This window comes from Perognathus longimembris, chromosome 2 (genome assembly GCF_023159225.1).
Source record: "Perognathus longimembris pacificus isolate PPM17 chromosome 2, ASM2315922v1, whole genome shotgun sequence".
NCBI lineage: Eukaryota > Metazoa > Chordata > Mammalia > Rodentia > Heteromyidae > Perognathus > Perognathus longimembris.
In genome coordinates this window covers 131,686,984-131,759,072 of record NC_063162.1, presented here as the reverse complement: position 1 = coordinate 131,759,072, position 72,089 = coordinate 131,686,984, and the positions used below count along the sequence as shown (strand labels likewise).

Genomic DNA, 72,089 nt, shown 5'->3' with positions numbered 1-72,089 from the left:
GCCACTAGGCTATATCCCCAGCCCGCTTAACTGGTATTATTGAGAGAGGCTAAAACTCAACGTATCAGGGAGATCTAAGGACCAAAGCCAGGATAAATATCTCAATATGCTTCTGAAAATGAAGTGTCCAGTTTTGTGGGTGAGTTAGGTGTTGGCTGACCACCACTACTGACTGGAATACGCTGTGCCACCACATTCTTGAGTTCTATCTCTTTTTTGTTGCTGTTTTCTTCTTGACCCTGGTTATCTAGCTGTGTTATTGTTCCACTATTTTCTACTGAGAGCAAGGGAATTGGACCATGTGATTTCATACAGAAACATGCTAGGATAAGGGGGTACAACTCTGATACTTGAGAATGGATTGTAACAGCTCCCTATTAATATTCAAAATAAGAAATAACAAAAAAAAATACAACATAGTTAGAGGCAGAACTGAATCAGGTTTCAAGATCACTTATTGATTCCTTTATTTAACAACAATTACAAAACACCTACCATGTGCACGGGTTGTGGCTTGTGCGCTAGTGGTGAATGAAATAAAGTATTCCTCTGCCTAGTTTTCATTCTAGTGAGAGAAAACAGAAAATAGATACAGAGATAATAGAGATGGACTGTAGTATATACAACAGATATATATCATGTTAGATGGTGAGAAATGCAAACATCAGAAGTCCATGGTAAAGGGAAATATACCTGTCCCCGGTGAGCTCTTTGCTCATTCTTGAGTATACCAGACCCATTACCAATAATGTTCAATGAATTGATTAATGAGCTAATTGCTTGGTGAAGAAGGAATAAATTAGGGGAGTGAGCTGTAAATTCTTTGCTGAGGTAATTAAAGAATAAAAGCTAGACATTGTTAGTTGATTATATTTTATTAAGATTATAACACTTCTATGAAAGATGTTGAGAAGGAACAGATAGGCCATGGGATGAGAGAAAATATGTGTAAAGCACATATCCAGTGAAAAATAAAAAAACCATTAGGATGGCTAAAATCATTAAATCTGGCACCAATTGTTAGCAGGAATTTGGAGCAGTAGCAACTCTCAATCATTAGTGAGAATTTTTTTAAAAATCACAGTCTCTTTAGAAGGCAAAGCTGAATATATTCTCACTCTAGGATCATGCAGTCACAATTCTGGTTGTTGTTGTTTTTTGTTCCCAATTAATTAGGAAGTCTACTTTCACCCAAATCCTGTACACATATGTTTCAGTCAGTTCTACCCACAATTACTCCAAAATAGAAGCAAACAAGATGCTTGTCAATGCATGAAAATGGCAACACACTGAATGTTTGATTTTTAAAGCTCAAAGTTTAGTTTAAAAATGTTAGCAGTTCAGATTATATGCTTTTATGTAGTTTTAAAACAATTTTTAAACAACATGTATGAGGTACATAAAATAAAAGCCAAAACATTTATACCATCATTAACAGAAAAACTGAGGTACAAAACTATGCATACATTGAGTAAAACACTATTTTAAGAAGTCTTTAAAAATAAATGGCAAAAAGGAAAAACACACCAAAACTAACCAGTGCCTGTCATGCTGATTTTGGTTGGCCTATCGTGCTGATTTGGGTTGATTTCCTTTTATTTATTTTACAAAAGATCTACAAATAATTACACCATCGTTGGCATGAAATTTAATTTTTAAAAATTAATATTTGTCAAGTTTGTAAGCATTTACACACAGTAAGACTAAAGGAGGATACTCAGGGAGGAATCCTGAAGGCATAACACCTCTCAACACTTAAAATTTTATTTATTGCAACAAATTCCAAGTAATGGAAACATGGGGTTTTTGTTGTTGGTAGTGGTGGTAGAAGTGTTTGTTTCTGCTTGGGTTTTTTTTTGTCTTTTTAGGCGACGAGGGGGGGGGGCGCAGAAAGGGAAGGAGGGTGGATGAACAAATACAGCCATGATATTATTCAATATACACTATGTGGAAAATTAACTGCAACTTGAAGGCGGGGATGGGAAAGGGAAACTGGAGAAAAGAGAAGGGGTGACATTGTCTAAAAAAGAGGTGTACTCTTTACATGACTTATAAAATGGTAAACCCTCTGTTCAATACCTTAATAACAACAGTAAAACTATATTAAAAATTAATTTTTGTACTAATACCTTCTATTCACTCTATTAGGAGCGTTTTTTTCCTGTTTTGCTTTGTTTATATTCGATGTTGAGGCATTGTAACTTAAAAAATCTCAGTAGCCTGTGACCAGCAGGGACTCAGAGCTGATAAGAGCACACATGGGTTAAAACGTTTCCAGGAAAAGATAAAAGAGATGGATAAAGAGACTGAATCAGATAAGGAGACTGAATCATTCTCTATTCACCAGTATCAAAACTTTATTCAGTTTTTCTCTCAAACAGATCACTTCATGGAAAGAAAACTCTATCCATTGAATGTGTCTCCCAAGAGCACAAAACACTGATTCAAAATAGACCCTGGCATTGAAAAAAGGACAATGCCCAAGATTGTTTTATCATCAACTATCCATTGCTTTGGTGATTGAGATTGCTGAGGCTTATCCAGTGTATATTAAAAGCTCAGGTATGCAAAGGATACATTATGCTGTTTATTCCTCAGAACAACTTCCTGTGGTAGGAATTGTATTACAAGTTTCAGATGAAAAAATGGAGAATACAAAAAATCAAATAGATTTACCATAAAGCATCTAACTGTAGCCTTAAATATCACCTATTCTGGGCTCCACTTTTTTTTTTGGTTTTTTTTTTTTTGCCAGTCCTGGGGCTTGAACTCAAGGCCCGGACACTGCCCTCTGAGCTTTTGTGCTCTTAAGGCTAGCACTCTACTATTTTGAGCCACAGCTTCATTCCCGATTTTTTAGTAATTAAGTGGAGGTAAGAATTTCATAGACTTTCTTGCCTTAGCTGGCTTTCTATCACAATCCCCAGATCTCAGCCTCCTGAGTAGCTAGGATTATAAGCACGAGGCAGCAACACTCACTTTGGGCTCCACATTTTTATTTATTTATTTTTTATTTTATTTTTAATTTTTTTGCCTGTCCTGGGCCTTGGACTCAGGGCCCGAGCACTGTTCTTGGCTTCTTTTTGCTCAAGGCTAGCACTCTGCCACTTGAGCCACAGCACCACTTCTGGCCATTTTCCATATATGTGGTGCTGGGGAATTGAACCCAGGGCTTCATGTATACAAGGCAAGCACTTTTGCCACTAGGCCATATTCCCAGCCCTCCACATTTTTATATACAGACCAAATACAAAAAATTTTTCAAACGCTCATGGAGTGATTAATCTATGGTATATGTGTGTGTATGTGTGTATGTGTTCCTTATTATGTCTCTAAACTAAACAACTTGTAGAAGTTTGAGCCCTACTTCTCACCAAGATACATGTGAAGAAGTCTCTACATGGGAAAGGATCATTATTTCACATTCCTGTCAAAGGTCACACGTGTATGGCAGGCTTTAATACCTATGTATGTGACATAGAACAGATGCATTTTTGCTTTAATTGCATAGAAAAATGAAGAGGTTTTATTTCAGGAAATCCTTTGATGAGCTCATTCAAGAAGGATGACTTTGTAGATGTTGTAAACATGATCAGAAAGGAACTTGACCGTACAGTGGCTCTCCTAACTGTCTTTTGCCATTGAAGCTGCTTTTATTACAGCTCACCTGGATTGTGTATCTTCTCCTCAGCATTCCTTGCCATTCACCCACAGTGTCTTCTTATCTCCTCATTGGGTCCCCAGAAGAAATTTCTCTAATAACCTAGCACATACTAGCTCATGCATACCACTTCCTGGTGAAGCTTTCCTCATGAGTCACTTGAGGGATGGAATCGAAATGACAAAAATAAAAATCAGGAATTTAGTTTCTCAATGACTGTGATTTCATCATAGTTAGACATAGTCATAAAATAATTACCATTTTATTTTTACTTGATAACAGTGGAGTTTGAACTCAGAACATGACAGTTATGAGGCTATTTCTCCAACATTTGACCTATACCCTTTGTCCTGACTTTTGCAGTTTATTTGTAAGAACAACTTTAAGGAACTTTTCTGCCCTATCCAGCCACAAACTGCTCTTTCACCCCAGTGAAGGAAAGATTACAGGCCTGGTACCTTTCATTTCTTTGTAAAGCATTGTGTCAGACTATGTCTCCATGGCATATGTAGAATGGGAAGGTTTCCAGGTGAAATGAACTATTAATGCATCTATGTTTTCCCTCCAGGCTACAACTGAAGCCTGAAATTCTTCAATGTGGTTGCACTCAAAGCTCTCATATTGGGGCTGGGGATATGGCCCAGTGGCAAGAGAGCTTGCCTCCTCTACATGAGGCCCTGGGTTTGATTCCCCAGCACCACATATACAGAAAACAGCCAGAAGTGGCGCTGTGGCTCAAGTGGCAGAGTGCTAGCCTTGAGCAAAAAGGAAGCCAGGGACAGTGCTCAAGCCCTGAGTCCAAGGCCCAGGACTGGCCAAAAAAAAAAAAAAGCTCTCATATTGTTAACAAGTGATCGTCATGTCACAGAAACCTTTAGGGTTTCAATTTTTCATACACTTTTTCTCATTTGATTTTCTTTTCTTTTAGCGTTTGTAAGGCTTTCTCATTTGGTTTTCGTGCTTCTTCTAGGCCAACTAAAGTGGGGATACTGTTTGATTTTTCATGTGAAGACATTGGTGTAAGAGGAGAGAGCATCAGCCTGTTTCTGCAAACCAATGGGAGAGACAAGGTTTAAGAAAGGAATCCCAGTTTGTGTGAGGATATCAGGCAAAATACAAGCAGAGAGACACTAATTTAAATGAAAATACTTGAATCTTAATAATCTAAAAGTGGAAATGATAAATAAATAAAAACCTTACCCAAAGGGAGCCCAGAGTGTAGAGAAGTACCTTTTGTAGCAGTAGCTACAATAGTGACAAAATGGAAATCCTGGATCCTTCATGAGTTTTTCCCTTATCTTTCTTTCTTTTTCTTTTCTCTTTCTTTTCTTCTTCTGTCATAACCCATGCACTTTACATACTTGCAGAATAATTCAACTCTAGAGAAAATGAGGACTGTCTTAGGAAAATGCAGCACAGACCTGCAGCCATGTCCTCTGCCCTGGAGTGATATGGCATGTGGCAAGTGTCCCACTAGTCCAACATTCAAGGAGGAGTAGTGATGCCATTACACAAATGATAAGTCTCCATCATCAAAATGCATAAGAATTACTACATGCTAGATTATGAGAGCAATTTCTTCTGGGGACCCAATGAGGAGATAAGAAGACACTGTGGGTGAATGGCAAGGAATGCTGAGGAGAAGATACACAATCCAGGTGAGCTGTAAAAAAAGCAGCTTCAATGGCAAAAGGCAGTTAGGAGAGCCACTGTACGGTCAAGTTCCTTTCTGATCATGTTTACAACATCTACAAAGTCATCCTTCTTGAATGAGCTCATCAAAGGATTTCCTGAAATAAAACCTCTTCATTTTTCTAAGCAATTAAAGCAAAAATGCATCTGTTCTATGTCACATACATAGGTATTAAAGCCTGCCATACACGTGTGTCCTTTGACAAGGAATGTGAAATAATGATCCTTTCCCATGTAGAGACTTCTTCACATGTATCTTGGTGAGAAGTAGGGCTCAAACTTCCACAAATACTGAAGAAGCTAAATATCTAATTGTTTTTCAAGCTACAGTGCTGCTGGGTGCTGGTCTAGACCTTGACCAGACCTGAATCATATTCCAGACACTCAACTTTGATCTTGGAATTTGAAGAGGCCAAAGGTGGTGTTGCTGGCAGTGGACTTGAATTCGTGTCCATGCATGGCTACCTAGGGTGAACCTGGTAGCTCACCATGTTTCCACTGGTCGGTAGCAAAATTTTTGTCATGTCACGGTGCTTTTGTGCTCGTATAAACTAGGTTTTGTTTGTTTTTATACTAGGTTCCCATTCTAAATACTCAGAATTGAAAGTGATTTTTTAAAAAAGACAAAAAACTCTTGTGCTTCACAGAGCATACATACACAACTAGTAATAGTAAAAAAAACCAAAATCTTGCTTTGATAGGATCACAGGCTACCCTAGAGAACTACATTGCCATATTACCATGCTTTTTCCTGTCCAATCGCTGGGGATATTTTGTGATTCTAATCTCAACTAATCTATTGCAGCTAATGCTAGCTCCCTGAATGCCAAAGATAGAGTGAGAAAGACATGTGAACTGACAGAACTCTCTTTTCCACACAGTCACTTCAGGAACTCAGGCCAATGGAGCTGCTCTAGTAGCGCTGCCGGCAACCACACGTCCACTGACTCAGCGTCCTGTCACGGAGAGAAAACACTCGAGGAATTTGCATGTGCTTCTCATGAGCTCACCCTGGAACGGCCGCATCCCCTAGCATTTTGTCTAGCAGAATGGGTCCTGCAGGCCCAGGCAATTGCAAGGGGGAACACAAAGGTGGGAGAGAAGAATAGAATGGTGAATCCGTCATAGCCCTAAGAAAATAATTCTCACAACCCACCACCTGCATCCTCTTAATCTCAGTTCAAGGGTTACTTGTAAGTTTGGTGTAAATACCACTGTCCTTTTGTAGAAATTACTTTATTTCTTTGTAGCTGCATAGGAATATTGCAAGATATCTACTAACATTTATGTAAGAAAAAATTGTGGGCATAAAATCATTGTCAGGTGTTTTTTTTTTTTTTTTTTTTTTTAATGAAGCAACATTTGTAGAATGAGGAAACGTACCTACCATTGCTTATTCCTACTAGAAATAAGGTATCAAGCCAGTAGAAGGATGGGGGCGCTGGTGACTGCAGTTTCTAGACTCAATTTACCTATTATAGTCACCTTTAAATTCCCATTGGCTTGAAAGTGAAATTTTGAGGGTTTAGCAACCTGCTCACCTTCAGTAGATGGACTTCCATGAGAAACATTTATATTGCAACGCAGAAATTTGACTAGCAGAAACTTAGAACTTTGTATATCAACACAAAACTTAACTGTGAACAGCCCTTTCCCTGTCTATAGGAGATGCAGGGCTGTAGCGCCACCTCGTGGTAGGAGTGAGGCTTAGGGGAAATCACCAGTAATTTTAGGCGTTTTGTGCGTATTATTATCATCCCTATTTATTTTATCATACATAAAAGCTTTGGAGCTGGCAATCGAAAGACTAAGTCCTAATTTCTGGATAAAATGATAGGAGGCATATGACTTTTCAAGGTATTATTTGCAATTGATACTCAGATGAACCCAGCTAACTTAAAGCAGGCTCTGCTAATGAACTGATAGCTACTTATGTGTTGTTTTTTTTCCTACATGCTACTTAAGTGCCTTGGTTACTTTTGGAAATGTCTACCACCATTCACCCAGTACTTATTCATAAATGATCAGTAGAGGCCCATACACACCTACTTGTGAGACCACACATATGGGCCCTATATTCCATTTAGGTGACTTCTCTCAAAGAGAAAACTGGAAAGAAGAAATTTAGAAATTTGCCTAGAAATTTTGGAAAGCAAAACTTAAAAACAGAAATATAATTGATATGTTCTCCAAGTGATATGTTCTCACATTTCTGTGTGTGTGTGTGTGTGTGTGTGTTTGTATATGTGTGTATGATGTTCAGCTCAGAAAAGAGAATGACAGAGTTTCTGTGTAGGAGCCAGAATGGTACAGTAATAGTCACAGCAATACATGCCCAAACCTCATCTTCTTAACAGATCATTTATTATTGACACACCTAAAACCAGGCTTCTTCTTGTCTACATAAGGGTATATTCACTTGACTCTGCCCCAAATGAGTACTAAAAGGCACATACTTAATAGCACCCAAGTATATACAGTAAGAAGTTCTGGTTCATAAGCTTCTCTGCTCAGGAAAGATGGGATAGCCCCAGGTTTAGAGCCCAGATTCTTTTTTTTTTTTTTTTTTTTGGCCAGTCCTGGGCCTTGGACTCAGGGCCTGAGCACTGTCCCTGGCTTCTTCCCGCTCAAGGCTAGCACTCCGCCACTTGAGCCACAGCGCCGCTTCTGGCCGTTTTCTGTATATGTGGTGCTGGGGAATCGAACCTAGGGCCTCGTGTATCCGAGGCAGGCACTCTTGCCACTAGGCTATATCCCCAGCCCCAGAGCCCAGATTCTTGAACCACCTGGCTGATTTGATTTTGATTTTGTGTTCCAATCTTCTGATATTTCAGCAGTTCCAACTGAACACTCATTTTTTGGATGCATCTACACTCCACACATTTCCAAGATTGTGCAATCTCCCTTGATGGAGTCTAACTGGTAAGTCCATTCTCCTCTCCTCAACCTTTAAGTTGCTTGGACATTTGTAAGTCCTTTCCCACAAATGAGTTTTGTAATTCTTGAACTCATATTGACTGGTGATAGAATTTGAGTTGAATCAAAGCTACGATTTACTCCTTTGCATCAGGAAGAATATCAAAGAGATGGATTTGTGTTTATGTATACATGTATGCACACACACACACACAGCCATACAGAGTCGTGAACATTTTATGTGGTTTTTCTAAATAACCCTTAGTGTACACATTTTATGTCTATGATAAGCTGTCCCTACAAAAAGATCCTGAATACACATGGGTGTTGTGTAAGAACAGTTCCCACTATGAGCTGGAATAAACCCTTTGCCCTCAAGTTGTTTATCTCAAGTATTTTATCAGTGACAATAGTCTTGTAAAGAAAATTGGCCAGAAAAGTTCCATGGGCTAATGTAGTGAGTATTTTAGTCACAGACCTTAGTGCTCTCCTGGGAGGAAACAAAGTTGGAGGGGATGGCTAACTTGCCTAAAGGCAGCAGTTTACCAGTGACTGGCTGGGATTAGCTAGTTTGTGCTCATCTTGCTGTCAGAGAGTGGCATTCCTATGAGAAACTAACAGCACATTCATATTAGAATTTCTTTAAGCACTCCTTTTAGAATTATTTGCAGTGAGTAGTGATGGCTTATGCCTATTATCCTAGCTTCTCAGAGGCTGAAATCCAGACCCTAGCAGTTAGAATACAGTGAAAGCAAAAAGTCCACTAGTCTCCATCTACAAAATAGTCAGCAAATCCAGACACACTGGTTCATGTTTATAATCTTAGCTATTCAGAAGGCTGAGACCTGAGGTTCATAGTTCGAAGCCAGCCCAGGCAGAAAAGTCCATGAGTCTCCCATAAACGACTCAGAAAAATCCAGGAGTGATGCTGTGGCTTAAGTGGTAGAGTGCTAGCCTTGAGTACAAAAAGGCTGGCCCAGTACCAAGGCCCTGAGCTCAATCCCTAGGATTGGCTAATAATAATAAAATAATAATTATAATAATAACCAGCAAAAATGCCAAGCTGGAGGCATTACACAAATGATAGAGTACCAGGCAAGAAAGCAAGAAATGTAAGCGCAAAATCTTTACTTCAAACCACAATTCCACTGAGGCCTAGGGGGGAGAAAAAAGTAAGTTGATTTGCCAAAACTCCAAGGTTCTACTGCTCTATGAAAGAAAAGAAATTTGGTCATAGATGAATTGTAACTCCTAGTGACTGAAAATATGTGTGTATATATGTACAAATATAATGTATATGTATATGTAGTGTGTATATATACATATATGTAGATTCAAAATAAATATATAAATATGTATATTTCCCATAGTCAAACGTTCATGTAAGGCATGCGCAAGAATTGAGACAATAGGTGTTCTTTAAAAGCTACTTTTTGATCTTCCTATTATTTTCTATTGTTAGCTGAAAAGCTTAATCTTAATTTTAAAATCTGACAGAAGTCTCTAAATGTGGGTATGAGAAACTAAACAAAATGTAATTTTAAAACAATGGACCTGAAAGGAAAATAACAATGACCATTGTAAGCTATGAGAAAAGTTCACATTTAAGAGATAATGTAAAATATCATATTCATGTTAGAATAACACTGATAGCAAAATTTAATGTAGTCCAAATAAGGCAGGAACATGTTACTATAAATCATTTGCTGGAACAAAATATTTGGAAGGTAATTTAGCAATATGTGAATTATAATAGGTGTCTGCTTCCCATCCACAATTCTGCTTCATCCAGGCAAAAGTGTGCCAAAATATTTATGTACACACACACACACACACACACACACACACACACACAATGCTAATTACAAAAGTTGTTGATACAGAAAAAGGAAATTCTCCAGAAAATGAAATGTATAAAAAACTTTCTTAAATAATTGTCATATTTGATATGGTCACTACAAAGATTTTCTGGTAAGAAAAAAAACAACACAGAGAACACATTGCCATGTCTGAAGAGCAGAAAATTGTGGATATCACAGTCAAAACTAAGATTAAGACATACCCACATCCAATCATTACTGTCTATATTCCTAGGAATTTATAAAACTATCTCCACAAAACCATAACTAGGAGTTATCATGGGTAGAAAGAGGAAAAGAAACTGTTTTGTTTTTAACTATTTTGCCATGAACAACAATGAGCTTATAAGAATTAAAAATTTTATTTTAGAATCATTAAACAGTATTACAAAAAATTGTAAATTATTGGTTTAAGAACCTACAATTCAAGTCATTTTTATTACCTTTGTCACTGTTTCTCAATTGAGATAGTAAACACAGCTCCCAAATAAAGAAATGAGGTTTGTAACAAGTTAAACATTTTCTTCTCTCTCAAGGGAACTCTAAAGCCTCCAAGAGCTTACCAATATCTTAAGGCCTTTGTCTGTGTCTTGACTTTGAGGCTTCATTTATTTTAATATCTAAAATGAAGTCAGAGTCAAGGGGAACTAAAGAAGGTGGCAGTAACATTTTGCAAGGCAGAAAAGGTATTCAGGTGAACCCAGTCTTGGTTTCACAGGGAGTTGAAGGCTAATTGTCTCTGAGATTTTTCTTTCAATCCTATGCTAATCAGTGTCCTCAGTAGAACTAGGGAAGGCATTCTAGTTCTTTTCCCTTATCTCTTCCCTCCTTCTGTTTTCTTCTTCCTCGCTTTACTTTGGGAGCAGAAGCAGCCTTTTACTAATGGGATGTTCAGTTTCAAATTCATGTATGTGTGTGTGTGTGTGTGTGTGTGTGTGTGTGTGTGTGTTTGTGTGTTTGTGTATGTATATATAGTAGGTTTTTATTAATATCTTTAAGAAGTTGTACAAAGGACTTTCAATTTAACAAAGCAGTTTATGAAGACAGTGGATCTTGAACAATGTCACACCTTTTGACATTCTTACCTATATCCCTCCCAACCCACCTCCTTCCTTCACTTTTCTCAATTTTGTAGAAGAGTCATTGAAATTTTGCCTTGTTCTCTTCATTCGTCTACCTCCTTCGTCTCCCCCTTGATCCCATAGCACCCTTTTCAAGTACCAGTTTTTTGTTTTTTTTGTTGAATTAAGATTTTTGCCTGTCTAAGGAATTGTGCTGACTTCTACCATGAATCAACAATATTTCAGTTAGTACATTTGTACACACTCACATACCACCCAATATATTTACTCAGATATTTATAAACTAAATCTAGCCTCCACATATGAGCAAAAACATGCAATCTTGTCTTTCTGGGCCTGGCTTACTTTACTAAACATAATTTTTTTTCACTCTCAAATTCTCAACCATTCTATGTCAAGTTTAAATTTCATTTCCAAATGTGACTGTGCTATGATGTGACTATGATTGTGTTGAAACAATTCTCGCAGTTTTACAAGTGCAACAGGTAATTGCATGTACTTGTAGATAAAGTTTCAATGTGGTGACTCCTAGAATTCCAGTTTTGAACTCAGGGTTGGGGATTCAAACAAAATTGCAGTGTTCGTTAAGTTCACTGGGAACCACTACTTACAAGATACAGTAATTTAGAAAGAACTTGCTAAAAATAACCTATCAAATCATGGTGACAGCTAAAAGAAAGACTCTGGAACACACATATTGTTCATTTTGGCTGACTTTTAGAATCACTACAGAAAAGCTCTGGATAAAAGATACTGCCCTGTAAGTGATATATGAAGGTGAAATAACAAAACGAATGAATGCTTAAAGTCAGGCATTTGAGGGATAATAGACTAACTACACTTGAAAATCAAGAATGAAAACAGTATCAGAGAGCTTTATGAATGTGAATGTATAAATCTAGAATGATCATTTTCTAAATGTATCTTTCTTGAAAACAGAACAAATCTCCAAGATGACACAGTAGGGGGGAAGAAACCCAATTCCATTTTAAAAGGCAAAGTTCTTCACATTAAACAAGTATCAAATTATGAATAAAGACATGTCCTTACAATAGGCTGACTTTATTGAAATCTTCTCTATTCCTCTAAGTGTGATAGATGTTGACAACATCTTGGATGTAATGAATCTTTTTTGTTAAGGTTATGCACCATTTCAAATTTTATAGTTGTCACGGATCTATAGCAGATATTTTAAATGATATTAACCTGCGTATTGCACATAGAGAGGCAGGAATAAGAGGTATCCACTGAGATTTCCCCATGGAGTACATGGAAACCTGGGGGAAAGTGACTTGATAAAGGAGTAAGCAGAATTGTTTGAGGGCTTGAAGCTTCCTTGTATGCAGACATCCTCAGTAACACACACATTAATAATTTCAATATTTTCTAGATCAGCTCTCTCATTGCAATTGGTGTTTGGAAAACAGCTGCACTTAAAACTTTTGGAGAAGTCTTGCAGGTCATTCAGTGTTGGCTTCCCATTTATGACATACTGGCCAGGCCGTGGAGAGTTAATAGTGAACCTCTCTGGGTTTAAGTGAAGATAGTCGTCTGTATCCCAGTTCTTCCTCGTACACACGCCTTGATCCTGGCACAGCGCTTGGTTACACATCTTAGAAGCTAGGGTGACGTTGATAAAGTAAGGGATCAATGTGGAGTCCATGTAATTGCGTAGAGTCATACAAGATTTCTGTAAAATTATAAGGATGGTCAGAATATCAAGGTATGCATGAGTTTACATGTGAGCCGACTTTTAGTACAATAAGCAATTTAAAAAGAAAATAGGTGCTGGGATTGAAGTACATGCCTCATGCTTGCTACTCAGACCATTTAAGCTATGGCCCTGGACCATTTCTGTTTCTGTTTTACTAGAAGGTCTTGTGCTTTTTCCTAGAGCAGCCTCAGAATAGGATCCTGCTACTGCAATCTGTCAGGAAAAAGCTGTGAATACAGGTATGAACTACGATGCCTGTCCCCATGACAGTCACTTTTTAAAAGAGGAAACAAATGACAGGACATCAAGACCTAGGAATTATATACTTTCTATCTTAGCAAGCAAAATGACTTCAACTTGGTTTCGGCCACAGGTTCTTTCACTAATTTGGTAGAGAATGAGTGGTGAGTCTAAAACCTACAGAGCGGCCTGAATAAAACATTGGAGGCAGAGTCACTTTTCTTTTCTTTTCTTTTTTTTTTTTGCCAGTTCTGGGGCTTGGATTCAGGGCCTGAGCATTGTCCCTGGCTTCTTTTTGCTCAAGGCTAGCACTCTGCCACTTGAGCCACAGCCTCACCTCTGGACTTTTTCTGTATATGTGGTACTAGGGAATCGAACCCAGGGCTTCATGTCTACAAGGCAAGCACTCTTGCCACTAGGCCATATCCCCAGCCAGAGTCACTTTTTTCACAATCAACGATTCTACCTAGTGAGCTGGCTGGCCTAGCCCTTGAGCAGATCAAAGGAAGCATCTGCTATTGCATAGGCCAATGCAAGGAATCTTAGAAGCTCCAAGTAGAATCAATGCCTTGTCACCTCCTACCTACATAGCAAAAGATGGTAGGTACATTTCTCTTGTTTAAGCCACTAAGTTTGCTATAACCTTTATGGAAGCAATAACAGAACAAGTATATAATCTGTCTCCTTAACTGTCCAATGGCCTTGCATGGAGAATAGAATAAAATTCTGTTTGTTCTCTTGACTTGTATACAGTCTGTTATGGTCAAACCCTTCCTTCCTCTTTTGTAAGACTGCTTCCTACCATTTTCTTTGGCAATCATAACCATCTCACTCAAATGGCAGATTCACTTTAAATTTCATTTCTGTGTCCTCTGCTGTCATTACTCTTTCCTCCAATTTTTAATAATGTTGACTCCCCACCATACACTAACATCAACTCAAAATGGACTAAAGACCTCAATTTCAGAGCCAAAACTCTGAAACTACTGCAAGAGAGAGTAGGAGAAACATTAGAACTTATAGGTATAGACAGGAACTTCCTGACTAGAGTCCCAGGGGCACAACACATAGGAGAAAGACTTGACAAATGGGACTACATTAAAATAAAAAGTTTCTGCACAGCTAAAGACATAGCTACTAAACTACTAAACTAGAAAGACAGCCAACAAACTGAGAAAGATCTGAACCAGCAATACATCAGACAAAAGCCTAATATCCAATACATACAGGGAGCTCAAGAAAATAATCCCTCCCAAATCTAATAAACCAATCACTAACTTGGCAAGGGAGCTAAGGAGAGACTTCTCAGAAGAGAATGGCAAAGAGAAGAAGAATGGCAAAGAAACACATGAGGAAATGTTCATCATGCCTGCCAAAAAGGAAATGCAAATTAAAAAAAAAAACCCTGAGATGCCATCTTAACCCAGTTAGACTGGCTAATATTCTGAATTTGAACAACAAATGCTGGTGGGGATGTGGAAAAAAAGGAACCCTATACACTGCTGGTGAGAATGTAAACTAGTACAACCACTCTGGAAAGCAGTCTGGAGGTTCCTCAAAAGAACTAAACACAGACCTTCCCTATGACACAGTTATACCACTCCTGGACATCTACCCTGAGCAACATGAACCAGGATATGACAAGGACACCTGCACATCCATGTTCATTGCCACACTATTCACAATAGCCAAGCTGGGGAAACAACCCAGATGCTCCCCAATAGATGAATGGATCAACCAAAATGTGGTACCTATATACAATGGAACTTTACACAGCCATTAGAAAGAATAAAATAATGTCATTCACAGGGAAATGGATGGAATTAGAACAAATCATGCTGAATGCGGTAAGCCAAGGTCAGAGAGACAAACAGTATATATTCTTTCCTGATACATGGAAGCTAGATTTAAAATGCAACAGAAAATGACAAAGTATACAGGATTCTAGACACTCACATGCAGTAAGACCAAAACAGGATAGTCTTAGGACAAAATCACCAAGTTGCAATACCCAGGAGCTCCTTCATATGTATATAAAATGACATACTGAAAAGAACTACAAAGATAAGGAAACAGGGCTGGGGATATGGCCTAGTGGCAAGAGTGCTTGCCTCGTATACATGAGGCCCTGGGTTCAATTCCCCAGCACCACATATACAGAAAATGGCCAGAAGTGGCTCTGTGGCTCAAGTGGCAGAGTGCTAGCCTTGAGCAAAAAGAAGCCAGGGACAGTGCTCAGGCCCTGAGTCCAAGCCCCAGGGCTGGCCAAAAAAAAGATAAGGAAACAAATAACCTTTTCTTAATTTGTCTTTTCATTGACTGTGTATTCTTTGCCTCATATATGGTTTATACATATGCACATCTGAGGGAAAGTGGGGAGACGGCACAGAATCAGTGGAAAATGGGTGAAAAGTGCAGCAGTAAAGCTTACTGCCTGTACTGGGCATTGATGAAAGTGAACCATGCAACTTGTGGACAGCAATGGGAGGGAAGGAATGGGAGAGAAGGAGGGAACAGATGACGCTATGCAAAAGGAAGGAAATGTACTTAGTACCATATATATACATATATATAGGTAATCCCACTGTATATCACCTCTAAAACAAGAAAGTAATTTAAAAAGTATTGTTGACTCCCTGTTATGGCTCAGATGGCACTTTCCTTAACTAGTGCCTTTCTTACATACTTTCCCTGGGAACTCAAATTTTCTACATTAACTCTGAGTTGTACTTATCCTATCAATTGTCTTTCCTTTGCTCATGTTTTTGAAAGTGCTTATAATCTTCAAGAGGGCAAAAATTCTGTCAATAATCTTCAACACAGGTATTTCCAATACCAAGGATAAATGAGAATTTATTTCAAAAGCAGGTGATATCAATATCAGGCTCTCAGAGAAGCCAGGATATAGAATCACTACTTTATATTAGATTCAGCCTATGGACATATAATCTAATAGATAAGCTTGTGATAGCATTTGTGTATATACTATTGTTTAAATACTGCACCCTAATTAGTGTAGTGTGTGACACAGGTAAGGATAGTGCCATAGAGGGTGTTACCATTTATACAGGCACAGTACAAATTAATGCCTCAAATGTATAGATCATCATAAACAAAACTCAACACATTTTGAGTATTTATTACCTTTTTAGCATTATTTAATTGTACATTTTTGGAGTTCAGTTTTTTAATAATCGTTATGTGAAATAACTTGCTTACAAAATTCTTGAATAGTTAATCAATTAAATTATGTCTGTGAGACATAATTAAATGTCTGCAAGATACCATGGGATTTCTAGGTTTATTTATTACAAGTGATCTAGTGAATAGAGAAAGTAATGATAATGCTAACATTCAAAATGATCATAGACTAGAAAAGTAATATATAGAACATACTTTATGAGGGACAATATCAACAAAGTACCAAAAAATACAAAATAGTCATATTAACTTTAAATGCCTATTATTAGTGGACAACACTGAAGAAGGTTTGGATGGCAGGTTAAAAAGAATGCGAATCTAAGATTCATGTGACACTAGAAATCAAATGTGGCACAAATAATAAGCTACATCATCTTTATCAGAAAAAATTGGCGCTCCCTGTTTTCATTTTATAAAAGAAATTGTATAGAGGAATATTTGTGAGTGGTTCCATCACAAAATTAATTGTATGCTGGAGATTAAGAATTAATGTATTTTGGAAAAACTACTAATAAAATTAAGACTATACTTCAGGAAATTACAATTTTAAGATAATTTTCTGCTATTCAAAAGACTTTACCAAGAGACACATAATTTTCCTTAGTTTATATTTCTCCTCTCTCTTCTCTCTTCTCTCTCCTCACTCTTCTCTCTTTCCTTCTCCTCTTTGTTCCTCTCTTCTCCTCTCCTTTCCTCTCTCCCCACTCTCTCCTCTCTTCTCCCCCTTTTCTTTCCCTCTCTCCCCCAACCTTGGGCTTGAACTCAGGGCCTGGGAGCTGTCCCAGAACAGTTTTGCTCAAGGCTAGTTCTCTACCATTTGAGCCACAGACCCACTTATGGCTTTTTAGTGGTTAACTAGAACTGAAAATCTCACAGACTTTCCTGCTCAGGCTGGCTTTGAATCACAAACCTCAGATCTCAGCCTCATGAGTAGCTAGGATTACAGTGAGCCACTAGAGCACAGCTGTTATCTCATTCTCACTGGAGATCAAACTCAAAGACAATTCTTATTGTACAAAATAAGTAGAATGGCTGAGATTACTTCGAATTTCCCAAGTTCCTGTAATGTAAGTAAGAATATGGCCATTCTACCTGAAGAACAAGGAACAGGGGGTAAACTTCTCTAAAGATCTCTCTTCTTTCAGTAGGAAGTCTATTTTCTACAGATCCTAGAGTAGGTCCCTGAACGATGGGCTTTGTTCGGCATTATCGATGGCACAGTCATCACTAGTATCATTGCCATATCCATCAGAACAGGAAACATTCAGTTCAGTGTTAGAGTGTATACACACATCGGTACAAATATTGTTTACTCTTTCTTTAATCAAGGAGCTTGAAGAAGTAAGAATAAAGACTTGATATGGATAATTTTTAAATGGTGAAAATAAAGAATTCTCTTCTAGCCTGAACACTGTTGTCAGAAAACTGAAATTGTAGTACTGGTTTTGCTACTTATAAGCCATGTATTCTCAAACTTTTCACTGACTTACACTTAATTTTGGATTCCTCTACAGAACAGATGCAATGTTTTCTGCCTTGCACACCTAAGTAAACAAATTTTGATTGCACATCCACTAGTGTATGCCAAGCATAATACTGTTTTTCTTATAGAAGATGCCAAAACTATCCTTGTAAAGATTGAAAGTTAAAATACTCTTCATCTATTTCCTACCAAGGTAACTTACCAGAGTCTGTGCCCAACTTAGAGTTCCCCACACTATAATTCCGGATGCACCCAGAGCAACGGTTTCACCAACTGTATGCATAAGATCCTCCTGACAAATAAAATGAGAAATGAAGTAAAACGAGGGTGTTCTGTAAAACACAATGACACCCAAACTAAGCCTGCTGATTTCTACAATGATGATCTGTTTTCATCGTTTACATAGTTGTTTTTCCTTGCTATATGAAAAAAAATAGAACTAAGTATTTTGTCTTGTTAGTTTTCTTGGCATTACTAAGGTTTAATTCATGTCTCCCTATGTTCTAGTTGAACAAGTGCTTTAGCCCTTGAGCCACTTCATTGTTTGTTCAAATCAAGTCTAGCTTTTTGCATAGGCAAGGTTAACTTAGGCCTCCATCATCCAACTGATATGGAACAGTACCCAGTTTTTTGTTGTCATGAACTTTTATCCCTGGTAGCTGCAAACAGTATCCTCTTAATCTGAATCTCCTGACTAACCAAGATTACATCTGTAAATAAACCATGTGCCTGTTTTATCACTGTTATAGCTAATTCTTTTTAAAAGACAGCAGGCCTATAAAAGTTTTTTTTAAGGGATAGAGTTAATAAATCTCCTATACTATCTAATTCTCCATTAATGCCAAGAAATTATACAATTGAAGAAATATTCTTATTTTGCCAGCACATAGTAACATGACCTACATTTTCCTACATAAGTTTAAAAGCCAAATTTCATTGCATTCATTAATTTTTTTAATTATTGAATTTCACTAAAAACTATTTGCAGACACTATTTCATTAGCTGTCACAATTTGATGTACTTACCTTATTAAGTAATATCGTAGTTTTATCAGTATAAACGAGGCGAATATATACAAAAAATGGGACTGGGTTTTGCACATCTCGAACTTGAGAAACCTTAATAGTTTCCACTATCCGATTGCGAGTAAATACTGCAGCCTTGTGAGAGGACCCTAAATCACTATGCAAATAAATAGATGGGAAAAGGGCCGAGCTTTCTTCCCACAACCATTGGAGGGCATCGTTTCTTTTCTTTTCTACATCAGGGCAATGTCCATTGTAACCGTCTTTTTTATAGTTATGATTGTAACAGTCTGGAAAGAGATAATAACCCCATAATTGTTTGGGTCGAACTGATTTTCCCAATTTTAAAGTTTCTAACATGAACTTCTTCCCTGAACTTTCAAATTCTTCTTTGGCTATCTTAGTGGCTTCCGGTAACGAGAGAGCAACATCTCGTTGCTGAACCAATTCAATAGACTTATTTCTGTAAATGTCCTTAGGTCTCCAGTTTCTGTCCCAGGTAGGTCTCCATTCTTCCCAGTCAATGACAGCCAGCCCTAATTTGTCTTCTGGTATGTAGTGGAAAATGTCGTCCTTAGCTTTGGTCAGATGTGCTTGTAAATCCCCTAGCTGGGGGATTCCCCCATGCACAGAATTTTGGTGATGATCCATGTGAGGGTAGTAGCCAAGTCTATCAACATAGAATAGTGTTACATTTTGCCCAACTGCAGATTTCATAGGGTTTCCTATTAATGAGAATAGGCTCAAATCAATATTCTCCTTAAACTTGGAAACACACGGTTGAGTTGGGACATTCCAGGCCCAGACGAGAGGCTTGTGTGGAATAATAGGAGATGCCCTGAAATCCCGTGCCAAACAACATGGGATCAGAAGAAAGACCAACACTGTCTGAGAGATTCTGTAGAGCTCACTGGAACTCCTAAAAACAAGGAGGTGCTTGAAACTTAGTACAGACATTACAAAGTGCAATGGCTGTGACAAATACTGGGTTTTTCCAATAGTTGGCTCAAGTGAGCCCAGAAGAAAGCTGGTGGAGTGAAGTCACATTGATGGGTAAAGAGGCACAATGGTTACATTACATTTAAATAGCTCTCTTCTTGCTTCATGAGTCAGGAGGTTTTGCCAGCTGTGTTATCCACACTAAAAAAGAAAAGAATCTCAGAATACACTGTTATGGACCCTGAAGTGTCCAAGATTGCAAGTTGTACCCAGTTTCTAACTTTATATGCCACGAATTAAATTTTCAGTGATAAGCAACCTACTACTGTGTTTCAATCAATCAAATTGATATTCTCTTACATGTGGCTCAAATTTTATAATAGTTAACATTAGTCTCTTTTCCCCAAGTCTTTCCTGAGCCTGCAGAGTTGAACATTTTCCTTTCGTGATGCCAGATGTGCAGAATGCAAGTAATACCTTAGCAAAAGCCAATTGACTGTAAATGAATTCTAAGTAGAGCCTCTCATTCTCCCTTATCATTTCTTTAAAGTCCACTTTTTACCAGACTGCCAAATATTGAAAATAATCTCTCATAGAATGGTGAACTTTCATAACTTTGTAACTCAGTGTGTGTATGTGTGTGTGTGTGTGTGTGTGTGTGTGTGTGTGTGTGTGTGTGCGCGCGCGCGCATGGCAGGGATATGGTACTGAGAATTTAAGCCAAGAAATTATTAGGAAAACACGACTCTGAGAGGGAGAGGGGTTCTGTATCATCCCTAGATCATACCTGTATTGCTTTCTTACTACAAATCACTTTTTCATGACATAATAAGGCACAAAGGCAAATGTTCCATAGAACATTGATGTAATCAAAATCATACAGCAATATAATCTCTCATCAATAAAAATTAGTTCAAATCCTTTACTGAAAGAATTGATTCTAGCTTGGTTTATTAAAGAAAGAACTGAATGGTAGCCTGAATATTAAAATGTTTGATAAACAAGATTGTGTGGTCACTCTGACTGACACATGGAGGACTAGCAAATTTTATAATACAATTAAAATGGTCTGAGCCAAAGGCCAGAAATCAAATGATTTACTTACTATTTAGTATTTGGTAGTTGCAACTATTAGCTACAAGAAGACATATTCAAATAATCAGTTTTAGAAGGAACTGTTTTGTTTTAGGAGGGAAATTCCTTTTTAACTAAATTAATAGTGTGTTACCATAGGAGACACAAGGAGAATGAAATCAGTCTTCCCAGGATATTATCAATTTATTCTTATTCCTCAAAAAATACTCTAATATGAACTGCAGACTCAAAATAAAAGTGAATCTTAAAACCTTTATTAATTTCATGTAGTCAAGGAAGTTTCCTCTCAGGTTTAGAAGAGGTAAAGGTGCTAAAGATTTTTGTAGTTTTAACTCTATCAACTTCCTTTTTAAGAACCCAGATATCTTCATGTTAAGTAATGTTGAAAGAAAAGTAACTTCTTTCATTATCATCTACCAGTACCATTGGCTTAATAGCAGGGAATGAAAGAGAGTAAATAGAATAAAAGTTTAGCCATTCCTACTTCTTCCAAGAAGGCCTATGCTAAATTCACGGAAATTGAAATGTACTTATTATATTTATTTTATAGTCCCAAATCATGGCTTTTAGGGCAACACAAACTTACTGATAAGATGTCTCTCTCACCAGAAATCACTGTAAAAGGATAGACACTTACAACCTGGAAAAGTAGCTGAACAAAATGTTTTTCTTTAGTGTAACTCCTCAAGGAAGGCTTCGGGTCCCTAACTGGGATGAACTTAGGAGTTAGCATCTACAATGCTATCTTTCATTAGGTTATCTTCAGTAACCACCCATCATCCTGGAAACTCTCCACTAATTTAAGTCGAGTTGATATTTGGCTTGGTAGAGGAATCTACATAGTACAAGGAATGTCTCAAAATCTGAACCATCATAAGCATCAACAGGTAGACACAAGCATTAATCCATACCATGAAATCAAGTTTTATGCATAGAATTATTTAAAAATAATTGTATAATTACCTTTAGGCTATATGCATATGACACATAGCAGGATTTCTTGCTTCTTGGGTCTCAGCCTTAAGAAAAAGTCTGTTATGTATATATAAGCCTTCTAAAACTTAAAAGAGAGAGAGAGAGAGAGAGAGATAAACCAGAAATACATCTAGGCCTTTACAATTCTGCAAAGGGGTGCTCTGCCAATATTAAATTTATCTTCAGATTATAACTTTTAAATCACCCCAATTGTCTGCCTTCCTCCAGTGTGGAGATAATTGTTTCTTATAGCACTCCAGTCAATTCTTCATATACATAGAGCCCAACAATGGGCCTCCTCCAGAAGCCTGATTTCAAAGTTCATTCACTTTATCTGTCCTTAGTAGTTTCAAGGGAAGAAGTGGACTGGTCTCGAGTCTTCTTCAAGAACTGGCAAATCAGTTCAGTCTCTTAAATTTTTTTTCAAAATCAATTTTTTAAATCTTAAGAATTTAATATAGAGTAAATGCTATTTAAACTTTCATTTCTGTTCTAAAGGAATTTTGTCACTAGAATATATGTTAAGTGGAATCTTTTAAACCAGGAACTTCTTACCTTGTAAAAAACATTATATAACTATATTATATATTTAGTATTCACTACTTTGTATTGTAAATCAATGAAATGGGAAAGTTTAAAAAAGTAACTTTAATACTCAATGATTTTTTTTAATGTTTATTTCATCCTGAGGGAATTTATGCAGAAACAGAAAGGTAGTGGGAACACAATCAAAGATGTTTATCTAAAATATTTCTGGATGAAAGTACAAAAATCCAACCTTTTAAATAAGATATACAAAGATATAAAAGCCCTTGCTTAAGAAATTGAAGAAACTTCAGACCTATGGAAGACCTTTGTATTTCCTCAATAGACACTGTATATTATTTTTATCTGATCTTCTCTCCAACTTTCATCTATGTCTTAAGAAAGAAGTGGAAGCAAAATAAAACTTAATGCTAGGGCTGGGAATATGGCCTAGTGGCAAAAGTGCTTGACTTGTATACAAGCCTTGGGTTCGATTCCCCAGCACCACATATATAGAAAACGGCCAGAAGTGGCGCTGTGGCTCAAGTGGCAGAGTGCTAGCCTTGAGCAAAAAGAAGCCAGGGACAGTGCTCAGGCCCTGAGTCCACAGCCCAGGACTGGCCAAAAAAAAAAAAAAAAAAAAAAAAAAAAAAAACAACAACAACAACAAAAAAACTTAATGCTAAAATCTAGTTCTCCATAAGAGGTTTGAAAGTCAGCTGTTTTTGGTTCTGGAAGGGAACAGTGGGGGAGGGGTAAACAGAACATAAATCTATTCTCTAGTTATCAGGATTCTAGACAAGGGATGATGTTTTATTTCCAGGAAGAAAAATTAGTGATAGAGATTTTTTTTCAAATAAATGTTATTCTGTATACTTTAGGTTTTTAAAGTGATTTTATGGAAGGTGTGAGTGTTCAGGTAAACAGGTAAGAGGAGAGACAAAAGGAGTCTAGTTTCTCGGCTTAACTCTTTGTAGTTGTTTTTTGTTTCTACAACAAGTGTTATATTTCCATGACAAATGTTTTATGTCTAGAAAATCATAATAAAGTTGTAGATGATAGGAATGTAACACAGCAGTCACACCAACTCTTTACAGAAACTCTCTATTTGATATTCCTTTCTGTGTTATCTCAATGGAGTTAAGAGATTGAATATTCTTCCCACTTCAGGTATTGTAGACTTTTATCATAAATTATTACAATAAACATAAAGGACAAAATTTCAGAAATGTGAATAAATACTGATCAAGGAATTATTATGATTGAAGTAAAAACAAAGCATATGACTAAGAGGCAGAGAACAAAGAAGAAAGTTCAAGGGTTTAAGCCATTCAAAGACTAGTCTCTATTGCCCTCCAGGCCCCAAAACAAACCAAGCATGAGAAAGACATGGCTACAATATTGAACAAATAACCTTCCATCTCTTTCCCCCCTCAGACACCAGCCAGAGGTTTCAGAAAGCCTCAGAATACTGGAGATACTTTTACGGTATCCAAATTATTTCCATAACTATTGGAGGAATCCTTTGCTAAATGAAAATTAAAAACAAACTCTCACATGAACATCAGGTCTCAAGTTAATTACCCTAATGTACCAACCACATGTGGTCAAAAGTACTTAAGAGTTTATCATTTCCATATTATAGCCAATGAACACCTCCAATTACTACTTGCAGGGAATTCAAGCTAAGCACTTTGGACAAACTTTGAAGCAATAAGTATAAGAGCAAAAGAAGGAATATGTATTGCTTCTCCTAAAGTAAAAAAATTATGTGGGTTTTCAGTAGATATTGGAATATTTTAGCAGCACTTGTTTTCTAGGAAGTTTCTTCTTAAACATATTTTTTTAATTATCTTTAAGTAGTTGTGTGAAGGATTCTTAAAAGCTTTATGTTTTTATAAATAATCAAGCTAAATATACACAACATGAACTTGATGCCACAACAGACGTTAGTAGCATTGGAACTCCCATTCCATTTCTACCCTTTTCCTTTTTCTCTATTGTTACGCTTCCTCTCCCTTGGACTATCGGACTGCTGCTCCAAGATACTTGAAGCAGCTTAAACATAGCCTCATTGCTCAAGAAATCGCTAATTTTTAATCTGCGTCGTTACTAACAGGCAAAATGAAATGCCAGAAAAAGTGTTCATAAAGTTAAGCAGGAAGCCCTGAAAAACATGACATGATAGCACTGTAAATTTGTTTTCACAGAACTATATCTAATTTCCCTTTCCTGGTTATATAGAAGAAAGAAAAATAGGCAACTTACTTATGAAGCAAAAATTACAGTGTTCTTCTAAGATATCAGTAGGTCAGAAGTAGATCCAATCTATTAGTTTTACAGTGTTTAATATGGTGGTGAGAAGAGGGTAGTCCTTTGCTGAGTCAATTAGTGAAAGAAATCTTTTGCAATATTAATTTATGAGGAAATGTGTGTCTAAGCCTGTTGTGTGAATCTATGTGTATGTTGAGTGTTTTAATCATATCAAATTCAAGTTCTTGTTGCACAGAGGATTAGCAAGGTTGATAAGTTAACATATAACTGACATAGCTGGGAGCTGCTGGCTCGTGCCTGTAATCCTAGCTACTCAGGAGATTGAAAGCTAAGGGTCACAGTTCAAAGCAAGCCTGAGCAGGAAAGTCTGTGAAACTCTTATCTCCAGTTAACTACCAGAAAACTGGAAGTAGCAATGTGGCTCAAAGTAAAGTACTAGCCTTGAGTAAAAGAGCTCAAGGGCAGCACCTAGGCCCTGAGTTCAAGCCCCCATTACTGACAACAACAAAAAAAGACGCAATTTTTATTAATATTTGAGATTAGCAGTTCTCAAGACCAAGTTTTATTTAACTGCTGTGCATTTGAGTTTGGTTTACACAGTAAGTTTACCCTATTGTGGGGAATATAGTAAGATATATTCCTTACAATAAAAATAAAACCATTTGGATTAAACATGAATTATTCATTTGCATGCAGATATTCGATATTAATAATATTTATATAAATATTCATTTATTCTAGGATGAGATATTTGGGGAAATAATGTGAAGAACATTGTATGTCCAAAATATTTTAACTTCAGAGCTCATGAAAAAATTAAATAGTGTATTTAGTTGTATAATCAGGTTACTGATCAACTTTTAGAGTCAATCAATTGACACAAAATGGATGCACACTAAAAGAGTTAAGTAGATGAATGAACTGGATCACAGAAAATAAAATTTATGATTGACATTGGTCATCTTCAAAATGAAAATATTAAAACAGAAACAGAACAGAGAAATCAAAAGCCATTCTATTGCTCCAGAGGAAAGAAAACCTCAGTGTAAAATAACCCTTTCTCTGTTGTTACAAGATTTAGTTATCTAGTACTTATTAGAAGGATTTGATAGCCATTCTGATCAAAGTTTAAGAAGAACAATGAGAAAAACTCTGTCATTACTGGTGCATTGAATAACTAAGAACATGAATAAAATGATTGACAATTTCAGAAGCAACAAAAAAAAGTAGGAATAAACCAAAGAGTAAGTTATGGGACAGTGAGCAGTAGCTAGAAAACTACTACAATGAAACATCAGGGGTAACTGGGATTTCTGACTAAACTGATCTAACAGGAAATTTGCAGTATGATCGTCTAACACCTAGGGGTAGAATAGAGATTATACCAGATTGCTCTAATGTGGAGGATGGAGGACTCTTGGTAAACCGATACAGCAAACACAACGAGATGGACACACAAATGCTCAGAGTTTGAGACCTAGTCCCAAAAGAATGTGCATATGAGACCCAATAGATTTCTGTCAAGGAGAATTTTTGTTAGTACTTCCTATCCTACATGCTAAATGAATTTGAACTGATTAATGAAATGAATGCCCTTGAAGAACTTCAAGTTCTAATAAGCTCAAAATGATAGCCAATGCCGACATTTCAAAATAAAGATACTCAAACTAAAATGGAAGTATATCATCTAAAACCCACAGAGCTTGAGCTTTATATTCGGAAGACAAGCATGTCCTTTATGGCCAAGCATGAGGCTGAAACAGCCAGACATGACAGAGTTTAGCAACTAAAGAGCCCCAGACACTCAAGATACTAATTATAAATATAGTAACTTGTCTAGAAAAATTCCCACAATGCAACTCTTTTTTTTTTTTTTTTTTTTTTTTTTTTTTTTATTATCAATTGAACATAAATTTTTTTTTTTTTTTACAAGGTGCTGTGCAAAGAGGGTGCAGTTACATAGTAGGGCATTGTGTACATTTCTTGTGATATCTTACAACCTGTTTTCCCATCCCTTGTCTAGGTCAGGTAGACCCATATGCAGTATACAATGTATCAAGCACATATACAGTGTTCACAGACTTGGTCTCTACTGTCTCTCCATCTCCCTTTGTTAACAGTCATATATCAGGGAGATCATGCCCCTTTGTTTTCTGTGTTCTAGGCTTGTCTCACTCAACATTATTTGTTCGAGTTCTGACCATTTCCCTGCAAATAACAATATTTCACCATTCCTAATCGCTATGTAGTATTCCATTGTGTATAAGTACCATATTTTTTGGATCCATTCATCTGTGGAGGGGCATCTGGGTCACAATGCAACTCTTGTCGAGCCCCAACCAGGCCTTAATGATGCCTCACTTTGTCAGTCAACCCTTCATTTGCTCATCACTGGCATCAAAATAAATGCTAGTTTTGTGATACAGAACTAAGTTCAGTACCCTAGCACTAATAAACAAGGACTTGATATCAAATCAAGTCAAAGATGGAATAACCAAGAAAGTCTTTTGTCATTACTTATTCATTGCATAATAAAATTCACACACACACACACACACACACACACACACACACACACTTCAGTAGACATCCTTAGCTCTGAATTCTCTATTCTACTAGTAATAACTGCTTTCTATTTCTCTTCCCTTGACCAGTCAGATGAATTTTGCTCTTCATTTCTCTACATGGCCAAAGTCATAGTTATTAAGCTTTCTATTGTCAAATGCAAACAGAAAATGCCTGTCTGTTCCTAAATTTCTTTTGTCCGTAATTAATAGGGACTCACTCTCATCAAATGTCACTCTCCGTGGAAGTAGAACTGTGACTCAAAGTGGTAGAGTGCTAGCTTTGAGCAAAAAAGCTCAGGGATGATGCCTACTCCTTGAGTTCAAGCCCTGTGATGGACAAAAACAAAAACAAAAACAAAAAATCACTCTCCACAGTAAATGAAATAACAAACATATGGCTAAGTCTTAAGCACCCAAATGTCTTCCCAGCATATTCTGCTCTTATGACATTTCTGTACAATGTGTCAGGGTAACAGACTAGGCCAACCTTCTAATGAAAACCTCATGAAAAATAACTTCAAATCTTTTCTTATTAACATAAAACAGTTATAAGTTCTTTGAATAAAATGAGTGATTCTGAGTCTGGCATTGTGATCCTGCCTTACAGCTCTCATGCAATTCTCTTTACCCCATATTTGTTTTAGTCTGTATTCTGAACCTAAAGATATAGCTCTCTGCGACTGTTCCCACACTGGAAACTTTCCAAAGAATTTTATCTCTGATTACCACCCAGGTAAACCAGTGTCGAAGTTCTAATCAAAACTGTGCTTATCTTCCTCACCACATTCATATTTTCTGTTCATGTTTGAAAGATGTTGGTGTGTCTCATTAGATTATATTCCAAGAGTGTGCCTACTGGGCTGGGGATATAGCCTAGTGGCAAGAGTGCCTGCCTTGGTATACCCGAGGCCCTAGGTTCGATTCCCCAGCACCACATATACAGAAAACGGCCAGAAGCGGCGCTGTGGCTCAAGAGGCAGAGTGCTAGCCTTGAGTGGGAAGAAGCCAGGGACAGTGCTCAGGCCCTGAGTCCAAGGCCCAGGACTGGCCAAAAAAAAAAAAAAAAAAGAGTGTGCCTACTACATAATAGATAGTCCATTATTGTTTCTTTCTTCATCCTCCTTCTGTTCCTCTTCCTCCTCCTTCTCTGGCTTCTCCCTCCCTTCCTCCTTTGCCTCCTTTTCCTTCTCTCTCTTCTCTTCTTCCTACTTCTTGTTTGGTGGTACTGGGGTTGGAAATTAGGACCCTATGCTTGCTAGGCAAGCTCTGTATAACTTGAGCCCCACATCAACCAGATTCCATTGCTTCTGAAGGGAATGAGTGAATAAGTAAGATCAACTGCATCCATTAACATACAAACAAAATAGTTTTCTTATCTTTCAGGGTCATTGAAATGCTTTTAGCCTCCTGCCAAAGCACCAGCACAACCACTGGATGAAATCTACTTAGTCATGTTTGTCTTAGTCTACTTGAGCAGTTACAATAAAGTTTCATAAAGTGAGTATCTTGTAAATAAAATGATCTGTTATGGTTCTAGAATCTCAGCATTTCAAGATCAAGTTGCTTGGTACTGTGATATCATGAGATGGTTTTCCTTGTCATAGACTTTTCATAGGAACTTCACATGATAGCATGGAAAAACATGCTTTGATATAGGCCCTAGTCCTGTTTGTGAAGACTCTGGCCACACGACTTACTTCCTCAAAACCTAAACTTTAGTGTTATCCCATGGGAGAATAAGTCTGCTTACATGACAAATACAATGGCCAGTGTTTTAACATTGTCAGGATTTAGGGCTATGTAAGTAATAGTTATCATCTTGAGCTAAACAGTAGCTTCCTACCTGGAACTACACATTTATATAAGGACCTAAAGATGAAGCCAGACCCAAAGAAACATGGACTCTATGGTCTCCCTTATTGGGAATAATTAGCACAGGTTTAGGCAAGTCACAGCAGAGGATCACAAGAGCCCAATAGCTATACCCTTATGATGACATAAGATGATGCTAAGTGAAATGAACTCCATGTTATGGAAATGATTGTTATATCACAGTTGTAACTACTTTCAACATCCCATGTGTATCTGTAGCTTCTACTATTGATGTTCTTGTATCACCTTCCTGTGATTGTATCTACACTATCTCTGTAATCTTATCTGAGTATATTGGAAACCGTGTATACTGGTATTAGAACTAGGAAATTGAAAGGGAATACCAAAATTGAGAACACAGGGTAAAAAAAGAGAAACAACTACAAAAGCAATACTTGCAAAACTGTTTGGTGTAAGTGAACTGAACACCTCAGGGGGGGGAAAGGGAAAGTGGGAGGCGGGAGGGGGGTATGAGGGACAAGGTAACAAACAGTACAAGAATGTATCCAATGCCTAACGTATGACAGTGTAACCACTCTGTATATCAGTTTTATAATAAAAACATTAAAAAAAAAGGACCTAAAGATGAGTCTTAAAAGGTAGAATTAGGAGACTTCAAAGATTGTTTATTCTAACTTAGTCCTTGTCTCAGAAATGCCCAGATGAGATGATAAGATTGTCCACAGATGATGGTAATACAATAATATTAGATATTGACATTATTATTATTATATTATTGACAATAGTATTAGATATTGACATCACAAATTTTCACTAGAAATATTAAGTCATTACTGTCTCCTCAGTGGCTTTTTCTTTTCTCATGTTCACCTTTTGCTGCTTTGTAGTATGGAGTAATATGGAAGGTTGTTTTTTTCATTAAGAAATGGACCTGTAGTATAGTGCTATTTCATTGAGACTCACAATATCATTATAACCAAAACTTGTTTATCATTGCCTTACTTCAAACTACAGGAAAGGCAGCTGCAACACATGTAGAGTGAATTCTTTTCCACCTTTGGGAACAATAAAATTAATATATGAGCTGGATGCAAGTGACTCAATCCTATAATTCTAGCTGCTCAGGAAGCTGAGATCTGAGGATCATAGTTCGAAGCCAACCTGGGCAGAAAAGTTCCTGTGATAATCTTATCTCCAATTAACACTCAAAAGCCAGAAGTGGTGCCATAGCTCAAGTGATAGAGTGCTAGCCTTGAGCACAAAGAGGCTCAGTAATAGTGCCCAGGCCCTGAGTTCAAGCCCCCACAACCAAACAAAACTTAATTTATATATAATTAGATTATTGTTATCTCTAGAAAAATTTGGAGATTGTCATTTCCCACTTAAAGACTATCAAATGAATATTCCCCAGTAACACTGACAAACCATGCACAGATGTTTGGGATCATAATAATAACCTAGTTCCCATTTAATGCGCTCAATAAAAAGGGACCATGGAAGAAATAATTATAATGAGGCAAATTTCACTTCATGTTCTCCAATGTTAGTAAAAACACACAGGAGACCCCAGTCATCTGTGAATTAGCTTTCCAGTGAGTTACTGACAACCTTAAAATGTTAAATATGTAATCCAATAATAAAATGTATAAGTCTTAAAGTATAATGTATAAGTCTTATAGTTATTCAAATGATTCTATGGTGTTACAAGTTATAATTTTTTTTTTTGGCCAGTCCTAGGCCGTGAACTCAGGGCCTGAGCACTGTCCCTGGCTTCTTTTTGCTCAAGGCTAGCACTCTGCCACTTGAGCCACAGCGCCACTTCTGGCCGTTTTCTGTATATGTGGTGCTGGGGAATTGAACCCAGGGCCTCATGCATACGAGGCAAGCACTTTTGCCACTAGGCCATATCCCCAGCCCCACAAGTTATAATTATTAACTTTGTACCATACTTCATTTATAATTAAACTCTAATCATAGGTATGTACTCTACATGCATAAAAAATTAGTATGCATTTTATTTGGAACTATCATGGTTTTCAAACATTTGAAAATAATTTCAAACATATATATTTACTTATATATAAAAATATATACTATATGAATTTTTCTTAGTAGCTATGATTACAGTACCTGGGCCTACTATATATTTTTGTTCCTATATATGCTAATATCTCAAAACATTCCATTTCCACATTGAGTGAACATTACCAGGATTTTTATGGGTATTTCTTTGTTTTAGTTTTTGGTCTGTTATGGGGCTTGAACTCAGGGCCTGTACAATGTCTCTGAGCTCTTTTGCTCGAAGATACCTCTCTACCACTTTAAGGTAAGTGGCACTTCTGGTTTTCTGGTGGTTAATTGGAAATGAGTCTCATGGACTTTCCTGCCTGGGCTGATTTTGAAATTCGATCCTCAAATTTCAACCTCTGAGTAGGTGGGAATACAGGTATGAATCACCAGCACCGACTTTATAGATAATTTTATGATATTATTTGTGATATAGAAAAAAACTCATATACTTGAGGTGCATTGTGAACTGCAAAAAATCTAGCCTCTACTGAGTAAAAAACTTGTCATGTTTTTCAAATTTATATAAATACTTTTAGAAGCATATATCATTACCTTTGTGAGAAAGACGTTGAGAACAGCTAACTTTGCATACCACCTTCGTAGTAAGTGCAGAATCTCCCTGGGTTTGTGTGAAGCACACTGCTTTTGACCCAGGTTGGAATTTTCAAGTCAGATAAGCCTATCTGTGCCAGGTGACTTCACAGTGAGGATTTAAAAATCAACCCTGACTCTAGAAGCTATGACATCACAAAGTAGATAGCTTTTCCCAACATCCTAGATTGAGAGACATCTTCTTGTTTGTCTTTTTTGGTCTCTGTTCATTGAGTATGTGAAAAGAAAAAATTTAAATAGAACCTTTGTCTTTCTTCATTTATTGAAATTTCCCATGGAAGTTATTTAGTTTAATCTCTACTACTCTCCCTCTGATGCTCAAACTTGTTCCTGTCCTTTCAACCTTACTATTTCCACAACAAGTCAGGCACAAACCTGACCTGCCTTTTCCCAAGTTTCTAAACCCTGGCCATGTTAATTAAGGGGTCTGATTGTTGGCAATGTCAACATCTACCAAAGTATAGAAAGATTTGAACTAATTTTCATCTCTACCAATGTTAGCCTTCAGGGGACCCACTATGAAGATGGATTAATGGAAAGGTATGATACTTATGACCAGAAAAACAGCATCTTTCTATCTTTCCCTTTCTAGCAAAGCTCATGAACTATCTCTTAATCAGAACTAGGTAATGGATTTCAGCATCTCAAACCACTGGCTAAGATCCTAAGTCTCTGCCTTTTCTCGCATACATTTTTGACATATTACCATAGTTTTAGCTGATTCCCAAGCCGCTATTCCATGACATGGGATAGCTCATCCTTTAATGAGCCTGGTAGACCAAAATCACAGTTGTTGATCTGGACTAACATAATCAAGAAACAAGGCCAAGGCCAGGCTTCAGGTCTCCCATACCACATACAGCACAACACAGGCTTCTCTTAGAAATTGACACATGGAAATAGACTTGGGAACATGTTGACATGACTAATGACAAAGGAATTGCAGGTTCATATGGAGACAGGATACATGAAAAGTCCCTACCAAAATCATCAGGGCAAAGAGGATTCATATTCTGATATCCTTCCAGCTCCAGATACTTCACCTCAAATGCTAGCAAAATTGTAAGTGTTCATGAAGTCAGGCTACAAAAAAAAAAAAAAATGTAGAGGAGACAGCATAGAAAACTTGTACATTACTTTTCCAAGTATTTCTCAAAGCGAGGGACATTATGTTAAAGTTTTGGACTTGTGACCAAAAGGCAACTCCAAGTGTAATATCACTACAAAAGTCTTAGAAGCAGTTTTTATTCATGTTTAAATAGTCCTGTTGGAGCAAGGTGCTGGTGGCTCATGCCTTTAATCCTAGCTACTCAGGAGGCTGATATCTCAGGATTGTAGTTTGAAGCCAGCCTACGTAGGTAAGTCTATGAGAGTCTTATCTCTAATAAACTACTCAGAAAAAGCTAGAAGTGGTTCTGTGGCTCAAGCGTTACAGGGCTAGCCTTGAGCACAGAGAGGCTCAGAGACAGAGCCCAGGACCTGAGTTCAAGCCCCAGGATCAACAAAACAGTCATTGTTGGAACAGGCCTGTAATTTTAGCCACTCGGGAAGCTGAAGCATAAAGATTATGCGTTCAAGGCCACTTTGGGTATAATGTAGTTAGACCATCACCTCAAAAAAAAAGTGTTCAACCCAATCTTCCATTGCTTTCTTTCATGGTTTAGTCACTTTCCCACAAATGACTGTCCTTAATAGCTTAAACTCCTTTCTTTTGTGAAGTCACTTCTTTGCAACTTACTACTCCTTATTTAAAGATATTTTAAGCCTTGTCCTAATTTCTTCTTTTGGGTCTTTATTTTCTTTATATCTTCAGATACAGAATTTAAGGGAGTATAAAGTAGCTATGTTTCTTCCCTCACATCTGTCATACAAAAAGTATCCAATAAATGTAAGTTTCTCCTATTGTTATTATTTTTTCCCTTGCCCACACCTTCTATTATATGTAAGGTATTACATACATGAAAAAACACAATGCCCACACTCATTAATGATTCAGACATCAGCTAGTATTAAAACTTTTATAGCACATTTTTAAAACCTAATGTATGTATCTGAGCCATTAAATGGTCTGGTAGAAAGAAGCACAGAAAAATCATACTAAGCAGTTCTGGTGATGGTGTTGTTGTCTGGTAGTGGTTCTCAGGAGCCACCGCATATCCCTGAATATCAAACAATAAGGAAGACCTCATGGGGTATGGCTGACTCCAGCTCCTGTGGTCATGGCATTTTAGCTGCCTGTTGGCATCAATAGCAAAACAATCTATTCAAAGTTAGATTTCAATATCACTCCCCACAGCCCAACTCAAATATTTTTTCTGATGTGAAAATATAACTTACCTGAAGGTTTTACTTTTAAATTGACTTAGTGTTATAAATGGCAATTAAGTGGATGACATTTAGGACATCAAGTGGCAAAATATGTTGATATAGAATCTAGGCATTTCTTTATACAGCTTGGTGGTTACAGGCAAAATAGCTGGTTGTGCTTCTGTTTCCCAAAAGAGAAACCATCAAAATCAAAACAGTTAAGATTATTTCTTAGTATTAAATTTAAAATAAGTTACTTTGGCTGGTATCATCTTTGTTACATTTGTAAGTTATGAGAAGTCATCAATAATCATTGTTGCTTACTAAAACAACTCTTACATCTAACACAAATACAAGAATAGATACTTTTAACCACCTCTTACTGCTATTATAAAAATACATTAATATTCATAGTTTTGTCTTCATGGAAAGTTGAGGACATTTTTCCTTACAGAAGAGTAAATTGGGCAGTTGTATTTCTCTTTTACTAAAAACAGGGAAAAGAGTGTCTTTCTATAAAACAGGATCAGTATGGCATTAAAATGATTTCCATAATCTCAGGTATATGTCATTAATACTACAACATATTTTTTAAATTATCCAACCTGTCGAAAACTCTAGTGTAGAGGTGTATTTTAAAAGTTATATCTTTTACCTTTTTCTAATTGTATCCTTTGCTTTTGCCATTTATTCTTTTGAACTTCCTAGAGGAAGCAAAATTCTATTTTCAGTAAAGTATGCCATATTGTTTGAAACTAAAACCATTAAAAAGAAAATATCATCCTCTGGATTCCACAAAAGTATACCTCAAAATAAACACTTCAGTCTTGATAAGGAGGGCAATAAAGTCAGATAGTTTGGTCTACTTAGTTCAATCTTTTTAATAGTATATGACTCTGGTTTTTATGTTTGGATCAGTGATATAGTAATATATTAGTAGAAGAAAAATGCTGGTTAATATATGTATGTGTGTATATATATATGACCATATATATAACCACAACATATATATGTGTGTATGTATATATATGTGTATATATGTACATACATACATACATATATATATATATATATACTTTTGGGAAAAACAGAAACAAAAAGCCCATGTTGATACCATGTTATTAGATGAGGTTTAGAATTAAAAAAAAAAGCATTATCTTGACCAGTCCTATAAAATTCTTGATAATATACCCAACTTCAACTTAAATTTTTTAAGTTTTTTTTAACCCTTTTAGTTAGTCCAATAATGAATGTCAACTTTTGTTTGTAATTTTATTATTAAATGGTTGAACAAGGAGGTTACAATTTCATGTCAATTTATGAATATAATGCATCTTGATCAATGCCACCCCTTCCATAGTTCTCCAATATTTCCCTACTCTCAAGATATACAGTTCATAATGTACAACATTACATAATGTATAGTGAATGACTGTATTTGCATACTTTTCCTCCCTCCATGCATGTATACCCTTCCCCTCACAATCTGGTGGTGTAATAATGGATGATATACTTCAGGGAAGAATCTAAAGGCCTAACTCCTCTGAATAATTAATGGCAAAATCAATACCAGGAAGAGGAAACATGAATGTCAATCTTGAGATCATTTTGAAAATTATATATTGTGAGTCACATAAAGTTATTACTTCTTTCTTTTAAGGTTGTTTTAAGAAAAAATTAAAGAATTAGTTCTGTGGTCAGTGGTAAACTAATTTGATCTCTCAAGCAAAGGGCAAAGAACACTTGAGAAAAATCATAAAAGTCTACTAATGAGTTTTCTGTCATAAGACATTAAAAGCTACCCTCTTCTCTTTTTAATCATAGACACACACACACACGTATAACCACAACATATAATTTAACTGTTTCTATAAAGCTAGGTGAACATGACGTTAGAGTTAAGATTCAGTTCTAAACTATGTCCATATACTTCATATCGAAAATGTCTGTTCCCTTTAATCCTTTTCTAGTTTATTTTCATTTCTTTTTTTTATGGTGCAGGGGATTGAACCCAAGCCATATGCATGCTAAGCAAATGTCTTCCACTAAATTCAATCTCTGTACCTTTATCATTCCTTCTCCTACTTCATAAGAAGAAAAGAATTCAGGTCCTCTAGACTGTCATATGTTTTAAAGGTGAGACATATGTAACATTAGCCAAAGGTACGATAGGAAATCTTAGCTTACACTCCTTCTATAGGGAGCTAAACTAGAAGCTGAAGAGAGGGTGGGGAAAATGGAGAAATGATGACCAAGAAATATAGTCTTTGGGATAGTCTTTTCTTGAGATTTGTAGCACGGTGAGTCTAGTAAGAACAGTGTGTTTTGGATGATAACATTATTTAGGATGTAAATTTCAAGCATTTTGCCACAAAAGCAATAAACATTTTAGGTGGTGGAGATGTTAACTTGATTAAATTATTCTACATCTCATCCCCAACCTATAAGAACACTTTTTATCCCATCAATGCATACAAGGAAAAAGTATCGACTTAATTTTTAAGTGAAGTCTACATTTTATTTTTACATAAGATCATTTTCTCCAGATTTTATTACCTTAAATTCATTCTAATTAATTTTGTTTAGTCTTTTTTCTATGTGTATGGTACTTGTGTGCTTTGTAGACTTAGGTGTGTTGGGGAGAGGAACTGGAGCAATGTTAAAGGAACTTTTTAGAATCTTTGATTTACTATCTTTACAAATTTGAGAAGAGAAAAGCCCAAATATTTTTATTTCATTTATTTTAGAAATTAATGTATGATTTATTATAATTTTGAAGGAACTTCTCAGCTTTAATACTGTGTATTTTATGTTTAGATATGGTCACTATTCTTTTTACTGAAGGATTTTCTCTAATATAAATCCATTCAACTTTAGGTATTATCTTTAAGCTTAGAAGGCTACAAAAGTCTAGTACAATTGGCTACCAGAAGACTAGAAGAATCACAATTAACTAACAAAGCTAGGAGTTTCCAGGATTATCTGATATAGCCATCCTCATCTGCCAACACATATTTCATATTTTAGATAAAACATACATGTGCTAACTTCCCTTGTCACCTATCAGAAGTGGATAGCTAGGAACAAGCACAGGAGTAAGAGTAAAAGACATTAGAAATAAAATGGAGAAGAACAATACATTGAAACAGCTATATATAAACTAATATACAATAAGAACTGTTTCTTAAGCTTCTAGGCTAATAAAAACTCCGAACTATTTCTTTCTTGACTTTTCTTTTTCTTTTAATTGCAAAATATATCTGGACAAGTGGGCTATCACAGTGACTTAATTGAGGAATAATTGTTCACTGATTTTCAAAACACAAGAAGTCCATTTCTCTGTGGCAAACATTTAAAGAGCACTTATAGGTCCCTTCAAAAGGAGACATTCATTTGGACAACATAAATATCAGAATAAATACGACCATGCCAAAGGACAGTTGTTTCTCACCTGTAATCCCAGCTACTCATAGGCTGAGATCTGATGATCACAGTTCAGTGCCAGCCGGGTAGGAAAGTCTGTGAGATTCTTATCTCCAATTAGCCACCAGAAAACTGGAAGTAGTGCTGTCGTTCAAAGTGATAGAGTGCTAGCCTTGAGGAAAAGATCTCAGGGACAGTCTCCAGGGCCCTGAGTTCAAGCCCCATAACTGACAAAAAAAAAAAAAAAAAAAAAGAAGAAATGCGATCACATTTGAAGTTTATGTATTTTTTACAGTTAATTTGTACCTTTGCAGGAGGACTCTAAGGACCTACTGACTATAATGTGCCTTGTACAGCGCAGAACGTGCTCACGAGAGTTAACATTTAACAAACTTGCTCTGTTTCACAACGCAAGAAGAGTATTTTATCTCTGGACTTCTGACCACCATATATCTGATCACTAGACATTCCCAAAAACCATTGTTACTACAAAACAATTGGAATTTTAGATAAAACATACACTCAGTGCAAAGCTACGCTAACCGGCATAGGAAAAATCTACCATCCCTTGCCCAACAAGAGTGATTCAGGATGGACTAGGAAGTGTGAGCTCAAGGAGTAAACAAATAATAATAGCAGGATCCTGTGAGAGCCCGAGTCCAAATCACTGCTGCTTTATTCTGTCTGTATCTAGTGACAGTGGAACTGAGACACTACCAATGCCACAGAATCCTTGTAACCCTCATAAACCTTAGGGTACCTCAAGTGGAACTGAATTGTCTCCAAATCGCAGCATTTTATGACTCCTAGATGAAGCATCTGTACATAGTGTTTGAGGACATTAAGACCACAAGCTAAGGAGGGAGGGAGGCATGGAGGAAGGAATGGTGAGGCGAAGTAAAGAAAGAAGGAAGGAGATAAAAAATAGAGAGGGAGGGAGACAATTTAGGAAAACATAAGCTGACCATCAGAATTGAAAACTTTTGTGTTCCAAATTACTCACTATAAAGAAAGTAAAAAAGACAACCTAAAGAATAGGAGCTAATATTTCAAGTCACATATGTGATAAAAGAATTTTATTTAAAATGTATAAAGACTGATTGCAACAATTACAACTCAGTAATAAAAACATCTTAAAATTGACAAAAGTGTGAATAGGCATTTCTTCATAAAAGATATACTAAAGGCAAGAAAAACACTGTGCTGCCATGATGAATTACCACCTAGTGGAAAGATTAAATAGGTGTAGATTTCCTTACCCTTCCAGAGGCTGGAAGTCCACAATACAGGCAGGGCTGTTTTCTCCTGAGGCACTCTCTCCTTATTTGTAGATGGACATCTTCTCCCTGTGGAGTCACATGACCTCCCACTGTTGAAGGTCTGTGTTCTAATCTTGTTATACACCCTTAGCAGTCATGTTGCATTAGGGCCAATCCCATGACATCATGGTTCTTTTTCAAAAAAACCTATTTCCCAACACAATCACATTCTATTGGTACTGGGGATATATAAATGTTGGATGTGGGATACAATTTCACCTGTAGTTAGTATATATGCTCAGATGCTCAATGTTGATAGTCAATAGAGAAACACAAAACTAAAACCCAATTCAATTCTACTGCTTACACACTAATATATTTACTATGAATTTATATTTACTAACATATTTATATATTTACTAATATATATACTAATATATTTACTATGAAATGAATGGTAACTGTTGTTTGTGAAGATTTAGAGAAATATGCATTCCCAAACAGAAAGGAAAGCAAAGTAGTAAACTTGCCTTAGAAAATAATATAGAGGCTGGGGATATGGCCTAGTGGCAAAGAGTGCTTGCCTCATATACATGAAGCCCTGGGTTCAATTCCCCAGCACCACATATACAGAAAATGGCCAGAAGTGACGCTGTGGCTCAAGTGGCAGAGTGCTAGCCTTGAGCAAAAAAAGAAGCCAGGGACAGTGCTCAGGCCCTGAGTCCAAGGCCCAGGACTGGAAAAAAAAAAAAAAATAATAATAATATAGAATTTCCTTAAAGAGGTGAACATGAAGTTAACCATCAGCTAGCAATTCTGTTTTTACTGGCATATGTCGTACATAGTAAGAGGTTTCATTATGACACTTCCATCATAAATATAATGTACTTTGATTATATTCACCTCCATTGTCATTCTTTCTTACCTCCTCTCCTCTCTCCCTTTATTTCTATCTCCTTCTATCTCCTGAGTAGTACCACTTTGACTTCTATGACCTTGGCTGTTCCCCTTTGTTTTATTTTGTATTCCCCTGGCTTGTGATGGCAGAAAGTGTGTGATGCTTGTCATTGTAGGAATGGCTGATTTCAGTTAACATGATGATCTCCAGTTCCATCCAGTTAATGGCATAATTTCAGTCTTCTCAATAGCAAACTCTATTGTGTATATATACATACATACACACACACACAAACATATGTATACATTGACATATGTACCATATATACATATATATCATATATATCTATTTCTCTGTTAATGAACACCCAGGCTGATTCCATATTTGCTATAAATATTAAGTGTATAGGTATCTTTTTTAGCTAGCAATTCTGCTTCTGCTTCTAGGTGTATAGTCAGTTAAAATGAATATGTGTATGTGTGCGCATACATGTACAAAAGAAATGTGTGTTTGTAGTGATTTATAAATGTTTATTAATAATAGCCAAGATATTTGCAATGGTATGTCTCTACAATCCCAGTTCCTTGGGAGGCTGAATAGAGAGGAACACATGAGCCAGGAGTTCAATACTAGCCTGGTAATGGAGCCCAATCTCATCTCCAAAGCAAAAAATTTTCACAATGTGAAAATAACTCAATGAAAATAAATTCAGCACTAACATATTGTAAATAATAGATGAAAGATGAAAACTCCATACTAAGTAAAAGAAGCCAGTTACAGAAGGTCCTATATTATTTTATTCTACTTATGTTCACAAAAAACATCAATAATAAACAATTCTGGAAGGACAGAATATGGATTAGTGTTTCCATAGGGTTGATGCAAGAGAAGTAAATGGGTAGTAACCACTAATGAGCCTGGATTTTTAGTGGTCTAAGAAAATGCTTTAGTATTTGTTGTAATGGATGCAGGACTTTGTGAATATATTATAAAACATTGGATTGTAAACTTTAAGAATTTTATATGTGAATTACAGCTGTATTAAGTTGCTGTAATTTTTAAAAAATCTTCTCTAGAAGTAAATGACCCAAATTTTGGGCCTTAGAATTCTCAGAAACAGATTGTCTATAGTGCAAGTAAATATACTACTCAGGATAGGGATAAGTCTGACAAAAAAAATAAGAATATGTTTAGTCTTTGTTAATATGTAAAGAATTACAAATATCAAATGTGTAATGTTATGTAAGTATCGAGTATTAAAAAGGTGAAGAAGGATTCACAAAGGAAACTATCTAATAGCAGGCAGATTTGAAAACACTGATTTTTTAAATGAATTACAATAATGGAAATTAAACACTAAGTTAAATACTTAATAGGTGGGGTACAAATGAAAAAATAAGTAGCAATAATAATAAAAATCTGAGAAAAATATGTCAAGGTTGTAGCTTAGACGGACAAAGAGATATGAAAGGGAGATTAAAGAACTACAAAGAGACAATATTTGGAGAGATGGTAACAAGAACTTTCCAGACTCTATGGAGTTCTTCAATCTGCCTATATGATGCCCTCTATGCCAAACAGAATTAGAAGAAATGTTTATTCAGACACTGAAACAAAATTATAGAGCGCTTAAATAAATTTTAATCAATAGATCATGCTTTATTAAAACTATAAAAAAATTCAATGCAAGACATTGTTAAGAGACTAAAGAAATAAGCCATGGAATGGGAGAAAATATGTGTGAAACATACATCCACTAAAGAACAAGGAATCATTAGGATGGCTAAAATCTTTCAAACTGACAATACCAAGAGTTAGCAGGAATTTGGAGTGGCAAGAACTCTCTCTCTCTCTCTCTCTCTCTCTCTCTCTCTCTCTCTCTCTCTCTTCTTACTAGTTAAAAGAAAACTGGTACAGTCACTTTAGAAAGATAAAACTGAAAGTATTCTCACACTTAGATCATGCAAACACAATTCTTGTTTTTATTCAATTGATTAGAAAGCCTATATGCACACAAAAGCCTCTACCCATATATTTCTATCAGTCCTGTTCACAGCCACTCAAACTAGAAACAGACAAGATGCCCCTCAGTACATCGGTGGGCAAAGACATTGAAAGTTTGGCTTCAAATATCAAGACTTAAGGAAAGTGGTTGAATTGTAATAATCCAATCAATGCACTGTCATGGGGTTTTAAAATTACTTCTAAAGAATATATATGAAGATTATGAAACAAGGATCAAAATACTTATTAAAAGGAAAATTCAGGTTATAAAAGCATCCATGAATTATGATAACAAAAATGTTTTTTAAGTCTTTTTTTTTTTTGGCCAGTCCTGGGCCTTGGACTCAGGGCCTGAGCACTGTCCCTGGCTTCTTCCCGCTCAAGGCTAGCACTCTGCCACTTGAGCCACAGCGCCGCTTCTGGCCGTTTTCTGTATATGTGGTGCTGGGGAATCGAACCTAGGGCCTCGTGTATCCGAGGCAGGCACTCTTGCCACTAGGCTATATCCCCAGCCCTGTTTTTTAAGTCTTTAAAAGATATGTCAAGAAGAACTACACTAAAAGCTATCAGTGCATGTCATTCTATCTGTGATTGGCATTATTATTTTTTCCTATATTACAAAATTCCTCTAATGGACAGAGATAAGGAATGAATCAGGGAGCATTCCTTATTCACCAGCACCATAACTCCCTTTAGTTCATCTTTCAGTTGCCTCATAGGAAGAGAACCTTATCAACGAACGTGTCTTCCCAGAGTACAACACAATGCATCCATAACGTCACGTAGAAAATGACAGCAAAAAAAAAAAGGAAATTGCCCAAGATTGTTTATCATGTGCTTTGCATTTCCATTGTTGACCAAGATTGCTTGGATTTCACTGCATATAATAAAAGCCCATGAAGTCAGGGGAAGTGCTGTCACACTTACTTCTCAGAATAACTTGAAGAGGAAGAATGGTATCACAAATTTCAGATGATAAATATCTTGACCAGTCACACAACCAGATAAAACCATAATTCAAACAAGGCAAAGTAACTTGGGGTGGGGGGAGGCAAAACAGCTTAAGTTTCTTATATATCATCATTATTCAATATCTTTTAATAATAATTTTCCTTTCAAAAGTCATCAACTGTACTTTTATTAACATGGCTCCAAGATTCAGACCTGTAATATTGTCAGTTTAGACAAATATGGATATAAACCCAAACCTTTTCATAGTATTGAAATGTCAGGTCTGTGAGAGAAGGACTCATAGCAAATGAAAGAGGTACAATATTAAATAGATTCTTTTGCTGTAGGGTAGAAACAGCCCCATTTGGCTCTGACCTGGTCCTCTCATGAGATACCATGTAAGGAATAATTCTTCATCCATGATTCTAGAGGCAAAGAAAGGGGACAGAATCCCAGACGGAATCTGAGGCTAGAATTCATTAGTAGCCACTTGACCATTGCATGCATCCCTTGCATTGACCTCTTCTGTTCAACCAGAGGATTGCTCAGTTATCCATCCCTAAATAAATTCCTCACAACAAAAAATGACCTCTTAAATCAATAATTTGATATTTCTATATAACTTAAAGTATGTACATTCATACCATTCATACAAAGATGAAGTGTACTAGCGTTAGTTGCACACACAATTTAAATATTCTGTGAGGAAGAGGGATGCATCAATTTGTACATCTCAACCTGTTTTCTAACATAATTGGTGGCACATAAAGTAATATGTTGCTATTTATGCTGAATGGCATCCCTAATGTTGACTTACAATATCTGTCAAAAGCGAGAACACAGAGAACAAAGGGGCATGGTGTCCCTGATATATGACTGTTACAGTGGGGTGGTGGGGAAGGGACAGTAGAGACCAGGTCTGCGAAACAAAAAACTTCTTGTCAAATGGTATTTCCATAGGTTTGGGTCAGCGACCTTACATTATATATCTAAAACCAAACAACTACTAAACATAAAAAGGTCTAAAATAGACCTCTCAGTGGATCACAATAGCTCAACAGCTATGTATATATGATCATATAAGACAAGGATAAGCAAACTCTATTGTTGAGGTTATATTTAAAGTTCTAGGTGAATTTCCTTTGGCGTATGCCATGTGGCTACTGTATATGATTTTGGTACACTGGGTATTGTTTATATGCCTACCTGAACTAGGGAAGGGAAAGAAAAACGAGGGTGTAAGATAGCACAAGAAATGTACTCACTGACCTATTATGTAACTGTACCCCTTTTGCGCAACACCTTGTCAACAAAATTTAATTAATAAAAAAAAAATCTCTCCAAGGAACTCATAAGAGAAAAAAATGTCTTTAAGTTTTCTTTCTCAGCCTCCTGAAAAGGCCACGCAATTATTTCACAACTGTATGTTACAATACCCTGCTAGAAGTAGTACACAAGTTGTTGTTAGTAAGCCAGAGAAAGATAAAGGCCCAGAGCAGCCAGCAGCCTCCTTTGTTTCTCTGCAATCGGGCCCATGATATCCCAGGTAACAATGGCAGGAAAATTTCTCTGACATCACTGCCAGATCTTCCTCGGTGGCTCTTCCATTCACAATAAAGTCCCCGTCAGAGGCGTCTATGTAGTAACTGGCAGCGTTCAGGTGGAGGTAATCTGGAGCTTCCCACATCTTCCGGACGCACCTCCCGTTGTTGCTGCAGAGGTGAAGACTGCATACCTCAGCCGCTGTGGTCACGTTGACAATGTAACTCCCAAGATCAGAGCTCACAAAGCCCTTCACCTTTGTACAGTTGGCCTGGAAAAATAGAAGCACACGATTTCTAGTGCATCTTCTGGTACTGATAGAGTTGGTCCTCTACACCTATTAGGTAGCTCTTTGGATTTGACTGAGACCAGATTGGTTTGGGTATTCGCGGGTGAACTCAGGCTCCTGGGCACCATAACCCATGGGGGTTCCAGATCCGAAAATGAGAGAAAATCAGGGGCAGGAAGTCTAGCAACTGAACAGGAAAATGATCCCCAGAGGACCTATGTAAAAGTACAAATTAGAGAAAGACAATGTCATCTTTTTCTCCTTCAAACTTAACACATTAACACGTGTGAAAGTACAGAGACAAATTCAAATAAGAAATTATGCCAAAGCTGGTGTACTTTATCTACTGATCAGATATGTGGTACTTTTCATGGTTATGTCAGAATCTGAACATCTAACTGTAGCCTGCTGGATTTTCTTCTTAATCATGCTTAAACATTACCTTTTCCACGCTTGTATACATAGATGGAACTCAAGAAATCTTAGAAAATGGCTGTGTGTGCGTGTGTGTGTGTACATCCTATCATGTGATCTAAACTGACCCCAACTAGCTCCAACATATTAATTTATGATGAAGCTTTTCTCATGAGTCTCATGGGGGATAAAGTCAGGAAATGAGCTTCTTTGTGTCTATATTATTCACATAAGTAGACAAAACCATGTCACTTCATGAATATGTCTTCATAGCAACAAATCAAACTGGTGACACTCTAAAAATAGTGTCTGATTATAATGGATTTGTAAAAATTCAATTTAATATAATTCAAGGGAAGATGTACTTTACAGATGCAATAAGAACATCTGGAAGCACATAAAACTTTGTGAGTAATATGGATTGGGGAAAATTAGAAACATTTCTTGGAATATACAGTGAGAGAAATTTAAGAGATTAATAAATTTTATTTTAAATACTATTAACTTTTAAGATGATTTCTCTATGAAGGAAATACATAACCTCAGTATAAAGACCAAGATCCATCTGTCTCTGCTTCTCAAAGTAGGATATGATACATTTCATATTGTGGTCAATAAAGGGGCTCAGTGTCCAATTATCTGTGCTAAATGCCAGCTCCACCACTAACAAGCATACATCACTCTTCCCCTGTTTAAATTTTCATTTCTTGTGTTCCCTGTCTATAAATGAAGAGGTTAGTCAGTCCCTCATATGCCCAGGAATTGAGCAAATCCTAGACAGCCACAAAATATCTCTTGGCTGCTTTCTTAGCATGAAACAGATATACAGTCAGTGTCTGTGTTATGATTGCAACCTTTATAAAAGAAACTATATATATGGAGTTCTGTCTATGTACTTGGCACTGATTTGGATTTTGGTTGTAAAACTGGTTTACCACGGGGGTCATAAGCCCTTGATAAGTGAACTCTACAGGAAAATAAAAATACTTTTACAAGTATAGACATATCTTCAAGATCCTGCCTTACCTCAGAGGATGTTAAATTCATATCTCCCCAAATGACAACGCCTGCAGCTCCTAGGGCAGCACTTTCCCCTATGGTACTAATCAGATCTTGCTAGATGGAAGAGAGATCAGTTAATTATTAATTTTAATGTAAATCAACCCACCAGTGATTAGAATTATAGGATATGCTCATGTACCTCACAGAAATTATTCTTTACTTTCTTACAGTAATACAAATCTGGAATAAACTACGGTTCAACTCTATAATCTATAATCATATGTAGAAGCACATAGATTTTCTTCAAAAAAATCTAAAGAAAAAGTTACATTTTGACATGCAGAATATTATTTTGAAGATAAGAAGCCTGTCACATAGTCATTAGAAGTTATTTATTTGAAGTTGATTAGGAGCAAATACACATAAACTAGCTATGTTTATATATCCATAAACAGACCACTAACATTTTCCTGCAGATACAATAGTCTCAGTCACGTCTCATCTGTTTTTCAATATGGCCCATTCTCCAAGTGATTCAGAGAAGTTCCGTTCATGTTGAATACCAAACCAGAGACAAGGGTTTCTGACCTAATCTTCATATTTTATTTCTAAAATCAAGTATGCTTAATTTTAAGCTATTTGATTTAATAAGCTTTAAGACACATCTAGCAATGGCAAAGCTACCATTATTTTTCCTAATGTGATTAAGATAGACAAAAACAAGATTTCAGCAAGAGGAATTTGGGGTTTTATTCTTAAAGGGTTACTTCTCTGTGTGTGTTTAAAGGTTATCGTGAATCTAGAGCATTTTAGGGAGGAAATATATGTTAAATGTGCATACCTGCTTTTCTACTTTATTAGATCATAATATATTCTCCTTGCCTTTAGGATATAAAACATTCATCTCATTTTGTAAAAAAAAAAATGAATTTCCACCAAGTAGAAGTGGTAATTTAGTAGGAAAAAAAGCAAAAACTTCAAAATCATGTTTTGTCTTGGCTACTTCATCATAATGGCAATAGTGAGAGATGGATTTCCTTATCTAGTGCTTCTGTGGTCCACTACTCAAATTAAAGGTTTACAATGCTAGTTTTAAATTCCTTTTATTCTGCGTAGTGTTCTGATAATTTTCAAAAGGTGGAGGGCCTTTGGGTTAAATTAATTTTCCACTCAGGTTCACATCACTTTTCATTCCCCAGCACCATCGTGTTGGCTGAGAAGGGGAGGGTGTGTGAGGCTCAAATGAGATACTGTAAATGGAAGGATTCTGAAATTTGCCATGGTCTGATGAAGGGAACTGGTGGAGGTAGAGTCTACCCAGACTGTGGACCCAACAATCTGTATCTATCAACTCTGCAAAGGCAGAAAGGAGCAGAAATTCTCCCTCAGATTGTTATCCTGACTAGGTAAATGTGGAAGGTAACATTGTCTGTGATGAACAAGGTGCCCACTGTGGGTACTGAGTCTTATTAATGAACTTCCTTCTCATGTTAGCAGAGGGCACACTGGTTAATTACAAGAATAAAATATTTACAGATGGAAAGATTCCTTCATCATCATCATCATCACTTTCATCAGGGTCATTAGTATTACTTGGCAGAAATTGAGTTTGAACTCTTGGCTTTTCACACTTGCTAGTGCTCTGTCATCTGAGCCCGGGGTTAGACTGGTTATTTTTGAGATAGAGTCTTGTGGACTTTTCTCCCCTGGCTGTCCTTAACCTCTCATGCTCCTGAGTAAGAAGGATTACAGGTGTGAGCCAATGACACCTGGTAATGTTCATTATTTTCATAAAGCATAGCACCAGATTCTGCCTAGGCTGCATTTATTGGTAGATAGACTAGATAATTTTCCATATAGAATGATGTGTTACTACTCCTGTGCTGTTCCCTTCAAGATATGGCTAATGTTTAAAATTCTTAAGTATCATATGGTTAAATTCAAGATTCTGGTTCTACTAAGAAGTGATGCCAGACCACATATATTTCTTTAGAACTTTTATATTTTCATATGCCTTTTCTCACTTGAAACTCAAAATGCTTCTGCTAGGGCAGATAAGGAATGTTATACCATCCATTTTTTTTCATATTTAGGTATTGAATTCCCATGAGAACTGCTACTTACTGGTGAACTCTTTTTCTAATCTTACTGTGTTTATTCTAAAACACCAGCTTCTCTGAGAAAAGTCAGACATGAAAGACCTTAAGTCATTTAAACTTTGGTAAAAATGAAAGTCAGAGTTTTCTAAATTTCTGTGGGCAAATTTTTATGGTAAATAGAATTCAAGTGTATTTCCTGGTCTCCTGAAGCCATTGGAAAATAGTTTGCCTTCCAGAAAAAAAAGACTATTAAGAAGGAAATGAGGCACAAACTTATTTCTTCTTTCCTCTGAGAGCACAGAAGCATTTCGGAAGCTATCACTACTCCAGAAAGAAGCTGACCTAAGGTTTGCAGAATGTACAGAATGTACCAGTGGGCTAAGCTAATCTTTCAAGATGAATACTTTGTCCTTAAAGTGCATAATTTCTTGCAAATGCAAATTTATTATCACTAAAAAAGAGAAGTTGTTTAAACTATATGTAAGGAAAGAGGAGTCACACAGAAAAGGTATAATGAACTCTCAATGATGGAGTCAAGATTATTTTACAAAGATTTAGATTTCTTTTTTAAATTCTGGGCCAAGCACCTGTGGCTTACCCCTCTAATTATAGCTACTTGGGAAGATTGAAATGAGAGATTGTGGTTCAAGGCCAGTCTTAGCAGAAAAAAATCCATGAGATCTCCTTTGCAACTCATAGCTTAGTTTAGTGGTGTGAGCCCATTATTCCAAGCTAGGTAGGAAGCTAATGTTGAGATCATGGTTTCAAGCCAGCCTAGGCATAAAAGTCCAGAAGACTATCTCCATGGGGGGAAGATAGATACAATGGTGAGCATCTGTTATCCCAGCAACTACACTGAAGCCTATAGGGGGCAGTTCACCCGTGGCTTATGCCTGTAATCCTAGCTACTCAGGAGGCTGAGATCTGAGGCTCATGGTTCAAAGCCAGCCCAAGCAGGAAAGTCTGTGAGACTCTTATCTCCAATTAAATTACCCAAAAATCCAGAAGTGGAGCTTTGATTCGTGTAGTAGAGTGCTAGCTTTAAACAAAACAATCTCTGGGAGAATGCCCAGGCCCTGAGTTCAAGACCCAGGATCTGCACACACAAAAATTAAACAGCAAAGAAATAGAGGAGCAGATGGGATTCTGTGGGAGAGTGTCTTCCTAACAGGCTTATGGCCCTAAGTTCAATGTTCATTACCACCACAAAGGAATAGAATTTCCAAGCAGTACTGATTGCCTATCGTTCTTCAATTACATATGGCTGAGTTTTATGTGTAGTCTCCTTGGGATGCCTAGCACTCAAAAAGGCTGTGTCTGTATTTTAACACAGACTGGTGGAACAAAGTGGGGGAGATGACATGCTTGTTAAAAATCCTACCTAACTTATAGTGTTCTTGTTGAGTGGTATATATCTTCAGGCACCACATTTTAAATAAAAAAAGCCTGGAGGTAACAAGTTGAACAAGAAGTGTACTCACTGCCTTACATATGAAACTGTAACCCCTCTGTAATTCACTTTGACAATAAAGGGAATAAATAAATATAAATAAATAAATAAAATAGGCTTGAACAAATTTTAAGGCTTCTCAATGTACAAAGTTTAAAGCGTCCATTACTTTGACAGAAAGTTCATGTGCCAAAGGAGCTTCAGTAACAAAAGGAAAGAAAATCTGCTGAACATTTGTTAACTTGGAAGTATGGTATTTATGAAGTCCAGAGTAGTATATATGAGTTCACTAAGAATAAACAAGCAGGAAAAATGTTTTTATTTGAAAGTTTCAGCCTAATGTTTTAAAAGTATCTACTTATGATTTAAGAATTGAATTTAGGGGCTGGGGATATAGCCTAGTGGCAAGAGTGCCTGCCTCGGATACACGAGGCCCTAGGTTCGATTCCCCAGCACCACATATACAGAAAACAGCCAGAAGCGGCGCTGTGGCTCAAGTGGCAGAGTGCTAGCCTTGAGCGGGAAGAAGCCAGGGACAGTGCTCAGGCCCTGAGTCCAAGGCCCAGGACTGGCCAAAAAAAAAAAAAAAAGAATTGAATTTAGGGGCTGGGAATATGACCTAGTGGCAAGAGTGCCTCGCATACATGATGCCCTAGGTTCGATTCCTCAGCACCACATATATAGAAAATGGCCAGAAGTGTCGCTGTGGCTCAAGTGGCAGAGTGCTAGCCTTGAGCAAAAAGAAGCCAGAGACAGGCCCTGAGTCCAAGCTGCAGGACTGGCCAAAAAAAGAAAAAAAAAAAAAAAAGAGTGAAAATAATTAAATTGAATTTAGAAACCCACATTAATCTACCAATTTTCCATTAATGTGCCCAGATAGGCTATAATAACCCAGATGGCTTATGAGTCCCATCTAATTTGTAAAAAAAAAAAATTAGAAACATAAATAAATGTGATAAAACAACATGAAATATGCTATCTTAGTCATTTTTAATGGAGAACTCGGTACTACCATAGGTATACTCCTTTATGGTTTTTATTTTTTTTAAAGATCACCCTTATTTCTTCTCTATGTGGCCTCTCTGGTGAGACCAGAACAAGAATATATTTCATTGAACTTCCACATACTTGAACAAAGAACTCCACTTTAAAAATACCCTCTTCTATTTTCTGACCTGTCCACTACCAACCATTTCAACAACATTTTACAAGAGCCCATTTGCTCAACTTAAAGATGTGCAATCAAAGTTGGGGAGCAAAAGGTAATTGTTGGTATCACACATTAACCCCTTCCTGCCTTATTATTATCCTCAAATGGAAAATAATGATTATTACTAACATTTGACTATGAAAATTCAAGTTTTCAGTACAACATAATGATACATATCTGTAATTCTTACACCCAGGAGGCTGAAGCAAGAGGACGTAGAGTTGAAGGTCAGCCTGGACTATATAGTTCCTATTTCAAAAACAATCCTTTTGCAGGCATGAAAAATCTAAGTAGATCGATACTCTAAGGGTAACTCTATACAATATCCCATGAAGTGGTTATTCACCAAAAAGTATAAGTAACAAAGAAAGAGCCAATTCAGAAACAGAGAATAAATCTTTTAGATTCGAGGAAGGTGTTTCTTACCTTAGAAAGAAAAAATAAAGGTTCTTCTCTGTACCCCAGCCTTGTGTAAACAAATACTGGCAGAGCATATTCATGCGATGTCATGGTAGAAATTCTGAGGGATTCATGTACTCGAAATTTTGAGAATCGCAAAATAGTTTCACTGTCTCCAAAGGATCTCTTGACACCAATAGATGGATATAATGCAACACTGCTGTTCCAAAGCCAGGACAGCTCATTGTTCCTCAAAACTTCCTCTTCTGGGCATGATCCAGTGTAATTTGACACATAAACATTGTAATTGTGGCAATCTGGGTATAAATAATAACCCCAAAGGCCCTTAGGGCGACTCTTAATTCCTAATTCAATAGTTTGCTTCATGAAAGCTTTTGCACTTTTTTCAAAGGTTGCTCTAGCTAAGTATTCAGTGTCAGTGGCTGATAAATTCTGTTGTGTATCAGCAATGAGCTTCCTTGATTTCTGTCTGTAGACATCTTTCATGTTCCAGTTCCTGGCCCACTGTGGACGCCAGTATTCCCAGTCAATGACTGCAAGCCCACTGAAATCTTCAGCAGGAATGTAATACTTAATGTCTTGGTCAGCTTTTTCCAGATGGACTTTTAAGCTTATGTTCTGGGGGAGACCTCCATTAATGGGAATCCCTTGTGATGTATACCATGGATAAAATCCTAATCTGTTGACATAAAATATAGTGACATTTTGGCCTCTTGCACTGGCCAGTGGACTTCCAATTACATGAAACATTTTCAAGTTCAAACTTAAGTTATATTTGGTCAAGCACTGATCTGTTGGCGCATTCCAAGCTGCTATGAAAGGCTTTCTCTGATAAATTGGAAGTCGAGCAGGTTTTAGAGGAGAGATAGACTTTAGAGTAAAAAACATGAGCAGCCATGACATAAGGTGTATTGGTTGAACAAAACAAAGTCTTAATTTTCCTTCAGATAATAGTTTCATGATAGGGCAACCAAATTTATGTTTAGTATGTCCTCAAAGTCCTGTGGAGAAATTTAGTTTTCTATCAATGACTATTGTGAGAAAAAAGATTCAAACAGCTGAGCAGATGTTATTATTACATTTCAAAAGTACATTTGATTTAAAATTTAAAGAGATCTATAAATAGAGATATGAAAAAATGTAGTAATTAGCCTTCCAGTCTTTATGATAAGCATGAAATTCAACAAATGTTTATGGATCATCAAACCCAGGTCCAGAACAAAAATGATTACTAAGTTATGGTCCTTACCTCCAAGGAACTCATTTCACAATAACTAAGCAAGATTTATCACTCTAGCTTAATACAATTTTTTTGCAACCACCACACAAATAAACGATTGTGTTATAAATCGGTAAATCCATTCTGCCAGCTTTGTTTTAATTTAGATTGCAACTCTAAACTTCTACTCTTGGGCACTTGATGCGCTCTTTTACACCAGTGACCTTTAAGATTAGAGCAAATCAGCTCTTCAACTGATACCAATTTATATACTCCTTAATCTGTGGATTTAAAGAGATACCCTAAAGGTAATAATCCATAGGAATGCAATAGATGCAATGTTTTATTTCCAGTCCCTCAAAAATGTATGATAGTGATCACTTATTGCTAATAATAAAAATATACTCATACATACTTAAAGAAGACAAGGCAGAATCGCTGAAATCAAATACAGGAGAACTGTTAATCCACATTCTAATAAAACTTACTAGAGCAACACAAGTAAAGACACCCTCTTGTTTCTGATTGATTTCTTCTCTTCTGAAATATCAGTGCTCATGGATTTGGCTTTATGTTCTCCATATGAAACAAAGTATTTGACAAAGTCTCTCTCATACATATATCACATACATATATCACAGAACATATATACATATATCACAGAACTAGGTAACTTGAAGGAATGGATGAAGATATGGAGGTGAATAAATGAAAAAGTAACATTGATCAAGATACATAATACTCACAAATTGACATGTTGAATTTAAACCCCTTTGCATACTATTTAATATTAAAAATTTAGTAGTAAAAAGTAAATAAAATAATAAAGGTAGGTTCCTCTGTTGGGTCTTCTTAACATTTTTTTGTTAAAAATGTTGAACCTATTGTTTTGTGATGTAATTAAATTCATCATTAGGTACTAATTATTCATTAACTTTCATGTCATTTTCAGAAAACACTGGAATCTCTCCATTTGAACAAATTTTGGAACTACTATGTTATCTTGGTAGTTCAAAATCTCTTCCTTTTCAATCTAAAAACTAAACTTAATTAAGCTTAGTTTTATATGAAAGTGTCACTTTTCATAGTGATTTCTGCTAATGGAAAATTTGTCATCCAAGGTGAAAAGCTTTTTGTGAAGCAAAAACATTTTGCATATTAAACTAAGTCTAAAAGGAGATATGAATCATATAAAAGTATATATATTTGTCTTTGTCATATTTTTTGTTTTAGGAGTTAGAATTTCTTGCAGCCAAGATCAGCAGCTTTCTATAAAAGCATACAGTCTTAGGACCTTAGTGGTGCACTATTCTGAAATCTGACAAGCAAAAGCCCTTTTCAGGAAAGAAGGACTTTGTTCTCTTAATTGAAAAGAACACCACCAACCAGCACTTTGTGATAGAGCACCCTATTCTGATACATAAATATGAAGAGCTAAGTACATCTGGATTAAGTAACTGGTAAAATAAATCTAACAGTGGTTAATGGTTTAGTAGACAATTCTGTAGGAATACTGATTAGAGACTTAGAGAAACTGATTAGTATGTTTACGCACTACACAATAGAGCACACAATACCAGTATATTATTTGTTCGAGCTAGAAAGATTCCAGACCATAAAAGTTCTTCTCTGGCTGTAAACATGGCAAAACTCTAGTTAAAAGACTAAAATATTTGGAGGGATTAAATAATGGGAAAAGATGTTTTGGTAATGCTTTTTCATTTCCTCATCTATGTTAGTTTTAGTGATTTATCCAATCTCTGTGAACAACTGAAGAACCCAGGCAGCTCATCGATTTCAGATCATTTTCCTTGGGTTTTTCTAAAGCACTATTAGCTAATTGCATAATCTAGTTACACAAACCCTATAGCTCAAAAAGCCATAAAGCAGATTATAATTTCCTATTTTAGTTTTGAGAGAGCATCCTAATAACGTATAGAAATTCTGAACTGTTTCAACCAAAAATCTTGGGTCGGACTGTGTACAACTGCAGTAAGTGTTTTGACATGTCTATCTAAAAAATGGATGCAATTCAGCTGGATAATAACCAGTTCTCAACTCAGTCAATGCATTACCTCTTGTAGAATGGATACACATTATTGTTGTTTTTTCAAATACACATTTTATTAGGGAACATAGAATTCTTTCCTTTGAGTCTATCCTAAACATTAGTGACTCCTTCCCCCCTCCTTCTTACTTCTCCTAGTATTCTCAATAGTTGAAACTGGAGCGGGTAGAGGCTGAACTGTCTAACTAGGCTTAGTGCTTAGGCAAGAGGGTTTATTCTAAGAAAAAGACTACTAGAGATTGTTAGACAGTCACAGTATCTGCAATTCTATTATATGCAGAAAAAAGGTCAAAGAGTGCTAAACTAAGGAGAGTAGGGCTTTTAGAAAAACAAGTAATTAAGCTGGGCACTGGTAATTAATTCTAGCAACTCAGGAGGTGGAGATCTGAGGATTACAGTTCAAATAAAGCCAGCAAGGGCAAGAGTGTCCCTAAGACTCTTATCCCCAATTAACCATCAGAAAATCAAAAGTGGAGCTGTGGCTCAAAATAGTAGAAAGCTGGCTTGAGCAAAAGGGACAGCACTCAGGCCCTGAGTTCAAGCTCATGATGGACACACAAAAAATGCAATTATAGATGGAGATGTATATGCGCACGCACACGCACACACACACACGCGCACACACACACACACACACACACACACACACGCACACATCTTTACTGAATTTTATTGCATTTCCCAAAGAAGAATCAGATTTGTTTTTTGGTTGGGTTTTTTTAACTGTATTTTTTTTTTTTTTGTATTTCCTTTTTTTGGTACTGCGGATCGAATCCAGGACATTGCACTTGCTAGGCAAGAGCTTTGCCACTGAACTACATCCCAGCCCCAGATTTGTTTTTGAAGTTCTCCCAACTTCCTCAAGGTAACATTTTTAACTCTCTCCAAATGACTATTTAACTGTTGATTAATAATCAGTCCTTCAATGAGAACTTACCTATCCATCAACCAAGTGAATTGTAACTTATAAACAAGGGAGAAATAAGCCACATAACTAAGCTTTCTTGAATATTGTATAGCAAAATCCTGTATATCAATAGCAGTGACTTTAGTATGCTTACTATCTAAAAGAAGAACTCCAAAGACCATGAAATAAACCTGATCAACCAATATCATTCAAATTCTAAGTAAGAGGGTTGCTGCTAAAAAGTATAAAACATGAGAGCTATAAAAAACAAAAGCTTTTTTAAACAGATGGAAATGGAGGCAAAGTAGTTGGTTTGTCTTAAACATGAGGCTGCTGTTTTGTTTTGCTTTAATATGCCATGTTTGGGGAAAAGAAAACCTGTTATGGTTACACAGGAGTTAAGAATGAGTCCCATATATCTAGTTTTTTCTTCCTAAACTATCTTTTTTACCAGCAAGTTTTCAAATATTTCACTTTGTCTTTGATAGCCATAAGCCACCAAAGTAGGTGGCCTTCCCATCACAACACTTCTTGACTGTTCTCTTTCAAATGCATTCTAAAATTTAAGGATTTACTTTCTAATCCCAGTTTGGTACTTGTTCTGTCTATTTTGGATACAACCCCTTATATGCGTGGATATGTAGTATTCCCTTCCCCAAACAAGGGAGTTTTCTTTTCTGAAGAGTCTATTGAATACCATCTCTAATTTTTCAGTCACTTTAGTAGTATTTGGGAAGAAAATTTCAATTGTATTTACATAAACAACCCCCTTTTCTGTTTCCTAAAAATGAAATGTCTATTCTTCATAGCAATCTTCTTGTATTTCTCATCATAGGAGTAATAATTATAGAGAAAGTTACTAAACACATTTCACTAAGGATCATGCAAAAACAAGACCTGAAATGCATTTATACCATAGTGTAAAACATTTATTCCTATAATATTAATTTGAGGAAATCTTCACAGTTGTCTGTTATAATCTTATTAAAACTGTGGCACTCTCAGGGGTCCATAGTTCCTATCACTTATTTGTAATTACTTAACTAATCTTCTCTGTGGAATGGAATTTTTATATGCAACACATTTTTATTCAGTTAAGTATTAAGTGATGCCAATCCAACATATTACACAAAGAAACTGTGAGTGTAGAAAAGAAAAAAATGTAAAAGAGCCATTAAAGTAAAAATTGTGTCAAATATACATTTATAGTGCAATTTAATTGATGATAACATCACTGTGATTGACAAACATTTTTACAGTGCTGAGTTCATAAAAGCAAGCTTACATTGTGAAAGCCATTACACTTGAACAATAAAAAGTTAGGCTAGAAAAGAAACTGAAGTACTAAAAAAGAAGTGAAAAACAGTTTTCTTTTATTTAGGAAAACTTAGTTTTAAAAACAATCTTGTGATTTTCAAACAGGAAAAAAAAAACATATTTACCTCTGTTTTTGTTTGTTGCTGATCCTGAAGTCACCTGGTGCAAAGCAGAGGCTGAATAGAAAGGATGCTGGGCTGGGGCCGGGAACCTGTCATTACTGAGTGACTCAGTCATCCCAGTTAAACTGGAGGCTTGTATTAAATCTCTTTATAACCAAAGTTAGACTCCCTTAAAAGCATCTTAGCATAAGTGACTATTTCTTTCAGAAAATATCTAATGTAAATTCACTGACTGAACAAGGAGGAGGAGAAAGAGGAGGAAGAGGAGGGGGAGGACGAGGAGGAGGAGGGGAGAAGAAGGGGAGGAGGAGGAGGGGGAGGGGGAAGAGGAGGGGAGGAGGGGGGAGGAGGGGGGGAGGAGGAGGAGGAATTGAGACTTTCACTGGAGTTCAGAGAAGTAAAAAAGATTAAATACTTAAGATTCCTGTAATATGGCATATTTTAAAATAGATCCCAATATGCTATTATGTGTGGTAATGGAATAATTGTCTCTTACTGGGGAATTAGATATCACACTCCAATGGAAAAAAAGTACATTATCAACTTACTGGAACCTATGGCTCAAGATGGTGAGCTTATCTCTAATATTCCATGTCAGCACATAATTAGCTAGATACAATATAAAGCTGAGAACAGGAAAGGTTATCATGACCCCAAATCAGAGAACAGATGAAATAGGAAGAAGAAATGTTAATAAAAAAAAAAAAGAATAAACAAAACTATAGGAAGAAACTACACTGGAGATGTGCAACCATAAAATTTTTTTTAAATGCATATAATAAAAGGACTGACTGGCTAATTATTGGGCTAATCTATTAGGAGGTCTGCAGAAACAGGTAGACCATTCCACTTTCTGGAAGTTTGTGGAATGGCACAAAGTACAGATCTCTCACCTCAGAATGTTTAAATAGCTCTTACTATTGAGGATCAGTTAGCATATCAGACAAACATAAAAGTGCCACTAAATAAATACAGTTGGATCTTCCTTGTGTACACACAAGGGATAAGCAAGAAACAGCTGTTTAGCTCTTGGAAGCATTACATTCCTCTCCAAAGACATTTTTCTCCTTACTTTCATAGTTATATATACACACATATATAAATAGTGATCATGAATTGTGAACATACTGAATAATAGCATGAAAGATTAAAAAAATTAGCAAAAGAAAAAAATGGACTCCCAAGAAAATGAAACAGCATGAAATATGTCACAGCAACAACAGTGAAAAAGAAAATCTAGAGCCAACAATGATGGTACCCTCCTTTTATCCCAGTCCTAGGGGGACAGAAATAGGAATATCGTGAGTTTGAAGTCAGCCTGAGATCTAGGCTCAGAAATTAATGAAAAATTGAAATAACACTCTCAGGGAGATTTAAGAAACTGTTGATTCTACATACCAAACAAAGCTGCTTCCAAACAAAGCTACTGTTTCAGGACATTCTTTCAATTAGTAAGAAGTAACTAACCTTTGGAGAATGAACTAGTATTTTAATACAAAACAAGACAAACAAACACAAAAAACTTCAGAAAGTGACATAAAGTTCCCATGTAAAAGAGACAGGAGCTACTTAATAGAAATTCCATAAGGATAGAGAAAATGAAAGAAAGTCATTTGTAATAATACTGAAATATTGAAAAAAAATGGTCCTGAACCATAAAGCTTTTTTTTTTTTTTTTTTTGGGCCAGTCCTGGGCCTTAGCACTGTCCCTGGCTTCTTCCCGCTCAAGGTTAGCACTCTGCCACTTGAGCCACAGGGCTGCTTCTGACCGTTTTCTGTATATGTGGTGCTGGGGAATCGAACCTAGGGCCTCGTGTATCCGAGGCAGGCACTCTTGCCACTAGGCTATATCCCCAGCCCTGAACCATAAAGCTTTGTAAAGAATGTCTTCAAATATAAAAATAAACATGACATTACACATATTTAAGAAGGATCCAAAAGTACAACAATCAAATACTATTTGTGAAAGGAGGTATACATTTTTTCTGGTTATAAAGATAAACAAAGGGCCTGGGAATATGGCCTAGTGGCAAGAGTGCTTGCCTCGTATACATGAAGCCCTGGGTTCAATTTCCCAGCACTACATATATAGAAAAGGCCAGAAGTGGTGCTGGGGCTCAAGTGGCAGAGTGCTAGCCTTGAGCAAGAAGAAGCCAGGGACAGTGCTCAGGCCCTGAGTCCACGGCCCAGGACTGGCCAAAAACAAAACAAAACTCAATGCTAAAATCTAGTTCTCCATAAGAGGTTTGAAAGTCAGCTGTTTTTGCTTCTGGAAGGGAACAGTGGGAGAGGGGTAAACAGAACATAAATCTATTCTCTAGTTAATTCTCTAGTTATCAGGATTCTAGACAAGGGACATTCTAGACATAATGTTTTAGCTTGAGCCAATTTTTTTTTTCAGGTTCTGGAGTTTGAACTCTGACCCTGGGTACTATCCCTGAGCCTCATTCTACTCAAGCCTAGTGCTCTACCACTTGAGCCACAGCAGCTCTCCTGGCTTTGTTGAGTAGTTTATTGTAAGAGTATCCTGCCTGACCTGACTTCAAACTGCCATCCTCACATCTCAGCCTCCTGAGCAACTAGGATTACAGGTGTGAGCCACTGGCTCTAAGCAGGTTATTTTTACAAACTAAAATTTGAAAAATCCACCATTAGAAATATGGCAGTCTTGTACTTCCCATTATAATCTAAGTGAAATAAGATTTCATATTTTGTTTGAAAACTTGGGTATTTCCTATTTTCTCCGATGTATGTATAATAACTTTTTATTTTGTTCACTGACCTCAGTCTGTCTTCTGTTTTAATAATTTTGAGGCACTAGAAATTGCAACAACTAATGTATATTCTATTTTCAAGAAATTCATTCATTGATGGTTAGATAAATTTGACAATGCCTCTCCCACTCATTGCATCTGTTTTCTTCTTAAAATAGTGATAATATTTGATAATTAACTTTTTTTTTACTTTACTGGAATACGCTCGCTATCAAAATCCTAATGGAATCATTGCTGAAGAATTTATCACTCTAAAGATGGAAGGAATCGTTTTGTTTTGCTTTTTACTTTCAGTAGCTTCATAGCAACTGTACCCATTATAAAAATCTTCATGCTTGAGATCACAATAACTTTCATTGTATAGGTGTCTAATAGGGCTTATGATATTGATGAGCCAGTTGAATACCTAAGGTAACTTTGGATAAAGTTAAGTCCTATAAAGCCATGTAAGAAGTACCTTTTATTCATGTAAAAAGTAACTTGCTATTCTACAGTTATTTTGTACTGTTTAGGGTTTCCCAAAGGCTAGAAGTGTACAAAGCTTTTTTCTTATTGTTGTTAGCTCTAGTTCTTGAACTCAGGGCCTGGGCCCTGTCCCTGAGTTCTTCTGCTCAAGGCTCGGGTTCTACCACTTTGAGCCACAGCGTCACCTCTGGTTTTCTAGTGGTTAGTTGGAGATAGGAGTTTCACAGACTTTCCTGGCTGGGCTGACTTTGAATCTCTATGTTCAGATCTTAGCCTCCTGAGTAGCTGGGATTAAAGGCATGAACTACCAATGTCCAGCTATTTTCTTTTGATTTGCTTTCCTTATTCCAAGAATGCTTTCTCCAGATATAACCATGACCTACTCCTCTTGACATTTATCTCACCAAAAATGCCTCATTGTTTGACCCACTATAAAATTTTGGATGCTTTATCACACTCTCTTCCTTTTGTATATTGTTTATTTCATTAACTCATAAATGTTCATCCCCCAATTTAAGATCCCCAAGAATAAATATATTAACCTCCATATCTCAATTGCCTAGCATGAAGTAAACATCCAATAAATAATTGCTATATCAATGAGTGGAGTCAATAATCATGTTTTATTTTTTACTTTAACATTAATATTTTAAGAGGTTTGAAGTAAAAGGAAAAAGTCAACAGTTTATAGTCTCCAGTATTTCAGGACAAAACTGACATTAGAGTAGGAAATAAAAACATCTTTAGCAGAATTCCTGATAAATTCATTCCCAGAAACACTTGTGAGTTAGAGTCAGCATCAGAAGCTTTGTTCCTCCGACTCAAGAGATCTGGAGAGCGATGTTGGCAGGAGTGTCCATGCCAGCCGTAGTAGCAGTGACAACCAAATCCATTCTTCATTTTTGTGATTGTGTCCAGTTTACTTTGTCTTGAAGTGACCAACCTGAAGCTCTTGTCTGGCATGAACTTTTTACTGCTGTTCTCAGGCATATGCAGATAACAGGAGGCTTCGAGAGTTTTTCTCACACATCTCCCATGATTGTTACAGAGACTTTCGCTGCAGAGTTTTGCCGCAGATGTCACATTCACTGCATAGGAGCCCAGTGGCCCTTGAATGGATTGCTGCACCAACAAGCAGGTATCCTGTAGGAAAAACAGACATAGACTGATGGCACTTTCCCAATGTGGTTCTGTTATCCGGGTGGTATGAATGCTTAAGATTTCAATCAGAACTGCCGAAAGAACATTATTTCAGTGGTTTAATGTTTTAAGTGAGGACAGGTTCGCAACCGTGCACCTGAAGGATGAGACACACCTTTGGTACGATTCTGACACAACCATTATCTTATTTCCAGGAAGGTAATCCTATATTCTCCTACTAGAGACTGTTTTTGAATGCTAGGGGATATGTGTACTTACTGAAAGGCTTCCCCCAAGAAAATCACCCAGACGCTTGGTCACATACACAGGAAAAAGAGTTTGAATGTCAGTAACCTGGCAGGCTACCTCGCGGGCAGAGTAGCAACTGCTCTGGGCTGTAAGCACAGCTTTATTGGGCTGTGTTCATGTGGAACATGAGAGCGGGGCACTGCATTGTAGAAGGGGTTAACATTTTCAGTTGTAGCTGCACAATCAAGGGAGAGGGGAAATTACCTCAGGGGAGGGGCAACTGTTCATCATTGCTGCCACCTACATCACCATTTTCAGAGAAAAGCCTGTGTCACCTGTTTTCGGTTTAAAGCCTGTGTCATCTGTTTTCAGGGAAATGCAGTTTTGTTTTTGTTAAAAGTCTAAGGTGGCCAACTGGGTAAGAAGATGGAGGAAAGGCTAACAGTAACTCTTTAAAAATAACCATAAATATTGAATGGTGTTTAGAAATGTTAACTTTGATTGCGGGACATTTTTAATGTTGATGTGGGATATACATTCACATTAGGTTGCCTTTCTCTACCACTGAGTCATCCTATTTTCTTTCCGACCTCTCGTTGGTGAGTAGTTTTTCCATGCTTAACATATTTCACTAGGTATGTATATATTCCTACGTGTGTGTAATTATGGAAAATGGTATTTGATTTTATATAGTAATGTAAGTATATTCAATGAAATATATTTTGTACAACTTAATTTTTAAACATACCATTTAAAATGTTCAATATAGATATGTGTAGCTCTGTTTTCGTCCCTTTAATTGCTAGTATTTCATAATAAAAAACATACTCTGCTTTACCAGCCATCCAATTTGTAGAAGGTAAAGTGTAAAAAATCCCTATTGAAAGCTAAATGCCTGAGTCACTCATACAAAGATTCAGAATGCAATGATAGTAACTTGAGGAAAGCCTCTAGATTGCTATGGAGCATTTCATCGATACATTAACATAGCTTCAGTTCTTATACTGTATGACTACCTAATTCTGTCAATAATGCTTCTACAGGCCAGTGCATTTGAAATGATATTGTCAGCTTATAATGAAAAGTCAGGGCGGAATCTTAATAAATATCTACCTTGATCTATATAAAAAGAATCATGACAAAAACTACAAAGATTAATTAATGATGCAAGTTGAGTTCTCATTGACATGGAAAACAGTCTGTCAATATCAACATGAGTGCACAACTAAAAATCCAGTGGAGCATTTTTCCAATGAGAGGAAGCCTCAGAACTATGAATCCATCTATTAAAAGTTTCAGAGATTCAAATGGACAATTCTGAAGTAGAATAAATCTCTTAATGACAGCTAGTTGACCAAGGTAGCCTATTGGGAAATAGCAAGTCTTGGATATGCTATGACCAATATCATTTGTGTCTGGGCCACCCTTCTGCTATACACTGAAGCAAATGCTATTCTTAGTCAGAAAGACTATATATACACACACATAGATGTAGATTATGTATATGTGTATTCTATATATAAAGAAAACAAACTTAAAGTTCTAAGTTTATACATTTTAAAATATTTTTCCAAATAAAAATGTGTCCAAAACTAATTTTAGTATAATTTCAAGTAAATTTGAAAAATAACTATTAAAATACTACATACATCCAGTCACTGGTGATTCATGCCTATAATCCTAGCTACTCAGGAGGTTGAAAGCTGAGAATTGAGGTTTAAAGCCAGCCAGGATAGGAAAGTCCATGAGACTCTTAGCTCTATTTTACCACCAAAAAAAAAAACAGAAGTGGAGCTGTGGCTTAAAGTGGTAGAGCATTAGCTTGAGCAGAAATATTCAGGGATAGTGCCCAGGCTCTGAGTTCAAGCCTCATGGATGACCACCCAAAAAAAGAAAAAAAATCCCACTATGTACAAAAATGTATTGATAATAGCCAATGTAGTTTTAACATTAAGTCCTTTGTTACAAATGTCATAGCTAAATGAATCCATCCTTTCACAGAGAGTGAAATGAAATTATTACTTTTGTAATTTCACATTCTTTTGCTTTGCTACATAGATATTCTGACATTCAACCTACTAAAATTCCTGCAGAGTAAATATAATTTTTGGGTGAAACTTTAGATGGAGAAGCTGGAATTCAGAGGTTAATTAGCATGCCCCCAAGTCACACCCCTAGCCTGTAATACTCAGTTTCTCATTTCAGGCTGCCTGGTTGGAGACTAGGCTTTTTCTACTCTCTAATAACCAATGTCGCTGGCTTACAAAAGGTGCTCAAACTATGGTAATCTCTGCTCGCTCTTTCTCTCTGAAGGTCATTAACGTCAAAGGCACAGCTAATCAGCGATCATTGTATCTGGGGTCAAAAACCTGTGTGACTGTTTTATATTCTGTCTGGAATGTGTGGAGAATGCTGAGAGGAACGCTGGCTTACCTTTGAGGCAGAATACTCGGATCCTCCCCACAATATTACCCCGGCTGCCCCTAGTGCAGCACTTTCACCAATCGTATGCACCAAGTCCTCCTGGGAAAGCAAGTAGTAGACATTGTTCATTATTCATAATTCATTCATAAGGCTCAGACTCTCAACTATGATAAACAGTACAATAATAAGGTCACCTTTTTCCTGAAGTGAAAGCCTATGGCAGAATGTAAGGTGATTCCCTCAATGCATTTGTAATTTATTTGGTACATATATACAAGATTGCAGGCAATTCTGTGGACATTGAAACTTATTTCTTCACCCATTTCCTATGAGAGCAATGGTCGTTTCTTGGATTAGTATAATCTAATGTATAAATTATTTTCTTACTATCACTATTGAGGCATTTTTTTACCTATTGTAGACACTCAGAAATAATTAGATTGGATATTTTAAATAACTTGTCTTTTCCCCAAAAAGGATTTGAAAAGGTGACATACTTTGACAAATCTGTCACTTGAGGAATATCATAGTGAAGATATTTTGGTAGCCACAATCCAATCCATTAAAGTGTCCAATGTATTCATTTTGGGGGGAAAATTTACTCTACTTCACCAGAAGGTAGGATTGAAAGTAATTGTATGAAATTATTCAGAGGAAAAGTAAAATTCAACATGCTCAGGAAATTTCTAGGAATAAATATTATCCAAATTAGTAATTTTCCTTCTGATATAGGAAGTTCCCCTATCAAAAACCTAGAGACCAATAAAGAAGTCCAGTCTTCAGAGGGAGAAGAACAGGAAGCTGCTGAGATTCCTCCAACATTTTGCCATGGTATTATAATAGTTTTCCTCCTAAACTTACTGAATAAAAACTTCATTTTGAATATACGTGATCTTGCAATGATAAAAAGTCTGATTTCATCATGGATATTTGAGCCAAATAGAATTCATCCTAGAATATTCTAGTAATAATTCCTACCACTTTTACCTCAAACATAAATGGTCAAAGGTAATAAATTATGTGTTATTTATCTGATAGATTACTTATGTGCTGAGAACTGAAGTCAAGTTGTGGACTATCATCTATAGATGGAGATTTAAGGATTTTTTTTTTTATTTTTTTTTTTTTGCCAGTCCTGGGGCTTGGACTCAGGGTCTGAGCACTGTCCCTGGCTTCTTTTTGCTCAAGGCTAGCACTCTGCCACTTGAGCCACAGCGCCACTTCTGGCCATTTTCTGAATATGTGGTGCTGGGGAATTGACCCTGGGGCTTCATGTATACGAAGTGAGCACTCTTGCCACTAGGCCATATCCCCAGCCCTTAAAGATTTTCTGGATGGCATCCTTGCAATAATCCAATGAATCTTGAATACTTCCATTATCTGAAACTTCACTGTTTTCCTCATAAGTTCATCCTTATATTCCTGAGCCTCCTATATTAAGATTACAGACAATATTTGTTTATTTAACCTACATTTAATCTTTCAACAATAACTGCTAGAACACATTTTCCACTTAAGGAAGTATCAAACAAAACCTATGTCCTTTGCCTAGGCACCAGTGGCTCCCACCTATAAGACTAGTTACTCAGGAGGCTGAGATCTGAGGATAGTGCTTTGAAGACAGGTCGGGCAAAAAAGTCCACTTGAGATTCGTATCTCCAATTAACCACTCAAAAATGGGAAGTGATGCTTATGGCTCAAGTGGTAGAGTACTAGCCTTGAGCACAAAGAGGCTCAGGGACAGCACCCAGGCCCTGAGCTCAAGCCCCACAACTGACAAAACAACAAACAAAAACACCTATGCCATCTGTTCAGTTAGTCTGATAAAGAAAAAAAGAAAAATGCAATATAATGAGAAATGTACTTGGTTGATAATTTACCTTAAAAAAAAATCTCTCTAGGGCTGGGAATATGGCCTAGTGGCAAGAGTGCGTGCCTCGTATACATGAAGCCCTGGGTTCAATTCCTCAGCACCACATATATAGAAAATGGCCAGAAGTGGCGCTGTGGTTCAAGTGGCAGAGTGCTAGCCTTGAGCAGGAAGAAGCCAGGAACAGTGCTCAGGCCCTGAGTTCAAGGCCCAGGACTGGCAAATAATTAAATAAATAAATAAATAATATACTAAGATGAATAAATTAGACTACTAGTAAGAAAAAAATATCTCTTCATGTGTTTATCATTTGGAAAATTGCTGCTATGCTTTCATATTAAGAAGCTAATCTACAATTAACATATATTATTTTATGTCAAGTTTTATAACTGTACTTTAAAAAAATGAAAAAGCTTTGTGAATTCTAAGGTAGCAAGATGCATGAACTCTAGATGCATCTCTGATTGCCAGTGAGTGAGAATTTCAGAATTGGTTTGACATTTGAAGAAACGCAGTACATCCTTTCAACAATCAAATAACCTGCTAGCAAGAAGAAATAAACATCTTAAACATTCCTTCCTATATTTTATATATCATTTGACTAAACTTCCTTTTCTTTTCTTACCTCTGATAGAACTTCAATACTATGCAAATAAAATGGCCTGGAAAAAATAAAAACTGGCAAAACATAGTCATGTCTAGCCATTTCAGCAATTCTCATGGCTTCCCTAACCCGATGATGAACGAATTTCAATGCATTTAAACTTGACTTCAGTATTTTACCCAAGTATATTGAAGGATAAAGTGCTGTGCTTTTCTCCCACAGCCATAGGAGCTGGTCATTGCGGAACATTTCCTCTTCCGGACAACTGCCTGTGTAGGTCTCTGGATTTATAATATAATCATAATTGTAGCAGTCCGGGTAGAGATAAAAGCCCCATAAACGTTTTGGTCTCATTTCTGATGTGAGGGCAAGAGTAACATTCATAAAACTCTTGCCAGCACTTTCAAATTCCTGTTGGGCAACTGTTCTCACTTCTGAATCTGACCAATTGGGATGATGGTGTCTAGTAAAGGCCAGGGAGTGGTTCTTGTATATGATTCTGTTGCCCCAATTCCTATCCCATTGAGGCTTCCAATTTTCCCAGTCAATGACAGTCAGTCCTTCTGATCGCCACAAAGGGATAGCTTTTGCAATGTCATTGGCAGCTTTCTGAAGGTGTTCAAAAAGGCTCATGTTTTGCGGTATCCCTCCATTAAAGGATTTTCCATTCTGAGAGAAATAAGGGTAATATCCCAATTCATTTGGATAAAATATGGTAACAGTTGATCCACTTTGAGTCTCTAAAGGATTTGATATAATATTAAATGCTTCAAGATTCATATTCACATTGAAGAAATTCTTACAGTACATTGTTGAGGCAGCCCAGAAAATGTTGAAAGGCTGGTCCTTGATCACTGGAGGCATTGCTGGTTTGAAGACTGGTTGAGTGGCCATGATAAATAACAGTAATTCCCCTAACCATCGGACCCATGAGTTGCCCATAGCTGGTAAGTTTCAGCATTCCAGCAACCTACCAAAAGTAAGGAAAAAAAAAAGCACATGATGGAGAGGAGTCAGACAGATGTCCCCTTAGTTTTATGATACATAATGAATAAACCAAATATTTTCAAAGACTTAAGAGGTTTATTAATATTGTGACCTCATTTGTAGCTCTATCTCAACACAAGAAGAAATAAAAAGAGATATCCCCCTGACAATGTAAAAAGAAAACCCAGTGAGTAAAAACTATAAAAAGTTTCATACAGAAACAAACATGCTGTACAAATTCTACCTGCTACTTTTTCTGAAGTAATATCCTATAACTGCCTGCATAACTCAAACCATCACACGAAGAAAAACCAAAGGCTAAAAGCTCCACTAGGAAAAAGAGTCTGGATGGATTGCCGTACTTTCTTATTACTGGTCAAGAATTAACAGATACTGATGCTTAAAAACAAATATTAATGAAAAACATAACAAAATATACTAATAGAAAGTAATACCTTGTATACAATTTGAAGCACGCTGGCCTCAGAAATTTAATTGTTCTTAAAACAGCAAAGTTACCCTTGGAATAGCATAGGATGACACAGAAACCAGAGATGTCAATTATCTGCTGTTGGCTATGGATTTGGGTATTATCTTCTCTTGGTTAGGTAAATATGTCCTAAGACCTATGAACTATTTAACTCCGTATTTTCCCATGAAGAAATTGAACTCTATTTTCAGCAATGAAATTCCAAAGAAAACTTGGACCCTCTACCTAGTCAGTTGGCACAAAAACTGCCAAAGAATTCTCCCAGAATGTAAGGGTTATCTAATAGTTGATGCATCCCAGCCAATAAGCTATCACCCTGAAAGCAAGATGGCTGAAGTTCTATATCCGAGCTATTTTCTCATGTATTATACATTTTAAAAATAAAGGAATCAAAGGTTTTACACTGATGTAATTAAATTCAGTCTTTCCTTAGGAGGTATACTTTATTATTTATGTAATCATTGCTGTCTTTATTTAATATGCCTTTATTAAAGTTGGGGGGAGAAACATTAACCAAAATCATGTGCAGCTTATCACAACACAACACCCGGGGTTGATCAAATTAAAGGCTCTTCCCTCTTCTGCCACCGCATCTCCCTCTGCTCCCCTCTTAGGACACTCGGGAGTGCGGGCAGCTGGCTCACGCCTGTAATCCCAGCTACTTGGGAGGTTGACACCTGAGGATCTCCGTGCAAAGCCAGCCTGGGCAGGAAAGGCTGCGAGACTCTTATCTCCAATTAACCACCAAAAGCTACAAGTAGAGGTGTGGCTGAAGGGACAAAGCGCCAGCCTTGAATGAAAAAGCTAAGACACAGCACGCAGGCACTGAGTTCAAGCCCTGGTACTGGCACAAAAGTAAATTAAAAAAAAAAAATCCCACCTCAAAAAAAAAAAATTAAAGGCTCTCTGTATATTGACATTTTAAATCAATAAATGTGAATAATTTTCTGTTGATCACATTAAATGTTATTGTTGTAATAGGTGGATTTCTGTAGAATTCATATTATTATACAAGCCTCCCCTCCCAGCCCTCTGGTCCAAACTTTGATATTCTATCTTTAGGAGAAGCGAGGAAGTATCGCCATCTGGTGGTAGGAATGAATGGTAACCTAAGAGAATCATGGGTAATTTTAGGCATTTTTGTTGAGTATTATTGTCATAGGTGATTAGATTTCTACATAAAGGCTTCTGGGAGCTTTGGAGTTGGGAACTGAGAGGCTAAAAACTGTTTGCAGAAAGCAAGGATGAGTGGAAGGCATACGACTTCTCAAGTTACCGCTTGCAAATGATAGCTACTACTCAGATAAAACCCAGGTCACTTAAAGCAGGTTCTGGCGGGAATGTGTTGCGCTATTTACTGAAGATAATTCTCACTAAAGAGCCAAGTACACTGACGATTTTAAGAGAATTTGCATATGCTAGACCAAAAGTAAGCATTCACTTTCAATTCACTCAGTTCTTACTAGTCAATGACCAGCAGAGGGCCCTTCATACTTACTTGTGGGCCAATATGTCAGCACTCCATTCTCTTAGTTAACTTCTTTCTCAGAACTACAGAAAATCCATTCGGACACCTAGGTAGCCAGTTTTGAAACTGAAACTTCAAGTAATAACAGGCTAGTTCTGAAATCTCTCCCCGGTGCTCCTTCAGCGTCTTCTGTGAGGCATAGCTCAGAAGAAAGAATGGCAGAGCTTCTATGTAAGACAGGAATGGCATAAGAATAATTACAGCAAGATATGACAAAACTTCCCCATCCTCTTAACTGATCATTTATCATTGAGCCACATTAACCCAGGCTTCATGTCACATCAAAGCACTATAACTTGACTTCACCCCATTGGGTTACTGAACGTATGTAAAGTATATATATTGAATATATACCAAAGGCGTATACTTAATAGTACCCAAGTATATACACCAAGACGTTTCAGTGAATGGGCTTCTGTGATCTGGAAAGATGGCACAGCCCCAGCTTGAGAGTCCAGACTCTTTAACTGTCAGATTTTTACATTAGGGTTTTATTGGTGTTTGTTTTTAAATGTCTTGCTACTCACCATGCTCGGGGATCATTCACTGCTCCTAGTAACAAGGTGTTTGCTTTCATTCTGAGATCCTTCTCAGCAAAGAACTCAGTTCCAGGATTCTTGTTTTTAAAATGGTATCTCTGCATTTGCTTCCAATTAATACAGGACTTATTAGCAAATGACCAGCAACCACTGATCTCTTTTCTTTCTCTATAGATTAATCTGGTGTTGCCATTTTGGATAACTAGAATCATATGTTATGTTGTCTTCTGTGACTTGTAACTTTCATTTAACACAATGTTTTCAAAGCTCATCCTTGTTGTGTTATCATTTTATTTCTTTTCCTTAAAAATAAATGAATACAATGGAATGGTATTTTATGTGTGCACCACATTTTGCTCATCCATTCATAGGACAATAGATGTGTGGGTCATTTCCACTTTGGGCTACTACAAATTACACTAGTATGGAAATCATTGCATACATTTTTGTATGGATGCATGTTCTCATTTCTGTGGAGCATGTACTTATGAATGGGATTCCTAAGTTAAGTCCTATTATGACTATATTTAAGCGAATGGTAGTAGTTTTTCTTTACTAAGAAGTAACTGAGATGTTTAAAACACGTACAAGGAGTAAAGATTATGAATCCTGTTTTCAGAGGTTTCATGGATTTTCCAGCCATGGTGATTTGGCTCTGGTGCTTTGCACCTCTGGCAGCACAATAGACCTTGGGTGCAGCAGCATCCAGTGGAGAAGACCTAGTTGCCTAGAGGTAAGCCAGGAGGCAAAGAGAGACACACCAAGGAGTTAGGATAGAACTTGGAAGGTGTACTTCCAACATCCTAACTGCCTTCCACTGGATGTACTTCCTGAGGCTTCTACCACTTCTTAACAGCACCACAATCCTTCAGCATGTGGGCTTTGGGGATAAAATATCAGAATGCCTGATTTTTACTCGTAGATCTATTGCCTATTGCTTGGTGTTCTTAGGAAAGTTATGTCTCAGTTTCTTTAAAAATAGAACTAACAGGGGGGAGGGGGGAATGAGGGAGGAGGTAACAAACAGTACAAGAAATGTACCCAAGGCCTAACATGAAACTGTAACCTCTCTGTACATCACTTTCACAATAAATAAGAAAAGAAATTTTAAAAACCCAACTAGAACTAACAGCATCTGTAAAACAGTTAAATGATAATTTGGAAGGCTCATAGCATACTTAAAATGCCATATAAATGTTTATTTTTAAATCAATTTATATAACTTTTAACTTAGCGATTGTGTGAGAGTTCTTAAAAAGCAGAGAAATAAAAGGAACCTTCTCAGGTTTTGGTTAGTTTTGAATAACTCTCCTGTGCTGTTCCAGCTTTACTAATCTTTTTCTGTTTTCCCCTGGTCTCTAACTTCTACTGTTAGTCATTTAAACTATTGTTTCTTGCCTTTGCCTTTAATACCTTATAAATAGTCCTGATCTTTGCCTTGGAAAAGTTCAAAGTTCACCTAAAAACAAACTGTTGGGTTGGGCTCCTTCACACACACACACACACACACACACACACACACACACACACACACACAGAGTTATTGGTGAGCTTTTATTTGGAGAAAGAAGAGTTCAGGCTTCCTACCTATTTTACTCAGGAAAGATTCTTAGAAAGACAGCATAAGCAAGTGCAAGCATCTGTGGGGCTATTGTGTGAAGACTCAACAATGTCAAGCAGGCTGAGGAATGGTGGAAAGAATGTAGTTCAAAGACACAGCATTGGTTTCTTATGGCTGCTGTCACAAAGTCACACAAATTGGTGGCTTACAATATTAGGAATTTATTTTCTTAGAGCTTGGATGCAAAACAAGTTTCTGTAGAGGCTTTTTGTCCTTTCAGTATAGTTTGCAAATATTTGGCTTGCTGTTTTCTCATAAACCCTTGGAGAGGTTTAATTGCTTGGCACTATGTTCTTAACTAAAGCATCCTATCCTATGTCTCTATCATCCAGCCCTCAAGGAACTAGTTTTGTTCTTTTCCACTGTGGATAAGGATCCCTGTTTGCTAGGTCCAAGCTGTATGGATCCCACTGTGATACAGAACCATAACTCTTCCAGGGTAACTTAAACATTCCACTAGGCACAATTCTAACTAACCTAGGCATGCTTTTAACTGAGCAATCTACACTGCTAACTAGCTCCTAAATCCTGAAGTGCTGAATGTATCAACCCAAACCCAGCAACTTTGAATCTCCAATCACATTACTACTTATAAATACTTATAACAACAAAATATGCTTAGAGTCTGTTCTAGCAAATAAATCAAATTGTTCCCAAGTAACAAAAGACAAAAATAAATTACATTTGCCGAGAGCTTTCCGTGTGCAGGCTCTAGTTGCATTAAGGAATATTT

The 72,089-nt window shown here is 36.7% G+C and overlaps 3 protein-coding genes across 3 annotated transcripts; all 3 read right to left on the bottom strand.

Moving 5' to 3' along the window:
• Positions 1-4,565: 4,565 nt before the first annotated feature.
• LOC125345571 (hyaluronidase PH-20-like) lies at positions 4,566-19,831 on the bottom strand. Its single transcript, XM_048337677.1, has 4 exons — positions 18,875-19,831; positions 18,051-18,140; positions 12,488-12,900; positions 4,566-4,707 (listed from the first exon to the last, which is right to left on the bottom strand). The coding sequence occupies exons 1-4, from the start codon at positions 19,829-19,831 to the stop codon at positions 4,566-4,568; spliced, it is 1,602 nt and encodes a 533-aa protein (XP_048193634.1).
• A 24,189-nt stretch (positions 19,832-44,020) lies between these two features.
• On the bottom strand, positions 44,021-51,992 carry Hyal4 (hyaluronidase 4). The gene is made up of 3 exons (XM_048337910.1): positions 51,039-51,992; positions 45,878-45,967; positions 44,021-44,419 (listed from the first exon to the last, which is right to left on the bottom strand). Exons 1-3 carry the CDS (start codon positions 51,990-51,992, stop codon positions 44,021-44,023), a joined length of 1,443 nt encoding a protein of 480 aa, XP_048193867.1.
• Positions 51,993-60,606: 8,614 nt separating this feature from the next.
• On the bottom strand, positions 60,607-67,133 carry LOC125345560 (hyaluronidase-1-like). Its single transcript, XM_048337676.1, has 3 exons — positions 66,213-67,133; positions 63,727-63,816; positions 60,607-61,047 (listed from the first exon to the last, which is right to left on the bottom strand). Exons 1-3 carry the CDS (start codon positions 67,131-67,133, stop codon positions 60,607-60,609), a joined length of 1,452 nt encoding a protein of 483 aa, XP_048193633.1.
• Positions 67,134-72,089: the final 4,956 nt, after the last annotated feature.

Excerpts from the sequence above, each read along its gene's own strand:
- LOC125345560 (XM_048337676.1), bottom strand. The coding sequence starts at position 67,133 with ATGGGCAACTCATGGGTCCGATGGTTAGGGGAATTACTGTTATTTATC. Across the intron at positions 63,817-66,212 it reads GTATTGAAGTTCTATCAGAG|GAGGACTTGGTGCATACGAT; the intron begins GTAAGAAAAGAA and ends TTGCTTTCCCAG. Across the intron at positions 61,048-63,726 it reads CCGAGTATTCTGCCTCAAAG|GATACCTGCTTGTTGGTGCA; the intron begins GTAAGCCAGCGT and ends TTTTTCCTACAG.
- LOC125345571 (XM_048337677.1), bottom strand. The coding sequence starts at position 19,831 with ATGTCTGTACTAAGTTTCAAGCACCTCCTTGTTTTTAGGAGTTCCAGT. Across the intron at positions 18,141-18,874 it reads CTACGATATTACTTAATAAG|GAGGATCTTATGCATACAGT; the intron begins GTAAGTACATCA and ends TTTATTTGTCAG. Across the intron at positions 4,708-12,487 it reads ATCAAGTCACTTTCCCCCAG|AAACAGGCTGATGCTCTCTC; the intron begins GTTTCCATGTAC and ends ATTGGTTTGCAG.
- Hyal4 (XM_048337910.1), bottom strand. The coding sequence starts at position 51,992 with ATGAAACTATTATCTGAAGGAAAATTAAGACTTTGTTTTGTTCAACCA. Across the intron at positions 45,968-51,038 it reads CTTTATTTTTTCTTTCTAAG|CAAGATCTGATTAGTACCAT; the intron begins GTAAGAAACACC and ends TCTTCCATCTAG. Across the intron at positions 44,420-45,877 it reads TGAATTTAACATCCTCTGAG|GCCAACTGTACAAAGGTGAA; the intron begins GTAAGGCAGGAT and ends CTATTTTTCCAG.